Source organism: Nannobrachium achirus (assembly GCF_963921795.1).
Source record: "Nannobrachium achirus genome assembly, chromosome: 17".
Lineage (NCBI taxonomy): Eukaryota > Metazoa > Chordata > Actinopteri > Myctophiformes > Myctophidae > Nannobrachium > Nannobrachium achirus.
The window spans coordinates 3,595,634-3,667,722 of record NC_137824.1 but is presented as its reverse complement, the minus strand read 5'-3'; the positions used below and the strand labels follow the sequence as shown (position 1 = coordinate 3,667,722).

Sequence of the window (72,089 nt, the reverse complement as noted above, 5' to 3'; positions counted from 1 at the left end):
TTTTTGGCGTCGTTTTTTGCGAATTACGTCGCAATGGTAACGCGGATCGGAAAGAAAAGTAATAGCACACCATTCCCGGCCGAGCCGCACGTTTTGATGTATATATTGCGGCGGTGGCGTAAATTGTGCGGCAGTTATTACGTGCAGAAATTCGTGGCGAAAGACTTAATTAATTAAGTATGGCGGATTACAATAAGTGTTTTGCTATTGCATAGCAGGCACACTTAATAAGATACTAAAGGTTTAGGAAAGAAATACTTCTGGAAAGGCATCATTTTCAAGATTCCGTCCACGAAGGCTTCTGGGGAAGCTTAAAATGCCTATAAACTGAGATTTAATATGTAAAGAAGAAGAAAAAAATACTCATGAACCAATTATTGATTGTTCTTATTGGTAACCACATATTATATTTTTTGTACTTGACTGGGTTTTAGATTAGTAGTATTGTTTGTGTACTTGTTTGGGTTTTAGATTAGTATTAACGTTTACTGTACTTGATTGGGTCTTAGATTTGACTAATGTAAAATAGAAAAGCCTCCTGTGGACAGGTGATGAGAATTAGTACTTGTGCTAAAATCACTTATATCAATGCATCTGGTTCGTCCAATGTGATTGTGATGTCCATATCAAATAAATAAAACATAACATAACATAACATAACATTAGATTGCAGAGGTGACTGCAAGGTAAAAGTATAACTAGAAAAGAAAATTTCTAAGAAATTTTAAGTGTGCCTGCAGCTCGCTAAGTCTGTGCAACCTTGTGTAGCGGTTGGTGTTAGCATTAGCGTTATTAACATTAGCATTTTTTTGCATAAACGTTAACATTATTGTTCTTCATATGACACCACCCACATGTCTGTATGACAAACGGTTCACGAGAAAACGGGTCACTTCCTGTTTGGTGAGGGGCACTTCCTGTTTGGCGAAATAGGCCCCAATTAAGTTTAAGGACTCTTAATCTTGTCATTTGACGCAACCCGCGTGTCTGTATGACAAACGGTTCACGAGATCAAGGGTCACTTCCTGTTTGGTGAGGGGCACTTCCTGTTTGGCGAAATAGGCCCCAATTAAGGTCATGGACGATTAATGAATTAAAGCTGCAAGCAGCGATGACCGGGCCCTCGCAGCTCTACCCACGTCACAAGGCCAGCAGCCAATCAGAAACCAAACAGGAAGTCAGCCATTTCGACTAATTAGTGGCGTTTTGGCGCATTTTTGGCCGTTATCACGGGTCGCACTTTAACGACAGTTTTGTGAGAAAAAAAAAGTTTTTTGATTTTTTGAGGAAAAAAAAATTTGAGAAAAAAAAATTTGAGAAAAAAAAATTGAGAAAAAAAATTTTAGAAAAAAAAATTGAGAAAAAAAATTTTTTGAGAAAAAAAAATTGAGAAAAAAAAAGTTTTTTGAGAAAAAAAAAGTTTTTTGAGAAAAAAAACATTTTTTTGAGGAAAAAAAAATTTTGAGAAAAAAAATTTGAGAAAAAAAAAATTGAGAAAAAAAAATTTTGAGAAAAAAAATTTTTGAGAAAAAAAAATTTTGAGAAAAAAAAATTTGAGAAAAAAAATTTTTGAGAAAAAAAACTTTTGAGAAAAAAAAAATTGAGAAAAAAAAAATTTTGAGAAAAAAAAAATTTTGAGAAAAAAAAATTTGAGAAAAAAAAATTTGAGAAAAAAAAATTTGAGAAAAAAAAAATTTGAGAAAAAAAAAATTTGAGAAAAAAAAAATTTTGAGAAAAAAAAAAATTTGAGAAAAAAAAATTTGAGAAAAAAAAAATTATGACACCAGCCGCGAGTCTGTACGACAAACGGTTCATGAGTTATAGAGGCACTTCCTGTTACAGAGGGGGCGGGGCTTAATCAATTACAGCTCATCCCTATTGGCCGGAAAAAGACCAAAGTTGTGTGTGCATTTTAAAGTTTAAATCACGTTGCTAGGCAAAAGTATGGCAGAGTTATGTGGCGCCAAAGTTTCTGGTTTTTTTTCGGAGTCCCACGTTTTGATGTATATATTGCGGGGGTGGTGTAAATCGTGCGGCAGTTATTACGCGCCGAAATTTGCCAGAACATGACTTACTGACTTAAGTATGGCGGATTACAATAAGTGTTTTGCCATTGCATTGCATGGCAGGCACACTTAATAACACTAGTAACTACTAGTCCCCATAAGTTGTATCTCCCCATGAAAGATTATGGTGCATCTTGGGAATGGGCTTATTGTGTCTAAAAAGCCATATTTAGCCACCTGTACGCATGCCCCCACCCACTGAAATCAACATCATTAAAATTGCTAAAACGATAGAAAACAGTGAATCAAAACATTTTAACACTCATCTTTTCTTTTCTTTAATTACAATCTAAAATATGAAGCCTTGTTGTAAAAAACAAAGTTGTCCTTTAACGTTCATCTCATATTTCAGTCCCAGGATCTTCCAGACGTCAACCTGCAGCTGATCCAGTTTATTCAAATGTGAGGAATCAAGAGTGATCAGTGTCAAAAGATTAGTGCCAGTCTGTCGTTTTGGGCCAGTAGTCAAAGAAGTCACTCCTCCCCACATTATTTTTAGATTGTGGTCTCATGGTGGTGATAGCCCGCTTTATATTTCAGCCTAAGGGCCGATACTCCACTTTTAGATAGAACTGCCCTGGAAAATAGTTAAGCCCATTGGCCTTTGCCACATAACTAGATCTTCTGCCATTCAGAATTTCTTCAAAACACACTTTCTGATGCCAAGCATTGATATTCCATACTAATTGACTTCAAACATTATTGGTACAGGACTATTTTTAAAAATCACACACAGGCAAATATTGTAAACAGTTTTATAAGATGTGTGTCTCTGCCCTGAGACACATGGAGGGAAGCTGATCACCTGACCTGTTGATTCACATAACTTTGTGTTGTTTGGTTCTGCGTGCCTTGCATTGTGTGAATACATGTACTGCATTCATGCATGTATGTATACAGTACACACGTGCGCATGCATGTACTGTATACACGCATGAGCGTACATACATACGCACATGGGTGCGTTACTTAAGTAAAAGTATCAATACTGCAATGTACGTAGATGTACTCTGTTACAAGTAGAATTCTGGTATTCAAAATGTACTTGAGTAAAAGTACAAAAGTATTGGTATCAACATGCACTTATTAAAGTACCTAGAGATCTACAAGCTCAAAACACAACGCATTATGAGCCGTTGTGACCTTGTAGATCGTCTATTTTCAAATGGCCAAAATGTATTTAGGGCTGAAGTGGTTAATGTGTGATAATAATCAAAATCTTCAAAGTGTAACTAGTAACTAAAGTGTTCATATAAATGTAGTGGAGTAGAAGTAAAAGTATTAGAAACTGGAATTACTTGTGTAGTTAAGTACAGTACTTAAAGGAGTAGTTCACCCCCAAAATGACTTTTTTTCTATTGATTAGTCACACCATGGAGACTTGAGTTCAATAATATTTTTTTGTATTTGTCCCATTCCTAAGACAAAAAAGTTATTATAGTAAATTTACCCCCATTGATTCTGGATGGGGACCCAAATACAAGGCCCTGAATGGGGACCCAAATGCATTTGTGTGAGAATCAATCAAGGGGGTAAATTTACTTGACCCTTGACCCTAAATGTACCACCATTGATTCTGACCCAAATGCATTTGGGGCCCCATCCAGAATCAATGGGGGTAAATATACTATAATATTTTTTTGTTGTCTTAGGAATGCGACGAATACAAAAAAATATTATTGAACACAAGTCTCCATGGTGTGACTAATCAATAGAAACATTTTCATTTTGGGGGGGAACTACTCCTTTAAGTAAATGTACTTAGTTATTTTACACCACTGCATCATGTCCATGTATGTATTTCTGTATACAGCATTGTTTCTGTTGTATTGTACTGTATATATACATTTTTTTAAAGGTCAATAAAAGTATGGAACTGTCATTCCATCCATAGCACATCTGTACTTTAATGTCCAATACCATTCAATACCATGATGTGATGAGTAGGCAGCTTTCTGAACTGTCCACAGCCCTAAGCCTAAGCTACTCTGAGAGGACAGAAATGGAGCATAGGAGCAATTTTATGAAAGTGCTCCTGTACACGACACACAGTATGTCAACTCATGTCAGTCCTATGAACACACCTTCAAATAAATGAACATTTATCATAATAATCATAGTTCATTTGTTGCATGCATTCTATCCTCTCTGGCATCACATATCTTTACAGTGACAGTGGTGGTAGAGTTTATTTCAATAGTCAATAATAAAGTTGGGTTTTCATAAGGTATTGATCCTCTGGTGGTCTTAACACGGAGGGGTTCTGAGGTAAACAGAGGTTTCGATGCCACTAAAAACACTTTTGCAATTCAATTCAAAGGAGCTTTATTGGCACGAGAAAACATATGTTTATATTGCCATTGCAGCAAGTGTCAAATAATAAAATAAAAGCAGGTTTTTCTAATGTGTAATTCCGGTCTTAGGGTGGTTGTATTCCATTCCCTAGCATTCTTTTATCACAACAGTTCACACATCTTGCTGCTGTGTTCACACATTGCTGTATTTCTCCCAGTATGAGAGTTTTTTTGTCATTGGTCAAATTCACTTTGGGTGTGTGAAATCTGTGGGAAGTACAGTTTGTGTCACTTGCACTGAGATACCAACTTCCACAGAACTACACTTCACTAAATCCACAAAGGGGGTGGTGTGTGTGTGTGTGTGTGTGTGTGTGTGTGTGTGTGTGTGTGTGTGTGTGTGTGTGTGTGTGTGTGTGTGTGTGTGTGTGTGTGTGTGTGTGTGTGTGTGTGTGGAACGCGACCTTTTGTTTCCTCCAGGGTCTGTGCACAAGGGTGGGGGCATGTGGGCAGCCGTGGTGGAAAATGGTGCTTGGGGTAATGCCTGGGGTGGGGGTGGGGGGAATAATTTACGATTCTGTGCCTATCAGTACATAACTCGAACGGTGCAGAGTCGGCTAGAGGCCTCCCCACCCATATGCACAGAGCCAGGAGGAAACAAGCACACACGGCACGAGTGTCATACAAGTCTTTGAGTGAGGGAGTAAGAGAGTGAGGGAGAGAGAGAGACCCTGTAGGCATTCATACGTAGCACGCCTCCATTGGGTGGCTTTGTGCTTATTGATAATCAACATGAACTCTATTTATATTCATTAGGACGATCATTTCATTGATATTGTGGAATCCATCATAGTGTGCTTTCTGGTGTTGATAAATGTGAATTTGAGTATCATGTACAAGGTTAACTGTAGTTCTACTCTGTGCGTGTGTGAGCGTGTTTGTGCGTTTTGTCCAGATGTCCAGATGGGGTCTCAGCATCCAAATGCATATCACAAACGTTTGAGATCTAGTGATTTAGAAGGCATTTATAGAATCAACCTCAGGTCTTAATGGGTTAATGAGATGTGTGTATCAGACGGTAGGGCATCATGTAGGCCTAGAGAAGGTAGGACTATAGGACAAACACTGCTTTCAATCTGCATCTTGCAAAGTGACATGTATTTCACATATGGTAATTTAGGTGTACAGTATGTTAATCGTTCATCAAGAGAGGATAAAATAAAAGCAACAGTTGGTTAGTGTTGGTTAGTTTATCATATTTTCTAAGTAATGTGAGCAGCTTATAATGGAAGCTGAACACAGTGTCAGCGACATAAGAGTCACTTCAGGTCCTTTCACTTTGTCTCTTCCAACTTCAGGTCCTTTCACTTTGTCTCTTCTAAAGAACACTAAAGGTGTTAAAACCACACGACTCACTAAAGCATCAGCCTTCCACTCACACACACATCCACCCTGTCCATGTGGTTAGAGCACATATGACATAGAAAACCTTCCAACTACAAATGCAGCTGCTTTGATGTTTCTGGCTGTACTTATAGAGAGTCCTCGGTCACAATGGTATTATGAAGGTGTTCAGCACAATATATATTGTGAAACATTATACATCGCATTAATCATGAAAAAAGAAATGTCATCGATGCCATAATATCATATTTTTAACATGACTTGCTATAACCTAATTTTACCGGAATGTGTCAGTTAACCCCCCACCCACAATTATGTTGGATTGTTATTTTAGAATTTTAGAATCATTTGTCCTAAAGCTTAAAAAGGTGAAACTAGACAAAATAAGAAGAGCTTTTATGAGAAACCAGTACCATCATAACACCCCCCCCCCCCCCACCCACACACATCCTGTTCTTAGCTCTAGTTTCGATATTGCTCACAGTCAGAGGTTTTATAAAAAAGAAAGAAAAAATGTGGCACTCACAGCCATATAATAATATACAGGTATATAACTGGCAATCCTGACCTTTCTCCCCATGCCTACAAATCGGAGCAATTGGTTATGTTGTTAAACCGCTTATTTCTCTCGCTTGAGAATACATTTTGTCATTAGATATCTGTCATACGCATGCACACGCACGCACACGCACACACACACACACACACACACACACACACACACACACACACACACACACACACACACACACACACACACATAAAGTGAGATAAAAACATCCTCCCATACTTCTGAATGAAACCACTAAACTATGTCATGACGTCTAAATTACATGTGACGCTTGAAGCACAAATACACAGAAAAACCACTAACACATCACCTCCACACACACACACACACACACACACACACACACACACACACACACACACACACACACACACACACACACACACACACACACACACACACACACACAGTTGAAATGGCAACATGCATTGTTTTCACTGAGGCGGAAAGGAAGAAAAGGTGTGAAAGTGAAGTTAGTACAGAGAATACCTTATTCTTTTTACAATAGGATACTCAAGGGTTGATTGTGTTGATTTAAAACAAAAAAGACTCCATTGCAGGATGTTATTTTACTTTACGTTATTGTTAATATTTTAATTTTACAGACATTTACTGACATGCGGTACATTCACAAAACAAAACCATTTAAATGGCATTAAACAGTAAAAAACAAAACAAAACAATGGACAAACCACAGTGCAACAAACATATTATTCATTAAAATTCACCTCGAAAAGACTCTTTTCTCCTCATGGATAAATGGGTAGTCGGAGGCCTTAAGGCCCTCTTACATCTAACAACTTAGAAAAGATTTCTCAGTCGTCTTTAAAATGACAAATCAAACATCAGACCAAATTGTCAAATAATAGAGGCAGAAATTGAAAGGTTGAGAACCACTGATCTATGGTAGGATTTCCCAAAGTGGGTGCTGTGATAAAGTCCAGAGGTGTCTCAGGATACTTTGATATTTAGAATGTATCAATATCACTTCATTTTAACACAGCAGTTGATTCATTATTATTTTTATCTTTATTTTTTGCGAATGTTCAATCCACACTCAAGATATTGGGGTTCAAGTGGTTAAACGTCAAGCATAAAGTTATTCTCAATCTGTCCTATAATGGAAACATATTCCTCATGACATGTTGCATTTTAGAGGGAAATCTTTACATATTTAAGTAGATGTAAGGTTCCATAAAGTAACAGTGTTATTGAGGGTGTCATGGATGAAAACATTATTTACAGGAGAGACCTGAGACAAATGAGTTTGAGAACCAGTGCTCTATGATGTTTGGCTCGCACACTCACACACTGACACACGCACACACAATATTAATAAAATGGTTTATCTTCAGCTGTAAAGTCTATCAGTCTATGACATGATTTCTGATGACACCTGCAGGTTACATTGAGCAACTGCAGCCTTCAATGAGTTGCTGTCTCCAAACTGGAGCAGTTTTCTCTTCATATCATCTTCAGTTCACAATGTTTCAGAGTAGTTGTTGTTCATGTAGATACAACATTAATAAACGTACATAAATGTACACGTATAAGCTAGGAACGCATCACATTGTGAGCTGTAGATCTTCAAATTTCAAATATATAACCTTTATTTCATCAGTAAAAATACAACTTTTATGCACTGGCCACGGGGCAGGGGAATATACAACAGACTAAGTGCATGGCAGGATCCCGGGGGGAGTGGCCATTCTATGGCATAAACAACTGGACTCACTTGTCAGTGTGGTTAGGTGGGTTAGGACTGGTGCATTGGCATTAATTGTGCACAATAATAATGTTTATACTCCTTTTTATTTTTAAAAGGTTTATACTCCTTTTAAATGTTTATACTCCTTATGAATGTCACAAGTTTTACTGTACATATATCAGTGAATTATGGCATACAACGTCCTGGCTGGATCACTGTAGTATATCTACAGGCTGGTCCTGTGGGAACCAACGCACGGGCATTGATCACGAGGACGTTCCGTGTTAACGTATGTGGACGTCCTAAAGAAGGATGCGGGAGCTGAAAGCTCCGATGGAAGCTCGTCTGAGGACGACAGAGAGAGACAGCTGATGCTCATGACAGCATAGAACGTTGAGATACTGTATGATCTGTGGCCACAGCTGATCACATGCCTGTCGCTATGATGGTTAATGTTAAGGACCTACCTGAGCTGGCCAGCTACGGTGGTCCAAAAGACATTGATATGGTGAACTGGGCAATTCTAGCTGAAGAGGAATTAATAAAGTATAGGTCACTGACTGATGTATACTTAAGTAAAATTGATTTACCAGTTGATGCAATTGCGTGTGGTAATATTAACTGTAAAGATACTGGACATCATAGTGACCTATGTCAAATGTATGACCTAATATTAAACTGTTTAATTAATGGATGCAAACCTTTTAAAAGAAAAAAAGAGTAAGCAGAATAACCTCAGACCGGGTTGGAATGTTCATGTTCATGAGCTTCTTGTAGAGGCTAAAGACGCATTTAAATGTTGGGTCTTTGCAGGTAAACCCAGGCATGGCCCTGAGTGTGACCAGAAGAAGCAAGCAAATGCTAGGTTCAAATATGCTTTACGCAATATTAAAAGAAATGAGCAGGCCATGAGGACATTTTTCATTGAAATTCAATGAAAGAAAAATAATGTTTTTGAATTCTGGAAAGAAGTGAAGGAGGTTAACAACAGCAAGATGCCTATGCCTTCTAGTATTGATGGTACTGGTAACATGTCATTATGTCGAACACCCTTTGGATCGACCACCAAACTCTAACCCAAACCCTAATCCTAACCTCAGTAAAACTATGCCTAACTCTAACCCTAACCCTAAACCTAACGTCAGTAACCGTGATGCGGGTGATTATCTAACCTGCCGACGCTGTTCGACCCAACGGGAGTTCGACCTATAGGGCAGGGCAGTCCTCATGGTACTACTGGGTCTGAACATATCGCTGAGCTGTGGAAAAGACACTATTCAAATATATTTAACTGTGTCAAGAGTGACGTCTTTAATATTGGTGAGGTTACCCACTGTGATGGTGTGGTTATTAGATCAGATCAGATGAGGTGAGCAACCTGATAGAGAAACTGGTGTGGACACCAGAACATCTGAAGCATGCTAGCCATAGAGTTTCACTGCTGCTTGCTGTGTGTTGTTCAGGGTTGTTGATGCATGGCATACTGCCTGAATCTATGTTGTCTGTCCTGCTAGTGCCAGTAGTCAAAAATAAATCTCTGAAGTTAACAAGCATTAATAATTAGCGTCTAGTCGGCGACCTGGCCAACTCGGAACAATGTAAATAGGGAATGAATGCCCCGCCCTTTAGGACCCGTTTTGACCATCTGTCTGCCTGTGTCCATTTATGCCCATATATGGAGATATCTGTATCTGTCTGTCTGTCTGTCTGTCTGTCGGCGTCCATTTTATGTCCATATATGGAGATCACTGCAGTTATAGTTCTGGGTCCATTTTATGCCCAGATATCTGTCTATCTGCGTCCATTTTATGCCCATATATGGAGTATCTGTCTGTGCCTCCAACTGTGTTGCAGACACAGTGCCGGTTCCCCCTTTAATGCAAACCTCACACCTGTTGTCATAGGACCCGTTTTGAACATCTGTTTGCCTGTGTCCATTTATGCCCATATATGGAGATATCTGTATCTGTCTGTCTGCGTCCATTTTATGCCCATATATGGAGATCTTTGACCATCTGTTTGCCTCTGTCCATTTATGTCCATATATGGAGATATCTGTATCTGTCTGTCTGCAATCCATTTTATGCCCATATATGGGGGCATTCATTTTATGCCCATATATGGAGTATCTGTCTGTGCCTCCAACTGTGTTGCAGACACAGTGCCGGTTCCCCCTTTAATGCAAACCTCACACCTGTTGTCATAGGACCCGTTTTGAACATCTGTTTGCCTGTGTCCATTTATGCCCATATATGGAGATATCTGTATCTGTCTGTCTGCGTCCATTTTATGCCCATATATGGAGATCTTTGACCATCTGTTTGCCTCTGTCCATTTATGTCCATATATGGAGATATCTGTATCTGTCTGTCTGCAACCCATTTTATGCCCATATATGGGGGCATTCATTTTATGCCCATATATGGAGAACGCGCGTGCCCGTGGGACGAACGGTTCTCGAGATACGCGGATTACATACATACATACACACTCACAGAGATTTTTTGTTGACTCATGTGGCGTACGTGATGTCAGAGCCTTTTATGAAATGATGTCACAATGAGTCAGTGCTTGCGACGATTTCCTCCGGAACAGCCTGATGTCAACAATCAGCTCCGCATAAGGAGATTCCGAACGTTTTGCGCCGTTTCGGAAAAAACGCGCGTCGGGTCGGGTCGAGGCCGGGCACTGCACTCCGCGCCGCGGCGGAGAACGTGCGTGCCGAATCTGAAGCCGGTGGGACGAACGGTTCTCGAGATACGCGGGTTACATACACGCAGACAGAGACTTCTCGCATTTATAGATAGATTATAGACCCATTGCACTGGCAAGTAAAGTATCTGTAAGAGCCATTCTGACTGGTCATGTTAATTGATGACGTCACTAAAGTGAAGGCCATGATCACACCCTAATTGCTTAGGTATTTAACCATTCTCTGTAATCAGCCTCAGGTGTGAGGTTTTTGACTGTGTTCCAGTGCTGTGGTCTGTAGAGCGTGGTTGACTGTTCATTTATGTATTATTTATATGTCAAGTATAGGACTTAGGCTAATAAATATTATTATTTATGCACTCAATAGCGTTTGGACTTCAGTCATTTGAATACACGTCAGAACTTCCCTCGGCAACCTGTAGTACCCAGAGTATAGGACTTTAGGCACACTCCAAGGTACTAGTAGAAGGTATCATTATGTAAAGGCTCAATGAATACATAACAACTACTGACAACCAGTTTGGTTTTAAGAAAAAGCTTGGCACTGATTTATGTATTTATTCGCTTAAGGAAATTGTCAGGCAGTACAGAAGCCGTAACAGAACCATATTTATGTGTTTCCTAGATGCACCCAGGCATTTGATCGCATCAATCACGGTAAACTGTTTCTAAAGCTACGAGAGCGTAGCCTGGCGGTGCCAGCCTCTATCACACACTTCGTTTTGGGATGTTTTGAGTGATGTGGGGTAATTAATCACACCATCTGCTGATTGTGTGCCCCATACGTTTGTGCTTCCCAAAGAGGTTTTGATACATTCAGTTCAGTCCTGCACTCATTCTGGTGTTCAAGTTTATGACGAGACCCGATCAGGTGGAGACCACGTCAGCTGTCGTCCTAGAAACTACAGATGTTGTACATGTAGCTGTCCGCGTCAATGACTTTTTATTTTATTTTAGGAATTTAGATCTCAATGCCAACATACCGTAGTGATTGTTGATTGGATGAAGAGAGACGTCATGCAGAAGGACGTCACGTTGTGGAACTTCCTTCTCCGTTGTTGACAAACAGGAAGACAACCTCTTCTTCCTGTGAAGGGAGGTCCATATCACAATAAAATATAAATTAAACATAAGAGGAAATACAATAAACAGACTTCCATCATGTTCAGTTAGGTACACCAGTGGTTCCACTGACAACAGGACAATCTGACACAACTATAGGGTAAGTTATGACTAGGGATGGGACAATATGACAATATCATATCATGATTGCAGGGGTTAAAGCAAAAATAAATAAAAATGAAAAATATTTTTAGATAATATGTGATCTTTAAAACATGGCGCGCGCAGCACACACCGATATTTGAGGATTTTCCCTGATGTTCTGAACTGCATCCACTGAATGTGTGTGTCAATCATATCTTGAAATTATAACTGCTTTTTAGTTTAGAGATCACTTGACTACCGCTTTGATGACTTTGTCATTAATCGTTACACCTCCCCAGGTGTAATGATCTGCACTGATCTCATAAACAGCAACTCTTATATTCACCATTGTAGTCTGAGTAAACATGTGTCACGTAGGGTAACTATTTAGCCCATTTAAAGTAGGGCTGGGCGAAGACAAAATACAATATCACAATATTTTTCCAAGCTGTATCACGATACACAATCTTATCACGATTCCTTTTCATGTTGGTTTTTATGGTTATTACCAGTTAATTAATTAACAGTACAACCACCTACAAGGTAGTAAAACTAAAAGAAAAAGGAGTAACAGACCATTTAGACCAGTGGTCCTCAAAGTGGGGTCCAGGGTTTGAGAACTACTGATTTATACCAAAATGCAGGTTTAAATTAATTCTGCAATGAATCTCTGTATTAACAATTCAACAGGATTTTTTATAAGGCTCCCACATTGTATCACGATATATACGATATCTCTGAAAAGTCATATCGTGGAGACATTGTATCGTCTCAATGATATTAATTCATCACCGTATCACCCACCCCTAATTTAAAGCACCAAATCTGTGTGATATGATCATGTTCTTTTTACATTAACCATTATGAACCCTAGGATTGGAGCCAAAAATAGTAGATCTACAAGCTAACAACGCCTCGCGCTGTGAGCTTATAGATCGTCTATTTCTGTCAAGAGGTTTGTGTAGGAAAAGACTAGACTAAGTATTGACAGTTCAAGTGGTTCAATGTCTGAAAATACACATTAATCCAACATACACTGACAGTGCTGTCAAACAAGTCTAAGCTGTCTAAGACATCTACAAAGTACAAACATTTTTAATCTGCAACACAATTGTATAAAATATATATTGGGGGGTCCCTGCTTCACCTCTCTCTCAGCAAAGGGGTCCTTGGCCTGAACACATTGAAGACCCCTGTCATAGAGTATAAACCCAGCTATTAAAACACAGTTTAATACAGTTTAATACAGAGTTGTTTCTAAACTCTCTTACCATCATCATCTATTATTCATTATGTTAAAGGGTTCTATTTAGACAGTAATGATCCATGATAGGGTCAGATCAATAAATAAACAGTTTTAAGGTGATCAATGGTCTATGGTGGTCATTTATATTGACCATCTGTAGACTGCAGAGGGCGCAGGTGAGTCATTTAAATCATTTCCCAGCATGGATAATAGTAGTCTTTCAACAACAGCCTTTGATTCAATGAGCAGCTAAATAGTTCTCTTTATGTTTTACTACAGTTGGAGACACATTGTCTGTCCTGATGAAGGTCTAAATGACAGAAACGTCAAATTGCATTTATTTTTGCCCGTTCTTGACAGAGTGCAGGTCTTTTTCTTCGATTTTATTATCAGAGATTCCCTTTTTGACTGACATTTAAAATGGAAAGGTCAATATAATCACATCAGGGTATATTGTGGCTTTTTAGACACTTTTAGACCCTCTATAGCCATCTTTAGTCTTTAACTGGTCACGTTTCTGGCACAAAACATGGCACAAAACTTCTGGTAGAAAACCTGTGTGCATTTATAAATAAATGCACGTTTTCTGTCAGAACTTTCAAAGGGATATGAAACTATAGAGAGGACTACCCTGCTAGAAAAACCAGCACATGTTGTGTTTTACTGCTGGTCTGTGCTGGTGCTGGTCTAGGTTTAGCTGGTCTAGGTTTAGCTGGTCTAATTTGCTCTTTGCTCTGGTGCTTGAGTCCTGTTCTGATGCTCTGCTCCATGGGTATTTGACCATATTAGATTGTGACATTATTTTTGACATTGTGAATGGGATTCGAACTTATTACCTCTGGCGCTTCAGTCCTGCACTCATCCTCGGCACCACTGGAACCTGGGTGTTTGTCCCTATTTGTATATGTAAGATGGGCCAGTCTTACTGTTACGTCAAAAATAGCTGTATTATAATAATGCAATACTATTAACCATTTACCATTAAAGGAATATATATATATTACTGTTGTATGATTATTCTTATACAAATCCAAATGGAAAAGGGGGACCTTTGTTGCCGGACAACACCAGTTGGACTCTAACCAACAAACCATTAAAGGTTTAACACCACTAGGCTAGACACAGGTTCGTAATTATACCAGGTTGGGAGAGCAATAAGTGGGCACGAACACCCTGAGAGACTGACACCACACGTTTGTTCAGGGGAGTACAAAGGTACAAATTTATTATCCTATACAGGCGGGGTCTCTAAATTACCCTAAAACACATACAAAAGAAAACCTAAAAGGCGCCACTACTGAAACAATTAAGATCATTTATTAATGGTTAAAATGTCTCTAGTTAAAATATTAAATTCAACTCCGCTAGGGGTTCGTCAGTTGACGAGTGGAAATAGCAAGGGCTGGGCGCCAGGGAGCCCACACAGCCGATACAGCTCAGCAGCATTCAACCGCGCGCATCACGCGTCATCTCCTGCAAGACACAAAAAGGGGAAGCCGCCAGCTTATATGTTCACCAGTGCAGCTTTGATCGTCCTAAGGGTACGGTGTTTAACTTCATGTGTCGCTATGGAACGTTACTTAAACACCCGGGAAGCGTCTGCTTCCCGGTGAGTGTTGCAGACGTGCGACACAAGCAGGACCGTCCCTCTCCGCCTCTCTCACCGGCAGGTGAGGTAGCCGTCTATCCGCTCTCTCACAGCTCACAGCGGACCAGCGGTCGTCTCTCCGTTCTCCTACAGCGGGCCAGGCAGCCTCTCTCACCGGCAGCCAGTCTCTCCGTTCGCTGTAACTATAAGGTTCAACAATGTCTCTCAGTGTAGCCTAGCTACTTCACTCAAGCACATGAGCCTCGGCTCTTGTTCAATACGTCCTGCTGCTTCCCCTGCTCAGCACGACTGAGCCACCAGTGTCTCTTTTCTCAGTCCTGTGGTCCGCCCAGCCGCCACCCAATTGGCCAGCTGTGACATCACCCCATAGTGCATAGGCTGCGACATATTCGCTCGTTATCTCATCCAGGCAATCCATTCAGAAAAAAGAGAAATGATTAGGGGGAGAAGGAAATTATTACAACAGAATACTATAACGGAAATACAATGTGTTTAAATAAAAGAAACAAAAAGAAAACATCATTGTAGTTAAAGAAATAATACAAAAAAATGAACAATAACACACCTTCCCTTCATCCCTATCACACTCCCCCCTACTTTATCGTTGGCAGTCCCTGCAACGACTCAGGCCGGACTATACCTGGCAGGCGGCTGCCCCAAATTGCTCCTAGTGGAACGTCGTGGGCCCATAGGAAAAAACCCATAACACTGTGGCACTACTGGTCTGCTCACTTCAGGCACTGGCTCGGGTGGCACCGTTGACTGTGGCGGGGACACACACAATTTCAAAGCATTACGGTGAACAGTTCGATCCCGGCCTCCCTTCTCTGGCCTAATCCTGTACACCAGCCCCGCCTCCCCGACTGTTTCTATCACTACAAACGGCTCAGGGTCCCACCATGGAGCCAACTTCCCCTGCCCTTGTCGATTCCGATTCCGGACCCATACTCGTTCCCCTGGTAGCAATGGAGGTATACCTGCCCTACGATCATAGATACGTTTCCGTTGCTCAGCTGCCCCACCCATCCTCTGCCCAGCATGACGATAAGCCACATTCATTCGCTGCTGGTGGTCCTGTACCCAATTCCCCACTCTTAACCTGGGCTGTACTGGGGGCACCCCTAATTCAACATCAACAGGACGCCGTAAATGACGACCGAACATCAAATAAGATGGAGCATAGCCAGTGGCGCTATGGGGCGTATTGTTATAAGCATGTACTAATTCAGAAAGATGTTCAGGCCACCGTTCTTGTTTGTTGGCATCTAGAGTGCGCAACAAATTCAATAACGTTTGATTCCAGCGTTCCACCGCCCCATTTCCGGCCGGATTATACGGGGTCGTACGGCTCTTACTTATGCCATAAATAGTACATAACTCTTGCGTTAACTCAGATTCAAAATTGCGCCCCCTGTCGGCATGAAAACAGGCGGGGCATCCGAAGGGTTGAATAATATTAGCCCACAGAGCGCGGACAGTAGTCTGCGCTGTCTGGTCTCGAGTGGGTATAGCCTGTAGCAACTCATAATGTAATAACGGCTCATAATGTAATAAGGGCTCATAATGTAATAACAAAAATGTGATAAAAACTCATAATGTAATAATCAGCTCATAATGTAATAAAAAAACCAGCGCATAACGTAATAACAGATTTTTCAATAATGTAATAATGTAATAATGTGTTACATTAAGAACCTCCACATAGGAGGCTCATAATGTAATAAAACTTCATAATGTAATAATGTCTTTTTATTACATTATGAAATGATTATTCCATTATGAGCTTTTATTACATTTTAATTATTACATTATGCGCTTGTTTTTTATTACATTATGAGCTGATTATTACATTATGAGTTTTTATTACATTTCTTATTACATTATGAGCTCTTATTACATATGAGCCGTTATTACATTATTGGTTGCTAAACACCCTGCCAACTTTGTTGATGAAGAATGGAGCAACTATCTGCTAACCATGCAGCAAATGAATACCTATGGTATTCATATGGGGATCATTTAACTGTACAACGAATATCCACAATGTTCAACGTACAGTTCGTGATTGTATCGACACTGGGTGTTGATGCAACATCGATAACACACACTTAATTCAAAGAGTCCAGGAAGCAGAGGAGAGCGCACCACTTCGATCTGTCCAGACTTAGGACCAGAGTGAGGTACAGGTCAGGGCCAAGGTGAGGTACCGGGTCAGGGCCACAGTGAGTTACCGGGTCAGGGCCAGAGTGAGGTACCGGGTCAGGGCCAAGGTGAGGTACCGGGTCAGGGCCAGAGTGAGGTACCGGGTCAGGGCCAGAGTGAGGGCCAGACTTAGGGCGAGAGTGAGGGCCAGATGGAAGTGATGCGCTCTCCTCTGCTTCCTGGACTCTTTGAATCAAGTGTGTGACTGGTCCATCAAGGCTTACATAATGGTCCCCATGACCTTCGGCAAAGTGGCCCAGAACTAGCAATGGCAGACTGTCGTCATACTGACCACATGGAGATATTATCGATGTTGCATCAACACCCAGTGTCATTACAATCACGAACTGTACGTTGAACATTGTGGATGCTCTTTGTACAGTTAATGGTTCTACACCATGCTTTTAAAAATAACGTAATAATTTTAAAATAATATAACATTGTTTGTGTCCCAAAAAAAGTTTTTCAAAAGGTTTGAGGCTAAATTACCACTCCTGGATACAGAGCCCCTGTCATTTCTGCCTGGCTTTCAGAGCATTTTCAGCTGCAGTACCACCTTGTCCTGAGTGGGAGGACTGCGCTATTGAACCAGTTTTGGCCCCACACTCCTCCCCTCCTCCTTCTCAGCAGGACTGCCCACCCCTCCCCAACCCTCTCCCAGCTCCTCCTGCCTCCTTCTCAGGCCTGCCCACCCCTCCCCAACCCCCACTCAGCACACAATCGGACCTAAAATCAGACAGCCCGTTCTGAAACCTGCTTACATAGATCTGCCCATAAACTGAGAAAGACACAATGGTCAGAAATAGGACTTTGTGAGGACAGAACCTGCTGGTGGGACACCCAAAAAAATACATACAAATTGGAAAAATGAAAATTCATGATGTATTCCCTTTAAATGATCCCCATATGTATTCATTTGCTGCATGTTTAGCAGATAGTTGCTCCATTCTTCATCAACAATGTTGGCAGGGTGTGTAGCAACCAATAATGTAATAACGGCTCATATGTAATAAGAGCTCATAATGTAATAAGAAATGTAATAAAAACTTATAATGTAATAATCAGCTCATAATGTAATAAAAAACAAGTGCATAATGTAATAATTAAAATGTAATAAAAGCTCATAATGTAATAATCAGCTCATAATGTAATAAAACATACATTATTACATTATGAAGTTTTATTACATTATGAGCCTCCTATGTGGAGGTTCTTAATGTAACACATTATTACATTATTACATTATTGAAAAATCTGTTATTACGTTATGCGCTCGTTTTTTTATTACATTATGAGCTGATTATTACATTATGAGTTTTTATTACATTTTTTTTATTACATTATGAGTCCTTATTACATTATGAGCCGTTATTACATTATGAGTTGCTACATAGCCCAACTGTACCTAGTGAACAAATCAGTGGCAACCAGAATATTTTGACACACGTCAGCAGGCCTACCTAAGGTGAGGAAATCAATTGCAACTACTTCTAGTGGGTAAGAGACACTAAATGGTTGTAAAGGGGCCCGGGGCTCTACCCTCGTTTTCTGTAGGCTGCAGTTGACACACCCTTGATGGAACTGGCGTACCTCACCCTCCATGCCAGTCCAGTAGAAGCGGCTCCGCAGCTGGGCCAACGTCCGATCTGCTCCAGCATGCGCCGCAGCCACATGTACCTCTCTCCACACGTCCTGACGTCGAGAACCTGGACAGACAAGCTGATAATACACTTCCTGCGTATAAGGATCAGTCATTCTACGGCACAGTACACCGTTCTTCAGTTCCAATTTGGCCCATTGTCGCAGCAGCTGATTAGCTCCCCGGGACCAACTCTGTTTCTCACTCAGCGTGGGGTGGCGTCCGCGGGCCACACATTGCGCCACCAACGTGATATCCCCATCATTTTGCTGCGCGTCACGCCATTCACTTCTCTCCTCGCCACTCTGAACAGTCTCTGGCGTCAACTCCACCATAGCCACCCCAGCGGTTTCCACGGGGAACCTGGACAAGGCGTCCGCGTTAGCATTACTTTTGCCCGGTCGATATTTAATATCAAATGTAAAGGATGCCAACTGGGCCGCCCAGCGTTGCTCTACTGCTCCCAAACGGGCTGTGTGGAGATGCGCCACAGGGTTATTATCTGTGTAAATGGTAAACTGGGCCCCGGTCAGATAGTCTTTGAACTTTTCCGTCACGGCCCACTTGAGGGCTAACAGCTCTAACTTGAAAGAGCTATAGTTGGCATCATTTTGCTCCGTCGGATGCAGACTCCGGCTCGCATAGGAAATAACCCGTTCTCGGCCATCTTGGATTTGTGCCAATACAACGCCCAGGCCACGATTACTCGCATCAGTATACACCACGAATGGCTGGCTATAATCGGCGTAAGCCAAAACAGGGGCCTGTATAAGGGCCGTTTTTAGCGCGTCGAAAGCCTGCTGGCAGTCAACTGTCCACGCTATTTTATACTGGTGGGATTTAGCGTCATTTGGAATGCCGATTAGTAAATTATTTAAGGGTCGGGCTATAGCAGCAAAGGATGGCACAAACCGGCGGTAGTATCCCGCAAACCCCAGGAACGCACGGACGCCGCGCGCCGTCTCAGGGGGGACCCACTCTCTCACTGCCACCAGCTTGTCGGGATCTGGGCGCACACCCTCCTGGTCCACGACATGCCCCAGGAATTTCACTTCGCGTTGGAGAAGCGTACATTTATCGAGGCGCAGCTTTAATCCATGTTTCTCCAGGCGCTGGAACACTCTATTCAGGTGCTGTAGGTGAGAGGAAAAGTCAGGTGAGTATATAATAATATCATCTAAATATACTAATAAAGACTCAGCCAGCTGCCCGCTCAAACACTGCTGCATCAGTCTCTGAAAAGTGGCAGGGGCATTACATAACCCAAACGGCATTCTTTTGAATTCAAACAGCCCCAAAGGGGTTGTAAACGCAGTCTTCTCTTGGTCCCGAGGATCCATTCCGACCTGCCAGTATCCGCTGGCCAAGTCGAGCGTGGAGAACCACTTCGCCTGTGTTAGGCTAGTCAATGTCTCTTCGATACGTGGCAAGGGGAAAGCATCTTTATGAGTGATCGCATTCAGCTTGCGATAGTCCACGCAGAAACGCCAGTTACCATCTTTTTTCTTCACCAACACGATCGGTGCGGCCCAGGGGCTACAGCTCTCTGCAATAACTCCCTTCTCCAGCATGTCACTCAGCAGCGTCTTCATCTCCTTATACATTGCGGGTGGCAGAGGTCGATGTCGCTCACGTATGGGGGGGGCATCTCCGGTATGGATCTGGTGCTGCACGTCGTCCGTCCGGCCGAAGTCCTCATCATGGGCAGCGAACACCCTCTCCCAGGTGGACAGCATGGCCCGCAGCTCGTCTCTCTCCTCATCTCGTAGATCAGTGCGCTCCATCAGTGTCCGCATCTCCTGTGGTAGCGGCCGCTCCAGCTCAGCCGCTTCAGTGGTGATCAAGGCGACGTCCACCGCTCCGTCTTCGCCCAATGACAGGCTCAGGTCCCTGCGCCCCCGGACCTCAGTGGCATCTACCGGGTACAGTTGCCCCAGTCGTTCGTACCGGCCCACCCAGATTGGATATGGATGTGGATTACACAGCCGCACGGGAACCCGTCCTCCCCGTATGGTCACCAGAGCGCGCGCCACCCCCAGCCTATGGCTGTCGGGTAGCGTCTCCAACAGAGCCTCGAAATCCCCACCCCCTGGACCTCGGCGTGCACGCCCCCACACCAGGACTTCACTTTGGGCAGGAACCCGGATCTTCTGTCGGTGAGCAGGCCACACGTACCCCAGCGAACCGTCTGTCTTCGTCACAGCCTCCACCTGTTTACACGCCGCAAACGCATTTTTCCAGGCAGCCCTCCCCTGTCGCAGGGAGAAGGCAGCCTTCCCCGGCCCCTTGAACAAAGTGTTCCAGCATGCACTTACGACATTCATACCGATAATTAAAGGTTGTGTGCAATGCTCGTCTTTTATGATCACGACCCCCCTCCCAGGCACAGTGACTCCCTCCAATTCCATATCTAGCACTGCATAGCTAGTATAGGGAATCTCTAGGCCATTGGCCGCTCTTAGTTTAAAGACGAGAGTCTTTTTGCCCAATTTAGCCGGAGAAAAATATTTATTAAACAAACTCTGTTGCATTAGTGTAACCTGCGATCCCGTATCCAATAAGCCCCGTAAATAAATTCCCCCCATAGTAAGGCCAATCGTAGGACATTCGCCAATGAACATTTCATGGTCCTTAGTTTCTCTTAATAGAGGTTTAACTCCCGCTGCTCGGACCTCAGCAACAGGCCTATTTAGTTTAACGGCGGCTGGCCGGTTCTGCAAAACCTAGCAATATGGCCCGCCCGTTTGCATTGGCGACATATGGGTCGACCCGTCTCATCCCATTCATTTTCCTGTATAGGCACATACCGATGGCTAGGAGGTGCATGACGCGGCGGTGGCGCACGGCCAGCCTGGACAGGCTCATACTGTTGATGAAGCGGAGGCGGTGCAGGAACAGCAGCGGCCTGTAGGAGTGGACGGATTTCGTTCATTAGTTCTTTCGTGAATCCCTGCATTTGGCTCTTCACATCATCCAAGATCTCTCGTTTCAATTCGTTCCTCCACTCGGCCGTCTGTAAAGGGTTAGGAATAGGCACAGGGTTAACAGCATGGCATGTAACTTCAGGTGCTCTCACACTTCCATGTTCGCTATCTAGAAGTACAGCTTCTTCTCGCAGCGCAGCAAAGTCATTATCCGGATTTCTTCGGGCATATATTCTTAAGGCCTGGCTCAGAGGACCTTTAGACAACCCCATTAGCAGTTGATCTCGTAGAACGGAATCAGAAGGGGCCGTGTCTGGGTCGTGTTGCCGCAGCCTACAGAATAGCTCCCTCAGTCTCAGAATATATGAACCAATACTCTCGTCTGGGCGCTGTGTACAGTTATAGAATCGAGCACGCACCTGAGATCCCGGCACTGTTTCTCTGTACAGACCATCAAGGTAGCTCAGAATTTTCGTTATCGTGTCTCGCTCCCCTTCTTCTAACACAACAATTTGTCGTTTAGCTTCGTCTGTTAGCGTCTTAAACAAAATATTAACTTTTCTTGCCTCTGTAATATCCTGTGTACCTAATAATCCCTTAATCTGCTCTCTCCACTCCTTATACTTTTCCTCACCTTCTGTTCCTCCAAACTTAGGCAACCATGGGGCCCCCGGGTATACAGGCATCATCATCATCCCAAATCTTAATACAAACACAAAATATAACCGTTCAGTCTCTCCTTATTGCTCTCTCCTGGTCCTGCCGATCACAACGTCAATTATGTAAGATGGGCCAGTCTTACTGTTACGTCAAAAATAGCTGTATTATAATAATGCTATACTATTAACCATTTACCATTAAAGGAATATATATATATTACTGTTGTATGATTATTCTTATACAAATCCAAATGGAAAAGGGGGACCTTTGTTGCCGGACAACGCCAGTTGGACTCTAACCAACAAACCATTAAAGGTTTAACACCACTAGGCTAGACACAGGTTCGTAATTATACCAGGTTGGGAGAGCAATAAGTGGGCACGAACACCCTGAGAGACTGACACCACACGTTTGTTCAGGGGAGTACAAAGGTACAAATGTATTATCCTATACAGGCGGGGTCTCTAAATTACCCTAAAACACACAAAACCTAAAAGGCGCCACTACTGAAACAATTAAGATCATTTATTAATGGTTAAAATGTCTCTAGTTAAAATATTAAATTCAACTCCGCTAGGGGTTCGTCAGTTGACAAGTGGAAATAGCAAGGGCTGGGCGCCAGGGAGCCCACACAGCCGATACAGCTCAGCAGCATTCAACCGCGCGCATCACGCGTCATCTCCTGCAAGACACAAAAAGGGGAGGCCGCCAGCTTATATGTTCACCAGTGCAGCTTTGATCGTCCTAAGGGTATGGTGTTTAACTTCATGTGTCGCTATGGAACGTTACTTACACACCCGGGAAGCGGCTGCTTCCCGGTGAGTGTTGCAGACGTGCGACACAAGCAGGACCGTCCCTCTCCGCCTCTCTCACCGGCAGGTCAGGTAGCCGTCTATCCGCTCTCTCACAGCTCACAGCGGACCAGCGGTCGTCTCTCCGTTCTCCTACAGCGGGCCAGGCAGCCTCTCTCACCGGCAGCCAGTCTCTCCGTTCGCTGTAACTATAAGGTTCAACAATGTCTCTCAGTGTAGCCTAGCTACTTCACTCAAGCACATGAGCCTCGGCTCTTGTTCAATACGTCCTGCTGCTTCCCCTGCTCAGCACGACTGAGCCACCAGTGTCCCTTTTCACAGTCCTGCGGTCTGCCCAGCCGCCACCCAATTGGCCAGCTGTGACATCACCCCATAGTGCATAGGCTGCGACATATTCGCTCGTTATCTCATCCAGGCAATCCATTCAGAAAAAAGAGAAATGATTAGGGGGGGAAGGAAATTATTACAACAGAATACTATAACGGAAATACAATGTGTTTAAATAAAAGAAACAAAAAGAAAACATCATTGTAGTTAAAGAAATAATACAAAAAAATGAACAATAACACACCTTCCCTTCATCCCTATCACATATATGACCAGCTTAGACCAGCACAGACCAGCACAGACCAGCACCAGCACAGACCAGCACCAGCACAGACCAGCAGTAAAACACAACATGTGCTGGTTTGTGCTGGTGCTGGTCTGTGCTGGTCTATGCTGGTTTATGCTGGTTCATGCTGGTCTGTGCTGGTGCTGGTCTATGCTGGACCAGCACCAGCACCAGCACCAGTACAGACCAGCAGTAAAACACAACATGTGCTGGTTTGTGCTGGTGCTGGTCTGTACTGGTATGTGCTGGTCTATGCTGGTTCATGCTGGTCTGTGCTGGTGCTGGTGCTGGTCTATGCTGGTTCATGCTGGTCTGTGCTGGTGGACCAGCATGGGACCAGCACATTGCTACCAGCTACTTGAAAATTGCCGATCTACAAGCTCACAACAATTAAACCGCAACCAGCCACTATCAATACATACCGGTACAAGCCACTTATAATTAGCAGACATGGCAACACACGGACTGAAAGACCTGCAAAAAACACACGCGGACTGAAAGACCCACGCGAGCCCATGGCATCTCACCCCTGGGCAACAGTGCCCTGTCTCTTCTCTCTCTCACCCTGAACGCTACAAATGGATTTAACAAAATATTCTTCATGCAACAACACATAAGGTTCAGAAAGGATGATCGCTCATGCGTTATGCAACCTGTTGGGGGAAATCTCGCTCTTAACAGCGAAACGCTCCCCCCATGCACTTGTGGGCTTGTAAATTTTTCATGCGTCACCGTAAACGATGGATGACCATGCAGACTCGATGCTCGCTGCTCTGTAAAACACTTTTAATCATGCAACGAGGGGAAACTATTAACTAATGATGCAGCTCTTTGAGTTGGTAAAGATTCCAGCTTTCATTACAACATTACGAGCGCATCGCGTCCCGTCTGGCCGTCTCCCTTCTCCAGACCGGACTTGTATCAAAAGATTCAAAACCCACACAGTTTAATTAAAAATAGGCTATAGAATACAAATAAGTTTGAATCATGAATTGATCTAGCAAGCTTGCATTTCTCAGCCCCGCGGCCGTATAGGCTGGAGATAGTAGAAAGAAATAGACTGCTGTCTTCTGTATTTGGCAGGCTTACATAACATTCGAATGCAATATGGATTCTGAAGCTTTCAATCCCAAATACAATGCTTTAACTGTTAATATTGGCTCCTTGCATGCACCTGCTTGTCCGAAAAAAGTAAAAATCACGGTATGGCGTTTTCACTGTGTGGAAATTTGTACTCTCTCGGTACTTTCAGCACAAATTACTCGGTATTTTTGTAAATACTTCCCACGGGCTTGCACACAGTGCACAGAGCTGGGATAGGGCTGATTTTTACAGACCGAATCCGAGACGTGAGCACTGCTGTGACCGTCTCGCTGCACACTCATCCTGCAGCGTCGCAGATGCGAGTGTGGCCCCTAAGGGATTATTTGGGTAAAAAGACTGTAAAGTTAAGATTATTTGGGTAAAAAGACTGTAAAGTTAAGTAAAACATGACCCCCCCATTTAAAACACACACAGTGAATCCATTTCATAACGTGAGATTGTATTGTCATTGACGATTGTTGCCTGTAATTTCTGCCAGCAGAACTAGCTACTGTTTTGTGCTTGTTACATTAAAAGGACAGCAGAGGGTGCTGTGAGGTTGACTGTGAGGTTGAGTGAGCAACATGTGCTCTTACGTGAAACCGGAAACTGTATTCATATCAGTTCAGTCTAGTCAAGACGTCAGTCAGACACTGCTGAATGTAAACTATATGTTTCAACTGTGTTTCACAGGTAAGAGCTAGCCTTACATTAAGACGCTCCATGCAGCGACTTCCGCATTATGACGTGGGATGACTGCTTGGAGCGTCTTACCGACTTTGGATACACTACCACTGCAGGCTCCACCAAATGTACTCTAGTTGCTCGACACATGCACCAATGACAAATATAAGACTGCGCCGGAGTTCTCATATTGCTTACCGACTCTGGCGGAAACTCTTCACAATGTAACAGTCCGTTGTTTTCAATAAAAATGCTTTTTACCAAGTCCATGTCCGAGTGCCGTTTCTCTCCGCTCTGTTTTTCATCATGGCTTCCTGCATTTCTTCTTTGAAAACAATGCTGTTGCAGCTGCGCAACAGCGCCCCTTTGGTGGCCGGGAGGTACTATTGCTCAATTCAAATGAGCAATAGTACTTCCCGGCCATCAAACTGGCGCTGTTGCGCATGCGCAAAAGAAGAAATGCAGGAAAAACAGAGCGGCACTCGGACATAGACTTGGTAAAAAGCATTTTTATTGAAAACAACGGACTATTACATTGTGAAGAGTTTCCGCCAGAGTCGGTAAGCAATATGAGAACTCCGGCGCAGTCTTATATTTGTCATTGGTGCATGTGTCGAGCAACTAGAGTACATTTGGTGGAGCCTGCAGTGGTAGTGTATCCAAAGTCGGTAAGACGCTCCAAGCAGTCATCCCACGTCATAATGCGGAAGTCGCTGCATGGAGTGTCTTAATGTAAGGCTAGGTAAGAGCTACTATGAGGACAAAGGAGTATAAAATGCATAAATGAGTAACTGAATGGGCAGATGGGCAGAGAGTTATACAAGTGTGTTGTTATGATGAGAGTGAGTTTACCCTTGTGTTTACCATTAGCATTTAGCAGGCTAACACTACAACACAGAGACAGCCACTGTGATTAAGGGAGGACTGAAATGTTTATACAATAACCAACATAATCTGTGCAGGTTGCTAATACAATGTTGGTGTGTTTTGGAGGATAAATGAATATATGGAGTTTGAATATATGCATGTTGGCTGTTTGTTACATTTGCATCATAAAGCTTATATTAGTGTTACTGTAAATGAATGATTATTGCACTGAGAGAGTGTTTATTGAAAATATGTTGTTCAATGCTATTTTTGAATTTAACTATTGTCATGGTGCAGTTGGACAGGAAAGGAGTATATTGCTTTGAGCAGCTATAATGATTGATTGCTATTCATTGTTTATGTACTGTTACTGTATTACCGTGAAACCGGAAACTGTATTCATATCAGTTCAGTCTAGTCAAGACGTCACCCTGCTAGAAAAACCAGCACCAGCACAAACCAGCGCATGTTGTGTTTTGGTGCTGGTCTGTGCTGGTGCTGGTTTGTGCTGGTCCCACCATCTAAACCAGCATGAACCAGCACAGACCAGCACTTACTGCTGGTCTGTGCTGGTCTGTGCTGGTCTGTGCGGTCAGGGACCCCTGGGGGACTCCCCTGAGAAGTGGACCAGGTCTTTGCTGGTTTAATTTGCTCTTTGCTCTGGTGCTTGAATCCTGTTCTGTATTTGACCATATTAGATTGTGACATTGTGGGTGTGAGTGGGATTCGAACTTACTACCTCTGGCACTTCAGTCCTGCACTTATCCTCGGCGCCACTGGAACCTGTTAAGTAAAATGGGTGTTTTTCTTTTGGCACGCAACACGGTGTGATGACGAGGGGTCACTCTGTGTGTAACAACTGGTTTGTTTTGTGGGCTAACGCTATACAATGGACGTTAATTAAGCGGCGATATGGACCAGAACATCATCATTTATTCACATTTATTGTCTGACCCGTTTCCATTCACAAATGCGCATGTAGTTTATTCGATAAAGCCTCAAAATCCACCTCCTCTAAGCGGATAATGAAAGTTAATTCGAATTTTGAAGTGTTTCCATAAAAGGATTTATTTGAATACGGAAGGCTTTATGGAAACGCCACTTATGGCTGTGTATTAAGGAATATTACACAGAGTGTTATAGCCTATATGTAAGATCACAGAGGTTGTATTTCTAGGGCTCCACTTACCCCAGAGGAATCTATTCTGAACTGAGCTCTGAGCAGCTTCACACTGAGGAGGAGTCATGGAGGACCCCCAGGATGACCTCATGGAGGACCCCCAGAGGATAAACTGGAACCAGATCAGATGGACCCCCACTGTTCCACTTCCACTCTGGTCTGTCCTAGGCTGGGCATAAGTTGGGGTCTCTCCCCTGGTTCTCACCTGATAGATTGATTGAAGACTTTATTAGAAGTTTGTAAAGGAAAAGGTACAGTTTCATAACAATACAGTTCACTGATACAAGGTCAACTAAAAGGATTATAAACATCACAAGAAAGCCTTTGGGCTTGATTCAATTGGTGTACATCTTTTTTTAAACTCATATAACATTGAATATATATTTTGTATATTTTATTTGTCAATATAATATTGACAAATACAAATAGTTCACCCCCAAAATGTACCCTAACCCTAACCCTAACCCTAACCCTAACCCTAACCCTAACCCTTTTTTCTTAATTACTCACCCCATGGAGACTTGAATTCATGGATATTTTTCCTCAAATTATGACTAAACCTAAAGACAATATCCATAAATTGAAGTCTCCATGAGGTGAATAATCAATAGAAATAAAGTCAGTTTGGGGGTGAACTATCCCTTTAACCCCATAGCCCTAGTCGACTGTCATGTTTCAGGGCTAATTGGCTTGTCAATAATCAATAATCACATTCTCCATGTACATGAAATATAGTTTTTCCTCAGTCACTTGCAGTGCAACATAAAAACATCAAGCCTACAGCGACACAGCTGTGGACAATCATGACGACACCAACTCCGATGCGACGTCATCATCAGCAGGGGAATTGATTGATTGATTGATTGATTGAAGACTTTATTAGAAGTTTGCATAGGAAAAGTTACAGTTTCATGACGGTACAGTTCACTGGTACAAGGTCTACTAAAAGGAGATCCATGAAAAGACTAAGCTTATCCACAGGAAACCATTTAAGTATCTCATATAACATTGAATGACAGACGAATAGAACACAGTAGCCTACTATGCAGTAGATATGTAAATAAAATAAAATGAGAGAACAAAAAAAAAAGAAAACAGTAAGTCTAAACAAACAGTAAGTACATACAAAGAAGGGGCAGGGGAGGGTAGGGTTGGGCTAGGTTAGTTTTTTTTTACTAGTTGCGAACGGCTGCTGCCTGTAAGTGGTTTTTCAGGGCAATTTTAAAGGATGCTAGTGAATCCCTGCCATATAGATGGGGGGTTTCCCCACAGCACAGGGTCCCCCGGGGCCCCTGCCCCAATAACATGCTGGACTCATGACATGCCGCCACTAGCACTGAAGACCCCTTCTGGGGTTGTGCTCCTCCCTCTGCTCACTCTGCAGTCCAGACAGTTAACAACTTACAGGTCCAATGGGAAGCTAAACAGTGACTGCTAAATCTTAAATAGGCTACATGTGTTTCCAAAGTGTAAAATAGCGGACTGGGACAAAATTTGACAGTGACATTTAATTGCCTATCAAATCAATTATAGCCTGCATAATACTGGACATGAATAGCCTATATGTGAATGAATGAATGGATCTCCTCAAATCTGCTTTAGTAATAGAAAGGACAGAGCCCTCCCAAACGTGCATCCTGCTCACCCAATCAAAATTGGGGGAAAATATGTTTTATATATATATTTTTGCCAATGGAAAAAAATACCACAAAATATATCTGTAACATGTATTCATTTTGGTTGGGTGAGGAGCACCGTGGGCAGTATTTTAGATCCCTCCAACACGCACCACTAAAAGCAGTCTCTCCCTCTCTGTAGAGGGGAGAGGGGGGGACTGTGACGGGCAGACTGCTCACAAAATGCACTCACAGAACAATGAAGCACTGCTCACTGATAGTAATAAATCACTCACTGAAATGCATAAACCAACCTTTAAGTCCTGTATGGAACAAAATAGCGTTCTAAAGTAGGCTATGATTGTGTTTATTTCACTTTGTTTAAACCACTGGTGTAGGCAGGAATGAGAGTCAAGGTAGGCGAAATGCCAGCCGAAATCCAAGCGAAGTACCAGCCCTGAAATGCCAGCAATTCAAAATGTACTTAAGTTCCAAAAGTAAAAGTACTCATTAGGCAGAATGTCCCATTTCAAGTTTTCAAATGTAGGCTATAGAAATCATTTGAAAATAGCAGATCTACAAGCTCACAATGTGCAGCATCGCGACACATTGTGAGCTTGTAGATCGGCTATTTTCAAATGGATAAAATATATAGGGCTGAAGAGATTAATGTGGGCCTATGTTTTATAATAATATTCTAAATAAATAACTAGTAGGGCAGGCTAACTAAAGTTGTCCAATAGTGGAGTAGGCTACACAGGAGACACAGACCATTTAGGCGAGCGGTTGTCATCGTACTTCTGCATGCACATTTGATTCTTTGTAAAGCCAGGTGATGGCCCAAAGTAAACCCCCCGGTCACCAAATGAAAACAATAGGAAAAATGTACATCTCTATAAGCGAGTTGAGTAGCCTAGTCTATCGGCCACCTACCATTGAGGAGGAGAAGGAACTGGTTGAGCAACATTCTTTCGGAAGCCAGTCAGGTCTTTACACAATGGAAATAGAGATTTTTTCATTCAATTTCTATTTTCTAATTTAGGCTACATCAGATCTCAGTTGGTAGGCGGTCACCTAGTCCGCCTAACGCTGCGTACGTGCCTGGTTTAAACCAGCAGCGAATGCATGAACTCAGAGGATGAGGAGAGAGCAGAGAAGTGTTCAGACCACAACACAGGGCACACTGGGGAGAATGAGCTGTGGAAACCCCCTATTCATATACCACCAGCAACACATCCAGTATGAATCAGCGATTGCTTACACAGAAAATAACTTTTAAACGGTGGACAAATAAAGTTTCCCTAGGCTACACCTACGCTGTCACTCACACAGAGTAGTGTGTTGCTGCTAGTCTGGAAAATGCTCTGTAGCCTCCGCCAGTAGGAAATACATTAGAACGAGAGCGAGACCCTCAAAACATGTACGGCCTGACTCGCCTGAGGGTTGCCCACCTGACATCTCTTCATGCCCACCCTAGTTGAGACCATCAGGTCGCAGTTATTATCAAAACCTCCACCGGCTGTCAGTCAGTCAAAAGTGTCACATCACACTTTTGCCCTACTCATATCTCTGGCACTGTTGCCCCTATCCATGCCAAACTTTGCACACACACTCCTTGGCTGCCAAACCACAACCCATTTCTCACATGGCCCTCTTCTAGCGCCACCATGAGGCCGATTCTTGCAAAACACATTTTTGGACACTGCTCCTACAGATTTTGCCCTAAAATCACACAGGACATTTGCAGGATGGTTGTAGTCATCTTAAGCCCCTTCTTATGCATATAGGCTATATCATTTAGAGAAAACCTGTGTTATTCAGAGTAATCCTATAAGTAACAAAATACATGATTTGCTTACCATTAATGATCCAGCAGTCATTAAATAAGAATAGAATAAACATCCATTGTAACTTTCAAGCTAAGTAGTGAGTAGTTTATAATAATAGTCATGATACAGACATGAACATTTCAAGCTAAGCAGAGTAGTTTACGCAGAACCTTTTCTACAGTTACAATAAGTCTGATCTCTGCAGTGCAGCTGCTTCCTGTGGTGTAACGGTACTTTTTAAGCCTGTTTTCCACATTGTCATGTGAATACAGCGTAGCTCAACATTGACAGTTTACTATAGGTCACAACGCATGGCGTCACACCCTCATAGTGATTCCAGGTTGTAGCTGAGCTTGAGGAACGGCAACAAACTCATCATGTATGTACAGTATTATCAACCTATTATCAGGGGTTTTCAACTGATTGTGAAGCAGGGACCACCATCCTGACTAAGAATCAACCTGGGGACCACTGTTGTGTTGGATGGGGATATGTGAGAGGTTGAGAACCAACCACTGATCTATTCCTCTTACGTTATCCATCCTTACACATTAAACTCATATGAACTGATACCATACTGATGTGTTACATGTATGAGTAGGGAGACCAGATGTCCCAAACTGAGACACTGTCCCACATTGTGACTGGCAGGCTCCAGTAATAAATCAATGTGCCGGTGTTGATAGGTGCTTGTTGATTGTTGCTGAAGCTGTTAACGTGAGCTCACAGCAAGCTAGATTGGACCAGGACCACACTGGACACAGCACTGCTCTAGCAGCATGTGAATACATTATAGGGTAGGCTATGCTTTTGAATAATACGGTCATGTTTTTTTTGAGAGAGAGAGAGAGAGAGTGAGAGAGTGAGAGAGAGAGAGAGAGAGAGAGAGAGACAATGTTCAGAAAGAACCGCTGCAGCATCGTTGATCTAAACAAATGTGAAATGGAATAAAGATATGTTTTAAGCCTGTTAAAATAACATGATAAATATCAATATGCTGTATTAAGTACATAGTCGAATATGACATTAATGCATTTAATCCCACTTTGTGGTACTTCTGTCCCTCAAATGAACAGCTTGGATCTGGTCACCCTATGTACAGTATGAGTGAGTAAACACACGCCATTAAACTCATGTTAACTGATACTATAGTGATGTGTTACATGTAATGAATAAACACATTATTAAACTCATGTTAACAGATACTATAGTGATGTGTTACATGCAATGAATAAACATATTAAACTCATGTTAACGGATACTATAGTGATGTGTTACATGTAATGAATAAACACATTAAACTCATGTTAACTGATACTATAGTGATGTGTTACATGTATGAGTGAGTAAACACATGTCATTAAACTGCCACATTTCCTAATAATGATGATACCTTCTCCCTTCTTGACATTATAACTGCCTTTTCTGTGACCTTTCTTGACCTCAGACTTCCCAGTAACTGACTCATCTCAGCCCACCAACGGTCCATGGCATGATTACAGGTAGCTTATAGCCTAGATTAGAACACGCCAACCCACACCGGCAGCCACCTGCATGTGTTGACTTGCTGCCTGGTGTTCTGCAATGCTGCTGTTCTACATGTAAACGTCACTGTGTGGAGGGAAAAAAAGAAAAAGAAAAAAAGAACACATACTTGTGTGAGTTTTCGATGGGTGTTCTCTCCTCAGCGCAGAGTAGCACGACGCAGACACAGAGAAAGAGGATAAGCAACAAAAACATAATACGTTAAATTGACTTTCTGGCCCTGGAATAATCAGTCTAAAGGCCCATTCCCACTGGGCCAGATAAACAGAACAAATATCTGTCTCCATTCAAGTGGATGGTAAGATACTGATAAATAAATAAATAAATATCTGTATTTATCTGGCCCAGTGGGAATGGGCCTTAACCTCCAGGATGTTGCTGTGTCAATAGTGGCGTTTCCATAAAGCCTCTTAATGCGCATTAAGACTTTTGTGCCAAAATCCTTTAATGCAAACACTTCAAAATTCGAATAAACTTTCATTATCCGCAAAAAACATTTATGCGCTTGGAGAAGGTGGATTTTGAGGCTTTATCGAATAAACTAAATGCGCATTTCTGAATGGAAACGGGTCAGACAATAAATGCGAATAAATTATGACGTTCTGGTCCATCTGCATCGTCCTCCAAGATGACACTTTTCCCTGCTGCTTAATTAACGTCCATTGTATAGCGTTAGCCCACAAAACAAACCGGTTGTTACACACAGAGTGACACGGACCGTGTGTAAATGGAATTTACTAAATTCCTCCCATTTTCACAACATGCCAGGCTGCCAGCTGTAGCTCTTTACAGACTGTTGTGCAAAGACAACCTCCGACAGAACCAGTGGTGGGCAAGGAGGGAGGGGGGGGCGAGGGAGGGAGGGAGCGCTTCGCTGTGTTCTGAGTCGGCTCATGGGACCGTCGCTAATTCGAATGACACCCGCAAATGGAAACAGGCTAAATAAATCGCTTCCTATTTTCAAATACATTAATGGCAACATGACTGACTGATGAAGATGACACAGTAACATGTGACATCCTGATAATAACACATACTGACTCAGTGTGTGTGTGTGTGTGTGTGTGTGTGTGTGTGTGTGTGTGTGTGTGTGTGTGTGTGTGTGTGTGTGTGTGTGTGTGTGTGTGTGTGTGTGTGTGTCAGTCAGTTCATGTGAGTTCACGTGGGAGCATGAGTGCGCATGTGAAAACTGGTTAAAACCCTAACCCTGTAGTGTCATTTATAGGAAGTGAGACTGAAACCATGTGTCTGTGTGGAGGAGAGAAGAAGCAAACACACATGTTTAGCTGTGTGTCTGTGTTAAATAAAATGTGTTGCATATGATACAGTTTACAGTTTACAGTTTAGGCATTTAGCAGACGCTTTTAATCCAAAGCGACTTACAATAAGCAGATAACATCACAATAATAAACAAGATAATATGTCAGAACATCATCAACAATATAACAAATGATTTATGCAACACGTTGGATTTTCCTAAATCTTAAATTGTAAACTAAATTAAATGAATCTCTGTTGCATTCAACGCTGCTGAAAGGTAGAATTCAGACAAGCAGTTGTTTTTAAGGCTGACAGGAAGTTTGTGGTTTCCCCAAGACCAACGTTCCTCATACGTAACGAAAAAGAGAAGTCAAAGAGGGAAATTCAGATGTCACAGTCATCTATATCTTGATGCAAAGGTAACAGGTTCCTTTGCATCAAGATAAAGATGACTGAGACATCTGAATTTATACGTTCAGTTTAAAAAAGAAGGATGTCTCATATTGGGTGATTTGGTTTAGTTTGCCTGACCACTCTATGTTCACTCTGTTGTCCAGGGACGTGCAGAGAATGTAAGAGAGGCAGGGGCTGACATTTTTAAAAGGGCCTTTTAGTGAAAATATTGAAAATAGCAAGCTCAACTTTGAGGTCAACTATTTCCGATAAGCATAATCAAGTCAATAGTCTACACAGAGTTGGCACTTCTTTCACTAAACTTGCACGGCCCAAATAATCGCCAGTTCAGCAGTCGAACCTATAAGACAAGGGTGAAATTCTAACTATGCTGAATGGTGCTCAGGTCACAGTTAACTGTGATCCTCCAGCACACAATGTGAAAGAGCTGCATAAAAGCAGAAAGGTGTGTCCAGGATTTCTGACCCTAAAGGCTGTGACACACTGAAAACACCACTAATGCAAGTGTCATCAAGAGAAAATGAAGAGATAAAAAGAAAGATGACCTTTCTTCTAAGGCTGGGCGATATTAGTAAAACCTTCGATATTCTATAAGGTTGTTGAATACCTCGATATCGATATTACTCACGATATTAGTAAAAACAATTGCATCATATAGTTTTTTAATGTTTTTTCTGCTTTAGGTCCACTGCCTGCCTAACTCAGATAATGAACAGAATATCCATGCATGCACACTGCACAGTACACATAGCGTAAAGAAATGAATTGCCTTATTTCCATTTTCCAACAATGGTTTTATTGAAATAACCACACCTGGTTACAGATGGACTGCTTTTTTGCATGTGCTATGTGCATGCAGTGTGTGTGTGTGTTAATTAATTTGACACATACACCAATACATTTTAATATGTATACCTCGCATGTTGATACTTCGATATCGATAATCTTTCGATATATTGCCCAGCCTTACTTTCTGCATTACTCCAACTCATTAGAGACAGTTTGTGCCACACGTTGACGCTCCGAAACAGAACCCAGCTCTGAGAGACAATTCAACAGGTTTTGACCCGTCCATATGGGTGTGTTTGGTTGCAGTGGGGGCAGCTTTCCGAGTGTTTCTGACTATCTGGCAGGTTTGATATTTGGCTCTATCACATACTGGGCTGTGAGAAGTGAGCAGCGAGCATCAGGTTCAACCTGAGAGGACCAACAGGGTCGCTACATTATTCACAAAAACTATTGGGATAATAGTAGTTAAACTACCAGATGTAAAGGTAGGCTGCACATTATGCAGAATGGATAAAAAACCTTTTGAAATTAGCAGATCTGTACAAGCTTGAGTGACTATTAGGCCTACATAGGCCCAAAGTGTATAATGAATTACTGTAATAATAATGAAACTGAGTAGTTGTACAGTACCTACAGTACATTTATAAAATAATTGTCATGTAGTATTACTTAATTACAGTACTTGAGCGCATGTACTGTACTTTACATTCCACCACTGACACTGTTGTGATGAGTTGCCATTCAGCGACGAGGATGAAGAGCAGAAGGTTGAATCAAATTTTTGTCTTAGGAATGTGACAAAACCCAAAAAATATTATTGAACTCAAGTCTCCATGGCATGAGTAATCAATAGAAAAAAAGTAATTTTGGGGGTGAACTACTCCTTTAAGTATTATGACCGCGCAGCGACACTGTCGGTGTGTGTTCCGTGCACACGGCGGGGAAAAAAGTTTTTAAAAAGTCTAAAAAATGAGCCCCTGAAATGCATAGAATAGTCATAAAGATAACACACAATATTGTGTTTGAAATTTAATTTAATTGTTTCCGAAATAAGTATACATGATTTGAACCTGCTACCCTTCAAATTATTGTTTATGCCACAATGACATGCACGTCTTGAAAAAGAGAGGAAAATCTAACAATATATATATATATATATATATATATATATATATATATATATATATATATAAAATTGGGTGCTGACTTATTTATTTCAGATATATAATAGTAATACTGTATATCCTTTAATAATACATTATTCACATTGAGCTAGATCCAAAACTCTTCTTATTAGGCCTGTACCCGATTGGCCATAGGATAAAAAAACAACGAGATTACATTTCTGGATCTTGGGTTCCTGCAAGCCAAAAGGGTTATCGCCCTTTCATGGAAAAAGTCAGGGAAACCTAGCATCGCTCAGTGGTTTAAGGAATTGTCTTTTTGCCTTCCATTAGAAAGGATTACATACACTCTCAAGAACAAACAAGAGCTATTTGAGAAAATATGGGGGAATTTTATCCAGTATGTCAAGGGCAATGATCTCTCGTACTTAATGGAGGAACCAGGTCTGGGGTAGCTGCATTCCCTCTGCGGTCGTTTGTCCGGCCCTGTGGCGTGGGACTCTGGGTGTAAATAGTGTAAATAGTATATTATGTGCTCTTTGTATCAGAATTATTTAGTATTCTTATGTGTCGTGTTAGTGTCAGGTTTTTTGGTTGTTCTTTTTGTGTGTTGTTGTATTTTCTTTTTTTGCCTGTTTTGTCTGTATGTGATCTTTTATTGTCTTGTATTATGTTGTTTTGTATGTCTGTAAAAAAAAGAATAAACATATTGTTTAAAAAATAATAATACATTATTCACTATACTTCTTGTAAGAGTTTGGCCCCTATACATTCTATAGGTTTTTTTATGTTTATGTAAAGAATCTCACTTGTCCCAGGCAGCCAGGGGGGCCCGGGCCCTTTGCATTTTGGTGCCCAGGGGCCCATTTTCTCATAATCCGCCTGCACTGTCATGTGCACAAGCATCCTCACCTGCAACATCTATGTGGTTAAACATATAGCCATATACATTCAACCACTTCACTTCGGCCACACATATCCATGTCAGTTATCAAGCATAAAGCTCACAGCATACAACATAAGGTTTGTCACAACCTTATGATCGAAGCAAAATCTCAAGATGGCTGACGGCATGAAGTGCTGAGCTGTACTCTGCCAAAAACTTTCCCTACTATGCCACTAAACATAGTTTGATCAGTGTTTGTCACACTTTTTCTCAAACTGGATTCGCCTGTGGAGGAAACTGTTGGGAGTTTGGAAGCCTTCATCGACAGGTTATTTCACAATAACGTGATGCCGGCGGATAACAAACCCAAACGCGGACGGGTTGAGATGGGCTCCAGTGACAAGGAAGACTCGTGTGACATCCGTGAGTCTCTAATAGCTATAAAGCAACAACTCAAGAAGCTGGACCTACTTGAACAATTGACAAGCGATGTCAATGATTTAAAAGCCTCTGTCGAATTTAACAACTCGCTCATTGAAGTGCTTAAAAGCGACAATGCATCACTCAGAATCGAAGTCAACAACCTCAAACGTCTAACAGAGGAACTGCAAAAGGATAGAACCAGTATGGCAAACGACATTCTGGATCTCCAATGTAGAAGCACGAGAGACAATATCATATTACATGGGCTTTCAGAAGTCCAAAATGAAACTCACCAGCAATCCGAAGGACTCGTAAAGGCGTTCTTGGTAAACAACTTGAAAATGGAGTCGGAGGCAGCCGAAGCGATCCGCTTCTCCAGAGTACATCGCCTGGGGAAAGCCAGAGGCAACCAACAAAAGCCCTGTCCTATCGTGGCCAAAGTCACCGACTCCAAAATGAAGTCCGCTGTCATGTCCAAGGGAAAAGAGCTTAAACATTCCAACTTCTCCATCAGCGATCAGTTTCCATCCGAGATCATGAGGAGGAGGCGGCTGCTCTACCCAATTATGACGGAGGCAAGAAAATGCAAAAGGAATGCTCGTCTCTTCATTGATAAACTATACATCGATGGCAATCTGTACAGAAATCCTCGGATCACAGACTGGCTGAGCGGTGGCAGTGATGATATCATCTTTCAAGATGCTCTGGAGGTTTTACCGATCGCGAGCGTCCCACCTGTTTCCCCAGCCGAAGTAAACAGTGACATGTGAGTTACTACGATACTGTATGCTAACCTCGCCTACCAGGCTTTCTCCCGGGAGAGAGCCTGGTGTTCGTTCACAACTAGACCGTTTGGTTTCCGCCTAAAGCGCGGAAACCACTAGAAGAAGCGGCGTCGCTTTGATTTGGTTCCCACCGTTTGTTTCCCCAATCCCTATTAAAATGCTCGAGTAGCCTAGTGTGGTTTTGCCGGTCGCTAAAAGTTGGACTAAAACATGCATATACCAATCAAATTTTTCAAAAGCAAAACTACTCCGCATCGAGGAGTTTATTAGGTAGGCCATAAAAGTATGTCCTTGAGCGCAGGGGAATTATTTTGGGTTAAAACTGTTTCCGGTGGATAGTTCCGGCCAAATTGTAGTCCTTGAGTACTACAACATGACGTTTTGTGGTTTCCGCTCCAGACCGGTTACAAACCCGAAAAGTGAAGTGATCCCAGACTACTGTATGCAGCCTGTAAACACGGACGCATGACGATGACGTCATCAACGCGTTCTCATTGCCATGACGACCAGGGAGTCTGGGACTGATTTCTGAGATGCTGCCATTGCATATGGCTGAAGATAAGTGACTCAAATCGAACTTTTCCTACATCATTTTTTTGTTTTCCTTTTCTTCTTTCTATTTTTTTTTCTTTCTTCTTTCCATCAGATTGCCAGGTCTTCTGCATTGTGCATGTTTGTGCATGCATGCATGTATGAATGAATGTGTGCATGCACACTGTGTTGGCATGGATGTGGGTGTACTATGGGTATGCATGTATGTATACTTGTTGGTATGTGTGCATGTATGTCTGTGCATATGTACATGTATTTATGACGTGTAGGCCTATGTATGTGCATATTTGTATATGTAGGTATGGATATGTATGCATGTGCTCTGTGTATTCATGTACGTGTACATGTGCATGTGTGTGGGTATGGGAGTGCATGTGTATATGTGTATACATGCATGTAGGTATGTGTTTGCGCGTGAATGTATATGCATTCATACTTTATTATTTTATTTTTTATCTTTACTTATCCCCCCCCCCTTCCCCCCCCCCCCTTCTCTCTATATTCTCATCTCTTGGCTAGGGAAATGTGGCTATCTTTAGGCTAAGGCTACTCACCCAAATCCTTGGGCCCATGGGTTTAAGGTTAAATGGGCAGGGTGGTTTTTTGGTGGTGGGTATATTGTTGGTTGTACGTCTTGTCCTGTTTTGTCTTGTCCTGTTTTGTCTTGTCCTGTCTTGTCCTGTTTTGTCTTGTCCTGTCTTGTCTTGTTCTTTGTGGTTTGTTACCTTAATATTGTTTTGGATCTATGCTGTTTATTGGATCATTGATGATATTCTGCTGAATACCAAGAACCAAGATGGGTAGTATGAAAGGACTTAAAATAATACACCTGAACGTAAGGAGTCTTATTCCTAAAATTGATAGACTGAGGGCATTGGTTGAACAGCACAAACCCAAGGTAATTACTAGGGGTGTAACGATATAGTAACTGTATCGAAATATCGTTTTCAACTTAAAAAACCGAAGTATATCGAAATGAAAACAGCTAAAATCGAATCGTATCGTTTTATTTTGTATCGTATCGAATCGGCAGTGCAAAGAATCGATTGTATCGATACTACCTTCTTGTGCATTGTATTTAGCATTTTTAAGAAGAAAAAATAAAAAGGAGGGGTTTAATTACTTTTCCTTTCCATATAGCTACACTGGTCTATCGATAAATGTGTGTAATCTCTGGGTTCATGTCAAGGTGCAGGTTTGTCAACATACAATGACCATGTATTTGGCAGATAATCACAGTATTTACTTATTTATATCCATAATAATACATGTTTCCCTTAAAAACCTGCACTATCCACACCTTTCACACAGATTTAATTTCTTTGATAAATAGTTACTATATCGATTTTAAATCATTAAATCGAATCATATCGTATCACCATGAATTAACCAATATCGTCCATGTATCGTATCGTCAACCATGTATCGTGATATATATCGAATCGCTATTAAAATGTATCGTTACACCCCTAGTAATTACACTTTCAGAAACCTGGCTTAATGATAAAACGTCCAACAACGACATCAAGCTAACCAACTATGTAACTTACAGAACTGATAGAGGTACGAGATGTGGTGGTGTAGTCACGTATGTGTCAGCAGATCTAGCTTCTGAATTAATTGTGCCTACAGTTGAATCTGTTCATTTTGAAGGCATTTTTGTTAAGGTCATATTACATGAGAACAAATACTTAACAATTGGAAATATCTATAGACCTCCTTCAAGTCCTGTTGAATCCTTCGATAATATAGTCTCCACTATAAATTCTATTAATGATAAAAATGAACTTGTAATATTAGGAGATTTTAACCGTTGCTGGTTGGATAAAGCTTCCAAGAATGTTAAAAACATTATTGGGAACTTGAACCTAACCCAGCTAATAAGTGAGCACACTCGGGTCACACCCACATGTCAATCATTGTTGGATTGGATCCTGGTCTCTCATCCTAATCGAATTATGGATTCAGGTATTACTTCCGATTGCCTTAGTGATCATTGCATGGTGTTTTGCATCTGGAAAATTAGATTACCCAAACTTCCCCCTAAATTAATCAAAATTAGACAAGATAAAAAAAATCAATATTGATGAATTCATTTATGATCTAATTTCAGTTAACTGGGATCGATTCCAAATCATATCAAATGTTCATGATGCCTGGAATTTCTTTCATTCTGAACTCACTAGAATTATTGATAAGCATGCACCATTCAAAACCATCAAGGTCAAGGGAAGTCACCTTCCATGGATCACATCAGACCTAACTAATACTTTTAGACAGAGGGATAAGGCATGGGCCCTTTATCGCAAGACAAGGGATCCTGCAAAGTGGGAAATCTACAGACAGTTGAGAAATAAAAGTAAATTAATGACTAGGAACGCAAAATCAAATTATTATAAAGAATCTCTCAATCATGATTTCAAAAATTCAAAACAATTTTGGAAACGAATTAAAACAATAACTAATTCATCTGATAAAAATGCTCAATACAATCAATTAAAAGTCAATAACACCATTTTACATAATCCTCTTTTAATTGCTCAAGCTTTTAACCAACACTTCTCCTCAGTCTGTACCCCCACAATGCCTGACCCGTATGTTATCTGCAACAATGCACCACCTTGCCACAGCTCCTTCTCTTTCAGGAAAATTACACCTCTCGAGGTTATGAAGGCCATAAAAGACCTCAAAGTGAGTAGTAGCCCTGGCTTGGACGGCATAGAGAGCAAATTTCTTAAACTGGCTCCACATGTCTTTATGTACCCCCTTTGTGATCTTTTTAATCTGTCTTTATCAACTCATGATATACCATCCATCTGGAAGTACTCACAAATCACTCCAATTCACAAAGCGGGCAATGTGTTAGAACCCAATAACTATAGACCAATATCAATTATCTGTTCCATTGCAAAAATATTTGAAAAATTATTTTATAATCAACTGTCTAATTATCTCAACACTAACAACATTTTATCACCTTTTCAATCTGGTTTTCGCTCCAATCATTCCACAACTACTGCTTTATTAAAACTCACAAATGACATATACTCTTCATCAGGTAACGGCAATCTCACAGGTGCAATTTTTATTGATTTAACTAAAGCCTTTGATCTGGTCAACCACTATCTTCTCCTTGACAAACTATATGCTATTGGTCTCTCACGCAATGCCCTACTCTGGTTTAATTCCTATCTCCACAACAGAAAACACTGTGTTGTTATCCAGGGCAGTAAATCAGACTTAGCAGTACAGGAACGAGGTGTGCCTCAAGGATCAACATTAGGCCCACTCCTGTTCTCCTGTTCTCTATCATTTCATAATGATCTTCCCTCAATTTTCTCAGGTTGCAATATTCAGCTCTATGCCGACGACACAGTAATAAATACATCTCAAACTACTCTACCTCAAATTCAATCAACACTGCAAACAAATTTCAATCATCTAGAATCATGGCTATTGGCTAATAAATTACTCATCAACAAAACAAAAACTAATATTATGCTTTTTGGTACGAATCAAAATCTCTCATCCATAACAACTAACCAACCATATCATATTGCTTGTTTCGACGGCACACAACTGAAAAGAGTTGATCACATAAAATATCTTGGACTTTGGCTAGACTCTGAGCTCTCATTCAAATGTCATATTGACAATATTATTAGAAAAATACATTTTAGTAGTGGTGTTCTCTACCGCAACAGAGAATGTTTCACACTCACATTCAGGGAAAAACTGGTTTTGCAACTCATTTTACCCATCATGGATTATGCTGACGTAGTATATCAGACCGCACCAAAAAACAATCTTTTACCACTTAACACAATATTCAACCGTCTATGTAGATTTGCACTTGACTGCCCGTATAGGACCCATCACTGTACCATGTATGAAAACCTTAATTTGACATCTCCCACAATGAGACGACAGCAACACTGGCTTCAATTCATTTTTAAATGTATTCATTTTAATTACCCACAATATCTCAAACAGTACATGGACCCCTTCACATCTTCTCATCAACTGAGACATTTTTCACAAATTTATTTCAAAGTTCCACCTAAAGTTCCCACCTCAGTTGGCAAAAAATCCTTTAGTTTTAAAGCTCCTACGGACTGGAACAATCTCCCAGCTTATATTCGGTCAATATCATCCTTTCATTTATTCAAAACATCGCTGTCCTCTCATTTTGAGACTACTTGCTCATGTTTTCGTTAACAGTATAATAGATCTCTGACACAATGATTCACATATGTGCTCTGTGTTTTTGTTCGTCTTATGTTTGTTGTTTTTTATTTTTATTTTGTTGTTTATTTTCTCCTATTTTTTGTTGTAGTGTTATGTTCTGTTTGCTATGTGTGTACCTATATATGTTCTGTTTGCTATGTGTGTACCTATATGTACTTCGTAAGTCTGTAAAGTGCGGAGCTCCTCGAAAACGAGATGGTTCATCTCAAGGTGTTATTCTCCTATACTCCTAAAACAGAAATAGCCCAGGTAGAGTGTAAGCTTCAAACTATGAGTACTGGTATTACTGTGTGGGCCTATAGGCAAACACTACATGCATCTATTCTATTAATACACACACACACACACACACACACACACACACACACACACACACACACACACACACACACACACACACACACACAGGAGGTTGAACCCACAGGTCCCTTGAAGAATTCAACTCGGAAAATGAGTTTTATTTTAAAGCTCAGTAATACAGGACATAGCAATAGTATAACAAAGAAAGGAAAAGGTAACATTTGTGGTAAAACAGAGCAGTATCATTGTGCTGTTCACAGGCTGAACCTCAGTGCACTTTGACAAACCCTCCCTACAGAGATAAACACAATGAATCAATGAATGAATTACATTTTTGATTCTTGTTAACACCACATTAAAAAATATACAGCTGTATATATACCTTGACCAAAAACAGAATTAGGTGGGAGCAAATTCCTATTGTTTGCATCACAATCCTTAAAAAAAATAAACATAATATTTAAAACACCTTCAGATAATATGTTGCAGGAAAAACAAACAAAAAACGAACACTTTAATATTAAAAAAGGACACTTAAGGTATGTCCTCACCGGCGAATTAGCGAAAGCGACGTGAATAAGCGAACCAAAAAGGCGAAGAATTCGCGATTCGCCTTTTTCCATACACACCAAAAAGCGACGCGAATATGCCTATAATATTCGCTTAATTCGCCTAAATACGAGGGGGTGATATCTGCCTGTAGCCACAGGAGAAAGGAGAGAGAGGAGAACGGACGGGGAAATGGACCTCCGGCCGCACGATGTTTTCGATGACTGATCAGTCATCGAAAACAAAAGCTCTCAACGCATCACAGACTGTCACACAATGTCAAATTGGTTGGTTCTATTTTGTCAGACGCCCGTGGCTGCCCATATTATAATTATATTCCGCCCGTCTCCGCCCGTTAAACACGGGTCCCCGACCCGCTGCAGCCGTTCACCGTTCCTCCTCCGCCCGTGTCCCTGCATACTGGCGGGGACCTGCAGCTGGTGGAAAGTAACTAAAAGTGCATTTACTTGAGTAGCCTCTACTTGTAGATGAGTCCAATTTCCAGTACTTTCCTTCTACTCCACTACACTTCGGATCCTTTTGTATTTAATACCCAGCGATGTATTTTAAAACATTAGTCTTTTTGCAGTTATAAATTAGCCTAAAACATACCATGCTTTTACCAGTATTATTCGAGTAGGCTACTTTTTCCAAGCAGCCACGCTGCCACACAGAGAGACACGGAAAAGGCGAAAAACACCGTTCCCCTCGGCCTCAATGCAACGTGAAGGTCCCTCCACCATTCTCTCTCTCTCTCTTGAAATAGGGTCGAGTGAGCTTACTTTGATACAGAGAGAGAGAGAGGAATTCGCCTTTGAACATTCGCTAAATTCGACACAAGGGTAAATAAAAAACAGACGCCTTTTCGCTTTTTCGAAATTCGCGTTTGGTGTGGATGCTTCCATTGACTTTATAAGGTTTTAAACAAAAGGCGAATAATACGCTAATTCGCTATTCGCCAATTCGCCCTCTATGTGTACGGACCTTTAAGCTCTGTACAGACCGGCGAATTAGCGAAAGCAATGTAAATAAGCGAATCAAAAAAGCGAAGTATTCGCGATTCGCCTCTTTCCATACACACCAAAAAGCGACGTGAATATGCGTATAATATTCGCTTAATTCGCCTAAAAACGAGGGGGTGATATCTGCCTGTAGCCACAGGAGAAAGGAGAAGGAGAGAGAGGAGAGAGGAGAACGGACAGGGAAACAAATAAAACAATGGAAACTACATCCTCAAGTGATGATGACCTGGCCGTGGTTGTTAGCCTATTAAATAATAAAAAAAAAGAAGAAGAATAGAAGTCTTCACCGGCGCACACAACCCATATCACAGAAGAGACAACACGCGTTCACCGTTCCCCCTCTGCTCTGTTCCCCCACAGACAGGCAGCTCGCAGCAGCAGTGGTGTAAAGTACCCAGACAGCACAATTGGTCTTCGCGAGGTCGCTTTTAGGAAGCTTCGTAGCGTTAGGGTTGCTGCCTAGTTTTGTTCATAGCTTTGGGTCGTTTTCAGATGGGCAGAGCGACCCATTTTTCTTGCATAGCGCCTGCGTCTATGCTCTGTAGCGTAACTCGCGTCACAGGGAGCTCTCTGGCGAGACCGAGGACTATTTTCAGCTGCGTCACATGACTCACAGCTCAGCTGGTGGGGGGAGCCAAGATGGCGACGTGAGCGCAAGTGTTTTCAGGAGCTCGTCACCATAAAGTTTTGGAAAGCAGGTGAAGCATAGCTACTACGCTTTATATTCATTGCGCATTTTGGAACTGTCTTATGGGCTTTATATTGGAGTGTTAGTGACCTCCCAGCTTTGATATTTTCGAGACGTAGCCTTCTTTTATCGACAGGCTAACATTAGCCTGTTAGCTTATAGCATGATGGACTCTGCTAAAGACAGTGTTTTGGACGGCTTGCATGACTACTGTGCGAGTGCGACTGTGACTGTGACAAGCCCAGCTGAAGAAGGAGACGAGCCTGTGACCAGCATGGAGGAAACTCAGGAATGTGAAGAAGAATTTCCACCTCTGCCCAAAACGCCTTCTAAACCTCCGCCCAATAAGAGAGAGAAAAAAAAGAGGACTATTTTCAGCTGCGTCACATGACTCACAGCTCAGCTGGCCTCGACAACAACTCCCCAAGCAGCACCGTTGGCTCCCCTCGTTTCAAACAGGCTTGTATATGTAAAACATCATTTTGCACTAGAACTAGTTAGGATATTTTCTAAACTTCATAATTTCATTGATGACATGTCAAATAGGTTTTTATGTTTAATGTTATATCGAGCTGAAAACACACCCTAATCTTTCTGCTGGTTTGACATGCTAGCTAGCTATGTTTACATGTTGTCATTTACTGATGCTGCTAGCCGTGCCATGCTAAGTTACGTTGACAAGGGAGGACTAATGAGCTGAAACCCTAGTTTTTAGTCCTGTGAGTGTTTACACAACGTTCTGAGAGGAGGACAAGCTGCAAGTTTGCAAGAAAAGAGGAATTTCTCCACGAGGTTCAGAGACTGTTTTGTTGTGCTACATGCTAACGCTAAGCTAACAAGCTCAGTGAGTATAGTCAGTTCATGAGCAGACGTTTTTCTAGACACAGTTTTAACTTCCACAGTTGGACTGATTAAGTGGTCTTAATCAGTCCAAGACCACTTAATCTGTTGTTTTCGACTGGAGGACACAAAGAGGAGGTTTTGGGGGTTAACTAATTACTTTAGGTAGTAGTTAATTTTGCCGGCTTTTAGGGACTGTGTGAGTGTGTGGGCCCACAAATTATTTAATTGGTTTCTAAGTGACTGAAGGGTAATTTTCTAACTTTGAGAAGGTAATATTATTTTTTGCACTTACAGTAGTGACAGTATTCCTGAAAGAAGAGGTTTATGGTTCACATTTCAGGTTTTCAATCTGCTAAACTGTTGTTTACATTTTCTATTTTATTATTTTCTATTCATATTCATATTTACTACTTTTGCACAGTCATTGCATAAAAGATCCTAACTAAATAATTGAGAATTATTGAGTTGTGTAGATTTATTGTGTACCCTTTTCTGGTATTTAAAGGGTCCATTTGGTTACTAGATTAGAAGTCATGGTTACTGGTTATAATCTAAGCTCAGTAAATACTCATTTTATATAACTTTAATATAAAAGTACTTCAAAAGGTAATTCATTGATATTGTGACTTTAAAAAACTGCTTGTGCGTTTATTAGTTAAAAAGAGATCCAAGCTAATTAATACTGAGTTTATCGGAGTTAAGTTAAATATATTTAAAAGAACACAAAAGCCCTCCCCTTAATACATGACCACAAGGGGACCGCTACATTTGTAACTAGTGGAACGTACTTTACAAACAGCAAAAACTAGCGTTTCAGCTTCAAGTCCTCCCTTGTCAAAGTTTTTCTGTGGCACTGCCGCACTGGTGACTTTCACGCGGACAAGAAAAAATACAACCGCGATGATCCGTGTCTAAGCTTTCTGTCTAGGTCGTCCTCAGACGAGCCTTTCATCGTCGCTTCCAGTCGTCCCGGTTCTCCATACATCTGGCCAGCTCGTTGTTGCTTTATGCTCCTGCGTCTTTCTTATATCCACATATAATATAGAATTCATCCAGCTAGGATGAATACAATGCAACAGGAGCCCAGCCTGAGCAGACAAGAGGAGGAGCAGTAGGTGGTGTTAGTGATGTCATGGTGTTTCCAGGCTGAACAGACAGAGGAGCAGCAGAAGGTGGTGTTATAGTGATGTCACAGTGATGTAATAATGATGTGGTGTGTTTGCAGACAGAGGAGGTGCAGAAAGAGAACAGGGAGCAAGCAGAGGAAGAGGAGGATGAGGAAGGAGAGGAAGGGGAGGAGAAAAGGAGGAGGAGAAAGGAGGAGAGAAGAAGAGAAAGAAAGTAAGTGTTGGAACAAACCTACTGGAGGAAAAGCACAACCCTTTAATAACAGAGGTCCTTTCTATAATGTCTTCTTAAAAAAAAAAAATGTTTCTATAATCAGTGGTTCTGAAACTGTTTCATGTCAAGGACCCCCAGAATTCCATGTAGATCTGCTATTTTTGATTAGCTAAAGTATAAACCCATCTAGACCTGGAACGCATTACTTTAAACATCATTCTATGCTTTAACTATTGTAAAACAGCAGATCTACAAGCTCACAGTGCGGCACCAAGTCCAACGCTGTGAGCTTGTAGATCTGCTATTTTTGAAAAACCTTGAGATTCTTTGAATATTTCGACAGTGTCTTCTAAATCCTTCGTTGTGAGCTTGTAGATCAGCAATTATTTGGCATATGTTCCGCCCCAGGATAATTGATGTTGGGGATAGTTTGATTATTGCTATAATGTCGTAAATCGTGATTTACGACATTTCCCTACCAGGACAGGAAGAGGAAGCGCAGCGTGTCGGCGGACAGCGGGGAGGGGAGTGGCTCTGACTCTTGACTCCTCCCACTATGAAGGAGAGAAGGAGGAAGAGGACGGTATGTCAATCAAAAAGTCATTTGTCAATGAATGAATGACTGACTGGTAGGGCTGTCACAATTATTACATCGTCAAATCACAATTATTTGACATAATCGCGATTATTTTTCATAATCGTCATAATCGTTTCCATGTTGAAAACACACAGGCAGAGATATATGAAATATATAGAGAGATGATACGAATATGCATTAGTGAAATAGAATGTTCTGTGTGTGTGTGGGAAGGAGCGAGGAAAGGAGAGAGAGGAGGAACCTCTGCAGGAAGGAACAGGAGGAACATCTGTCCTGTAGTGTCCAAGGACGTGAATATGCTGTGAGTCTGAACACCAGGCACATAGACATCAAAGGGGGCCTTTGATGTCCCCATACTCTTTTCTCGTTTTCAATGTATGTATTGTATTTTTAATTTATTTTTTGATTGCATTGTTATTTTGTAAAGCACTTTGAATTACCTCAATGTACGAAAGGTGCTCTATAAATAAAGTTGCCGTGCCTTGTGTCTGCTCTTCCCCTGTACTAGGACAGTAGTTCTCAACCTGTTTTTTTGTGTGCGTGTGCATAGCTGCGTGACTGTGAGCTGGCTCCGGTGGTGAACAGAGACCTGGCCCGGCGGGTTCGTAACGTCAACGGTCTGACGCACCACAAACCGGTACTCCACAACAACATCAAGCTGTCTGCAAGACTCATCCATACCCTGGATACCAGAGGACTGTTGTGAGAGGGAGACAGACAGGCACACAGACAGGTAAACACTGTGGGAGGGGGACAGACAGACAGGTAAACACTGTGGGAGGGAGGCAGACAGACAGACAGACAGACAGACAGACAGACAGACACATAGGCGCCGACTCTGTGTGGGCTGAAGGGCCGCGGCACCCCGCGAGATCAAGCCCGAAATTAACACGTACAGCTTTGTTTGAGGGGAAAACACCAGCCCCCCTGGGGCTGGTGTGGGGGCTGAGGGAGCGATAGAAACTAATGCTGGGACTGGAGGCGGAGCGCTCCCATAGCCTATTTGCATGTATGCAAACATGCCTAATAGTTCTTTTGTTTTAACCGGGCAGGTACATTCCAGTGGGGGGGCTGGTGTGGGGGCTGTGGGAGCGATAGAAAGGGAGGCACTGAAACTTGACATGGATGTCATAGCCAACCGCTTCATATCCCGTGCATATGTAAGGAGTAGCACCTTCCTCACTAAGAAATAAATACAATTTTTGGTTTTGTTTTGCTGCAAGTAGCCTACTTGTATGCAGTGTTCACTTTATAGGCCTAATAGGCTGTTGCAATAGCGTGGCCATGGTTTTAATACTATTTTGTCTTTGCATTTTATTTTCTCTCATTTAGCAGACTACTGCATGATGCACGAATACAAGGGCGAGACGGCACAGTGTCTTCTCTAATCAATACAATGCCATGGCATTAGCTAGTTTTTTTGTTTGATAGGCCTACTTTGATACTATGGTGCTTAACTGTTGAAACATGCTGAACTTTCATTGTAAAAATGTACCACTGTACTATTGATAAACCGTAAATAAAGTATCCATTTGAGAAAAAAAATGCCCTTTTTTTTGCGGCGGCGACGACGGGGGGGTTAGCGCTCGATGCTTCAGCACCTCGCGGCATGGACAAAACCCGGCGCCTCTGGACAGACAGGTACACACCCTGGACCATAGACATAAGCTGCGTTTCCATAAAGCTTTTTTTGAAAATAGGAAGCAAATTATCAGAAATTATCAAAAAAAAGGCAAAGCTAATTTAGCCTGTTTCCATCCACTGATAAAATGTGATTTTTGGGAGATATAGTTTGAAATAAGCAGTCGTGGCGCTATTTTTCCAGTCAAGTGAGACACATCATTGAACATGCAACAAGCTCACAGCTTGTTGAAGATGCGATGTGTGCTTGGACTTGGAGGTCTGCTGTTAACCTGAAGTGTCCTACAGATAATGCTCGAGTATATTGTTGCGGAAACGGGTGGATATAATAATCAAGAAGAGCATTAGCTATCATATAACAAGTAATTCAATTAAATAAAACAAATGGCATCTATGCAACTAGAGAGGTGTGTGTGACTGTGTGAGAGGGAGACGATTAGCTTCAATAACAGTATATGCTGTGGATGCACACATCATGGTGTGATTATGTGTGATGTTCAATACTGTGTGTAATGTTTGACTGTGTCCAAGTCCCATTTTAAATCTAATTCGACCATTTCCTCTCTTCAACCAGGGTCTCCGCTGTACAACAACAAGCCCATTTCTGTCATGATCTTTGGGATGGTCATCAAGTTCTACAGTGGTCACGCCCCACACTTCGCCATGAAGAAGGCATTACTGTTGCTTTGGAAACGTATACTGGTGAGATGTTTCTTTCATCCATTGTTTAGAGATTATTACCGTTTTGCTCACATTGAAAATCCATTATCAAGCCCCATGGTCGCCTCGACAGATTTCTCTTTTGGTTTCCATAGCAGCATGCCTTCTATGGAAGCATGTTGCGCAGCAAAAATAGGCTATCTACAAGCTTACAACCCAACAGGTATTAGTTATTTTAGGGATGAAAGTGTATTCTAAGAGGTCAAACTGGTATATACATTAAATCTTCCAGAAAACCCTAATTATCTCAGATATTTCATAAAAGCAAACATTAAAGCCTCAATCTATGCAATTTCTGGTAGGCTGTATGGCTACCAAAACATCATCCTTATTTTACATATTGTGCTAATTGTTAATGAAACATGGCACTTGTGTGGCACCTTTGATGCCATTTCACAAATTGTAGATTAGGACTTTTCAGCTGTGAGTTAATTTATCTTTAATCCATGAAAACCTCTCATTGCTCTTTCAGTTCACGCTGGAGGATTCGAGCAGTTCCAGGGCATCAAGGTGCCTAAGCGCCAGGGGCTGGGCTTGCCTCCACTGCTGGAGGACAGCATCAGGGTGGTGAGGAGCATGGGAGCTGCGTCTCCCCCTGCATCTGCTTCAGACTTCATAGAACAGCAGCAGAAACGGGCACAAGGTAAGCGTCACTCCTGCACCTCCTCCCCGGTCTCAAAACAAAGAACCGTACGGGAACAGCTTTGATGACATGTCGTCAGGCTGTTTTCAGTGCTCATCACCTTGTCCTCTGGAATTACAGTCCCTGATAAAGCAAGACAACCTGGACACATTCAACGATAAAGACCCTTACAAGGCCGACGACCCCACGAGGATAAAGATGACAACGGCAACTCCATAGAGGCAGAGCCATTCCCCCTGGAGAGGGACGAGGTCATGTCTCCACCCATCCCACACCCTCCATCAGGCTGCCCTGGACTCCTAATTCAGACAGCTGGCGTAGCAGTCTGGGCACCTAGGCTGGTAAAGATCCTAACAAGCTTCTCTCTCCCCATGTCATATCAGTCTATTGTATACCAATAAAAGCGGAAAAAGCCCCCCTAAATATATATTTAAAAAAAATACACAGACTGAGGTTCTGAGAGTTGGACCAATAACACTCCACTGCAAGTGTATTCCTAAGTTCTTTCTTTCCTACAGCTATAATACAGAAATACAAGATAATGATGTAATGTCAGCAACCACCTCTCCAACCAATGTTAAAATGAACCAGTAAAAAGATGACTTAAATCTTTGATTGATTCGTTTCACACCCACATTCCGCTTATCCAGAGTCGGGTCGGGGGGGGGAGTCAACGGTTCCAGTAGAGAGCTCCTTGCAATGTAATAATTAAAGCAATAATACACAAGAGGCCATGGCATTCAAGACATAGTTTTGGGTGTGATTTAAACGACGCGACCAAAGTACTCCAACAAATTGTTATAACTTAAATACTCCATTGCTCAAAGATCTGAATATGTAAACACAAACTTGGCTGGACCTTTCCTTTAATTTCTGCTGCCTAATGTAGTTTTAACCTTTTCATGTCAAGGACCCCCAAGATTATATGTATTTTGCAGCTGACCCCCATCTCAAAATATGTTCCAGGGACCCCCAGATATGAGCTTGTAGATCTGCTATTTTTGAATACCAGTAGCCAAAAAATAATGGTTAAAGTGGTGACACAGTCTTTTATGGATTTAACCCATTATGGATGGGAACACATTGTTGTGTAGTACATGTACTGTACAGTATGTAGCAACATTTGTTTTTGTAAATTTGTAATACTATTTGTGGTTTCAGAAAACTTAGGTCAGGCTTTAGAAAGTGTTTTAGAATCAGCCTCAAGCCTAAATGGTTGTTAATATGCCTGTTGATAATGTGATGCACTCACAATCCCAGTGAAACTGTAGAACTTATGGGAACATGTATTTGTGGCTGCAGAACCACAGTGTTGCAGAGCATGAATTGTATATGACCACCAACTAAAGGTTATTACTATTTGCTTGCGGTCACAGTTGTCCTTTTTTCTATTGATTAATTACTGTTGATCTGATTTCTGCAGTTTTGGTATGTAGTGTTTTAAAAGGTCCACTAGGTGGCAGATTACCCCCATTTCTTCTGTGTTTTCACTCATTTACAAACCCTAACCCAATTATGCCATGTTAAATGAATGCAACTTGCAGGTTGTCTTTAGGGTTATGTTTGTTTACTTTCATGGTGAATTTCATATTAATATTGTTTTATTGTATTAAGAGGTCCAATTTGTACAGTTTAAAGTGCATCTTGTCTGTTGTCAGGCCAAACTGTAGTTTATTTCTTTGGTCAACTGTTTGACAACCTTTTGTATTATTTATGTAACTAGACCCACTTTAATATGCATATTTCTTTTTGTCATATTTGTCTAGTTTCACGGTGCTACCAGGTGCTTCACCACAATAAAGCAGCATCTGTTTGGAACTCTACTGTCTCATCATTAACGTCCTCTATCAATCCGGGGGGCTGTTACATGAATCTCTGTGTTGATGTCAATCGCCACAAAGAGATCATCGTGAAGGCCATCTCTGCCATCCTGCTGTTGCTTCTCAAACACTTCAAACTCAACCACATCTATCAGGTACACACACACACACACACACACACACACACACACACACACACACACACACACACACACACACACACACACTTGATCTTGAATACTGTGCTACAATCCATCAATGCTCTCTGTATTAATGCCGATCAAAATCACTTTCACAATATAGAGCCATTTAACTCTTATTTTATCCAGATAATTAAATATCACTGTTCTCTCTGTGTGCGTCGGTGGGTGAGTGTGTGTGTGTGTGTGTGTGTGTGTGTGTGTGTGTGTGTGTGTGTGTGTGTGTGTGTGTGTGTGTGTGTGTGTGTGTGTGTGTGTGTGTGTGTGTGTGCGTGCGTGCGTGGCGTGTGCGTTCCCCCAGATCTTCAACAGCCTGCACACGGTCTGCACTTGTGTGCAGCTGGCCCTCAGCCCCTGGTTCTGCGACTGCTAGCGTTCTCGCTGAGATCCAGCTTGTGCGCCCCATCAACACATGGATGACTACCGCAGCATGGGGTGCTGCAAGTCCCCCTGCAGTCTTCCGGGGCCGGCCTCTGGCCCGCCATGGCTAGCAAGCTGTGTATGATCGGAGACACAGACTGGGCTGGCTTTGTATATATAGTTGTATATGATTTAGCAGGTCATTCTTTTTCTGAAATATTTTCTTGAAATATGGAGATATGAGGATAATACATCAGGGGTAGACATTAAGGGTCCTCTGGGCCGGTGCCTTTTCAAGATCTCTGATGGCCCCACCATCGTAGCTACTGACCCAGGAACATGAATGTACCCTCATAATGATGGGCTCACAGAAGGCTATATGTTGTAATTAACCAGCCACTGAACCCAGGCAGCACTTGGGTAAATACATAATTTAAATAAGGGAGGACATAATACCGAAGGCAATTTGTGTGTCTATTATAGACATTATAGATATTTGATCATTTCATTTAGAACGGGCTGTATTCTTTATGTGAATATCGTAAGGAAGTGGTTCTCAAAATGTGCCTGGTGGTCCGGTGACATGCAGTGATCCTGGAGGGGTTTGTCAAGCGGCCCACAGCAAAATGAGGAACCGTTTAAAAAAAGAAAAAACATTTTAAACACCTAATGAGCTACACAATATATGCATAATTTTTCAGTTAATTTAATAATGTTACTAGGCCTGTTAAGTCTTACTGTCTGACTGGTGTTCTATTCTGCTCTGTGGGTTTTTTTGGGGCATCGTTCTCTTGTTGCTGCTGCTAGTTAAGTAAAGTTCATTGGGAAACTATGTGATGGCCTGATCATTTCACCAACATAAGGCCTACCTTTTCAGTGAATGTTTTTACTCTCAGTGAAGAGTTCTTGTTCCATTCAAATTTGATTGGAAATGGTTAAGTGCATTATATAATTATGGTATATAGCCTACATTTGTTCTGGTACATAAATGTTTGAATACTGATTTTTTTTTTAAACTTATATCAGGGGTCTTCAACAGGGGGTCCTCAGATTTACTACCGGGGGTCCTCCAAATGTTTGTGTGATAGGAACTTAAATAGGGCAATTTTAAATGTAGGCCTATCTGTTTTCTATCAATTGCTTGAAGGTTTATTGCTGCATATACAATAACAGTTAAATAAATATGAAATATTGAATACTGCATCATGTCTCACTGTTATGTTTAGATCCTCCGTTCGATGTGTGCATCTGTTGACTAGCTTTGCCTGCCCTGTTGTGATGCTCTGGGATCGATTGATGTACGTTTTCACACTACTGCTGTTGTTGGTGCTGCCCTGCACTTGGAGTTAAAGTTTATTAGGACGTACGTGATGGTCTGATTTTTCACAGACAACAATGCCCCTTTTTATTAGGGTTTTTATGGTTGCGTTTTAACTGAACATAGGAAAGTCTTCCATTACCAGGTGCAGCAGCCAGTAAGGACAGCAGTTAGCAGGTAAGAATACAAACCATAGTAACATCATTTGCAAGTGTAGAATGGATGGGGTGAGAAGGGAGCGTGAGGGGAGGGGAGAAGGGGTGACGGGAGTGAGAAGAGAGGGGGGAGAGAGAATAAGCGTCGAACCGTAGGCATTAATATCGCGCTGAGAGCGTAGATATGTCGTTGCCGCATCGCCAGCGACGTAGCAAATGCATCTTCCCAATGAGCATCACACAGCGCTGCTGCACAGCGTCTCGATCGCGGACGTAGCGAGGCCCAATGAGGCCCATTGCGTCCAAGTCGCGCTAGAACGAATTGTGCGCCGAAGCTAAATAGGCGCGACGCCGCTGTGCTGTCTGGGTAATTAAAAGTACATTTACTTGAGTAGCCTGTACTTGTAGGTATTTGTACTATTGAATCCAATTCCCAGTACTTTCCTTCTACTCCACTACATTTCGGATCCTATTGCATTTAATACCCAGCGATTTATTTTAAAACATTAGTCTTTTTGCAGGTATAAACAATAAAACATACATAAACCATGCTTTTACCAGTAGACATTCAAGTACTTTTTCCAAGCAGCCACACAGACGAGAGACAGGAAAAGAATCACCGTTCCCCTCTGCCTCAATGCAAAGGGAAGGTCCCTCGACCATGCTCTCTCTCTCTCTTTAAGTAGGATAGAGTGAGCTTGATTTAATACAGAGAGAGAGAGAGGAGTTCACCAGCGAATGTTCGCTAAATTCGACACATACTCCAGTATCTGGCCTATACTCCTGTTCGCAATTTGGTGTGGAGTTTCTCACCTGAACTGAGTCAGTGGGTCCCTAGACATGAAAAATCACAGAGGTGCTCCTCCGCCATAGTGCCACGAATGGCGCAATGGCCACATCAAATATGGCCGCCATCAGCTATGATGAAAATCCAAATTCTCTGTTTCTGGGTGTATATGCACATGTAATACCTCCATTTGGACTAATTTGGGTGCGGGGAATTCATTTCGGATATTGTTTTGACAATTTTGGGTGATTTGGACCTTGAAAAGTCATGGTCAAGGTCATTTTGTAATTCCGAAGACCATGGCCACAACTTGGCCATTGTTAGGAGTAAAAACAGGTGCTGTAGGTCTAAATCAACTAATTCTGACATGTATAATTAATTTCTGGTATTGTTTTGACCATTAACACATCGGGTGCCCACGTGGTGTCTACAAGCCAATCTCTTTGATGTCGCTGGAGGCCCACGACGCGTTGTACAGTAAACTATACTGTACTGTAGCTACTGCACTGATGAAACAAACTCCATTTCCCAACATGCAGCGCGCAATTACGTCACCCGGACGTGCTGTGTGGCTCGTTGACTTCCTGTTTACCGGCTGCACAAAAGTGATGTTTTCTCCTAATCTAGCTTTTAAATCACTTTCATTTCAAAACGGCAGCCTCTTCTACCTGCCATAACACAAACACTGTGGCTTAGAAATGATAAAAAACGGTCCTGACTGAAAGAAAAGATTTTCGCGAAATAAACAGGACATACTCCGATTACATTTACTCGGATTACTTTTCTCGCCAGTACTCTCGCCGGTAGGTAGAATGACGCGTTGCCATGGGCACCAGCAAATCACGTGTCAGAGATCACGTGGGCATCCGATGTGTTAAGGATCATCTTGACTTTGAAATATCAATGTCAATGCCATTTTTCAAAAACGATTTTGTCTTTACTAGCAGTTTTATTTAATTTTTTCATAATAGTTTGTTTTGTTTATAACAAAAGACATACTAGTGATAAATATAACCAGTAAACACCCCCATTTAACTTTAAAGGGGGACTTTAAATGGGTGTTTAAATGAGCAAATAAGACTATTTACAAATAAAAGTGACAAATAAGATCACTTAACAAAATCACACACAAAATTAAATAACAATTTCCCTCAAAGTGCACCATATTGTGATTGTGTATTATGATGCAAGTTAGTATGATGTGTTTTTACAGGATGGATTTGCCATTGTTCCATGGCAAAATATGATGCACAGAATTCCACCAGCCCAGCAACCATATCGACGAGTGTCACGCTTCAGACATGGGAGTGTACAAAAGACAAAGTGTTCCTTCCATCCATCGATGTTCCATTGGTTCTAGTCTTTCCTCGGATTCCTTGGCTGTTGCATGCAGGTGGCAAGAAATGCACTAGGAAGGTGCCATTGTTGGTCTCAGCAGTTGTACTGTACTTCTCTGCTACCATGTTCTGTCAAGGTCTTTGCGTCTCCAAAGTTTTTAAGATATTGTACTGTACTCGGTCAGAAGCCATAACTGCATGTTTAGTCCCCACCTGGCTCATGCAGTCATCTCCAGTCTCCAAGGCATGTGTGCCTTGATCACTGTCTTGGCTAGTGGTGCTCCAAGATGAGAGACTGCTTGATGCAGTGGAAGCATGTGCCATACTGTAGTGCACCCCTAGTGCCATTCTGCAGCCAGATCTCCTTCATCCCCAGTGCTTGAATGTTTAGGGTGTAGTATAGCATTAATGCGAAGGAGAATACGACAACTCTATGCATGGGGTCCGTTAATAATCCTGATGTTAGGGTTATGGATAAGTTTAGTTATAATGGGGCCAATTGACTCCACATGTAACACCAGCCTCCTCAATCTAGATCAAGAGGTCTGGGATCTCTTCACCACCAGCCCCTTTTGCGGGGAGCCCCTCATCATCATAGACAACAGAGCTGACACACACCCAGAATGCTCTGATGAAGGCTCATAGCCGAAATGCTTAAGCGTTCTTGTTGGTTTGTGCCAATAAAAAAGTGGAAATGTGAGTACTTTGTTCTCCACTGATTTAAAGTTGTGGATGTGCTACCTTTTTAATGCCCTGTTAGGGTACCCCCTCATGCTCATATATGGGGATCCCCAGACATCAAACCCAGGCCCTAACTTGCCAAGGCCCTGCTTGGCTTTACTAATTAACATACGTTTTATGTCCATATATGGAGATCCCTGTCCCAATGTCATCAATCTGGGAATGCCCATATTTGGTAATGCCCATATATGGGCATGTTTTGACATAACATTGTTGACTATCATGCAGGGGTCTCCATATATGTGTAACTGGTCCGATACACATCACTGGCCAGATGGACAAGAATTGGCACGACCTCACATGTCGCCCTGAGGCGTCTTACTAGTAGACACACCCACCCCTCAGCAACTTTCCAAATTATGGGTGTCTGAGGAGAACAGTTCTCCAGCTGTGTGTTCGGAATACGGTGACCATCAAGCCTGTGGCAATGTTACCATCATTGTCGGACGACAGTGGCTCAGTATAGAGCACCCTGCCTTGAAATCTGAAGGTTCCAGGTTCGATTCCCAGCTCTTCCTGGTTATGTGTCGAAGTGTCCTTGAGCAAGACACTGAATCCCTTACTGCTCCCGATGAGCAGGTTGGAACCTTGCATGGTTTCATGGTGTGTTAATGGGTGAATTGTAAAGTGCTTTGCACTATATACTGTAAATGCGGTCCATTTACCATTGTCTCTGATGAAGATGACAAAGGTGGAGTAGAGATCCCAGACCTCTTGAATAGGATTGAGGAGGCTGACACATGGTGCATAACCTTCACTAACCTAATGGTTGGAATAATGGGATGTCGGAATTATGGCGGATCCCAGAGAGTTGTTGTCTCCTTCGCGTAACTGCTATACTACACCTCATATTTACAAGCACTGGCTGCAGTATGGCACTGGTGAGAATTGGAATATGCTTCCACTGCATCGAGCAGTCTCTCACCTTGGAGCACCTCCAGCTAAGACAGTGATCAAGGCACATATACCTTGGAGACTGGAGATGACTGCATGGGCCAGGTGGGGATTAAACATGCAGTTATGGCTTCTGACCGAGTACAATATATCTAACAAACTTTGGAGACAGAGGCAAAGACTTTGACAGAACAAGACACAGCATTGGTAGCAGAGAAGTACAACAGCTCAGACCAACAAGGCACCTTTCTAGTGCATTTCTTGCCACCTGCTTGCAACAGCCAAGGAACCTGAGGAAAGACTAGAACCAATAGAACATGGGGCTTGTCCTTTGTGCTGTATGCAGACTATGGACTGCCCATACTATGGAGTGGAGGGAGCAAGGAGGGTCATTAGCAGTCCTTTTGTTATTCATTCTATTTCAATGTCTGACTCAGTTTATCAGTTTATCTGACTTTTGTGCCCGTACAAGTGATTGGGAAATGTACTTGTCCAAAGGACAAGTGCCTCAAAAAGTCAATGTCAAGCACTGATGGATGGAAGGAACACTTTGGCTTTAGTACACTCCTGCCTTGTTTGAAGCGTGACACTCAACGTTATAGCTGCCTTGCTGATGGAGTTCTGTGCATCATATTTTGTGATGGAACAATGGCAAATCCATCCTGTAAAAGCACATCACACTAACTTGCATACACAGAATCACAATATGGTGTACTTTGAGGGAAATTGTTATTTTATTTTGTGTGTGATTTTGTTGTGATTTTATTTGTCACTTTTATTCTTAAATAGTCTTATTTGCTCATTTAATCACCCATTTAAAGTCCCCCTTTAAAGTTAAATGGGGATTTTACTTCTTGTATTGATCCTTAATGGTCAAAACAATATAAGAAATGAATTACACGTGTCAGAATTAGTTGATTTAGACATACAGCACGTGTTTTTACTTTTAACAATGGCCAAGTTATGGCCACAGAATTCGGAATAGCAAAATGACCTTGACCATGACCTTTCAAGGTCCAAATCACCTAAAATGGTCAAAACGATATCGGAAATGAATTCCCCACACCCCAATTAATCCAAATGAGGGTATTACATGTGCATATACAACCAGAAACAGAAAAGTTGGATTTTCATCATTGCTGATGGCAGCCATATTTGATGTGGCCATTGCGCCATTCGTGGCACTATGGCAGACGAGCACCTCTGTGATTTTTCATGTCTAGGGACCCACTGACTCAGTTCAGGTGAGAAACTCCCCTCACACCAAATTGCGAACAGGAGTATAGGCCAGATACTGTATTAACAAGTGCGAATAAAAAACAGACGCCTTTTAGCTTTTTCTAAATTCGTGTTTGGTGTGGACGCTTCCATTGACTTTATAAGGTTTTTTTTTAAAGCGAATTATACGCTAATTCGCTATTCGCCGGCAGTGTGTACGGACCTTTACTGTATGTCAACAACATACATTCTTTTTAGTGAAGGAGAGAGGGATGGAGAGAGAGAGAGAGAGAGAGAGAGAGAGAGAGAGAGAGAGATAGATCAATACAAAACAACAATGTATCTACTGTACATATTTACACATTCTAGTAGTATATCTATCCAGTGTCCAGTATTTACCTGAGATACTTGACCATAGAATCATACTTCTCTGATTCTCTGATATTAACTTGAGTTGTCTTTGTTCATTGTAAGTCTCTCTGGATTGAGAGCATCTACTAAATGTCTACATTGTAAATTATAGATAATGGATGTTAGTTAAGGCACAAGGATAATAAATATCATCATGTTGTACATGGTACTATTAAGGTATAAATATAACCATGTTGTACATGGTATTAAGGTATAAATATAACCAAGTTGTACATGTTATTAAGGTATAAATATCATCATGTTTTATAAACATGGTATTAAGGTATAATTATCATCATGTTTTATAAACATGGTATTAAGGTATAATTATCATCATGTTTTATAAACATGGTATTAAGGTATAATTATCATCATGTTTTATAAACATGGTATTAAGGTGCAGAGAGTATCAGGAGGACTCAGGTTCAAACAAAAGGACATTAAACACAGTGTGTAGATTCATGACATCATCAATGTTGTCATTCCATACTGAGTCCCACACTGTCACATTTAGACAACTTTTATCTTTTTAACTCATTTCCAGAACATAAAGCTCAGACATCTGGAAGTTCACTGTTGGCTGATTGGAACTAAGATCTTTTCTCCAATCACAGATTAATTTACTAAATGTCTCTTAAATATCTCTGAGAGAGTACATTCATTTTTTTTCCCCATTTTTTTTTCCCTATAATTTTTACCCCACGATTTTGTAACCCATTTTCACCCAGTGCCAATTGCCTATGTCATCCTGGGCTCTGCTCTCCCTCTGCCGCGCCTGGGGAGACAACAAACTGACCTCATGCTTCCTGCTATGCGTCAGGAGTCCAAGTTTCTTTTCACCTGACAGTGGAAGGAAACACATTATTACGACCCAGTTCCTTTCCCCTCCATCAGGCGCCCCGGCTGGCCAGGGGGAGGCAGTATAGAGACCAGGATTACTGCATGTTTTTTGTGAGGGTATCAACCCTAGGAGACATAGGGAGAACATGGAAACTCGACACAGAAAGGCCCTTTCGCCAACCCCACCTAGGGTGTGGGCACTGATGACGCAGAGGAGAGCACACGCCCCCAGCACCCACAGCGTCCCCCGGCGGGAATCGAACCCAGGACCTTCTAGCTGTGAGGCAAGCACTAACCACTGCGCCACTGTGCCCCCTGAGATAGTAACATTAACAATGTACAGTTAAATGCAGGGACTCGAACCCGCGACACGCTGTCAGGCATTAGACTAGAGTGTACAGTATGTGGTATGCGCCCTCAGACACAATTATTAAAATTGCGTTACTTATAACAAAAATACGTTTTGGGGAAAAGACATACTTTTACTGTGCATACGGACTGATTAGATTTGTTTTGTTTACATTTGATTCGACCAGCGCGGTAATGCTGATTAATAGCACGGCATGCAGTAATACTCCTTATTTCAATCAATCAGATTGCCTCGTCGGAACTACCTGTTTTATGTATATATTCTTTGTTCCCTTTTTTGGTGCACCTTGCTCTTTTACTGTACACTGTACATTTTTTTTTTCATACTTCTCTGTAACTTTGTAAATATCCTTATACTGCTGTGCTGCCTCCGGGCGACAGATTTTCGCCTTGGAATAATAAAGGTATCTATCTATCTATCTATCTATCTATCTATCTATCTATCTATCTATCTATCTATCTATCTATCTATATATCTGTTGTATAATTCTCCTTAACCACTTTGAACCCCAGCAAACTTATTATGGAGGAATCGTATCCAAAACATAACCAATCTACAAGCTCAGAAGTGAACCCGTCGCGTTGTGACACGTTGTGAGCTTGTAGATCAGCTAGATCGGCTGTAGGTGTAAAGTGAAAAAATAAATAAAACAATAAATAAATAGCACACAGTGGTAAACGGAGGAGGTTGTGGGTTCAAATCCCTTGTGGTGCAGCCAGCTTTGTGTCTGTGGGAACACAACTGGCCCGAGTTCTGGGGAGGGAAGCCAGACGGGGAGGAGGGGGATAAAAAGGGCAAAGTTTTGAGCGGGCACACAGGAGTCTGATAGTTGGCACACACACTCGATCTCTCTCTCACACACAAACGCAGGCAACACACACACACGCACGTACACTCTAACACTTAGCTGCTGTCATCTTCCTGTTGATCTGGTGAGAATATAAAATAAGAGGATGATCACTATTCTGTTCTTCCAATCACTGTCTGTCTTCTCTTTCTCTGTCTGTCTTTCTGGCGCGCATACACACACACACACACACACACACACACACACACACACACACACACACACACACACACACACACACACACACACACACACACACACACACACACACACACACACACACACACACACACACACACACACTCTTAAGTTGAATATTAGTCCATCCAAAAAACAGAGATCTCACCTGAGGACACTGCGTTGTTGTGATTCAATGATGTCAGTTCTGAAACACCAGAGAGAAGAACACTTAATGTTGGAGTTAAAGCATGTGTATTGATCTGCACTGGAGGGACTTTTACTGGAGCTTGTGGTATGAATTCATTACTGTCTATATCTGGAGCTTATGGTATGATCTGAATTCATTACTCTCTAATCTGGAGCTTATGGTATGGTCTGAATTAATTATTCTCTATATCTGGAGCTTATGGTATGATCTGAATTCATTACTCTCTATATCTGGAGCTTATGGTATGATCTGAATTCATTACTGTCTATATCTGGAGCTTATGGTATGATCTGAATTCATTACTGTCTATATCTGGAGCTTATGGTATGATCTGAATTCATTACTGTCTATATCTGGAGCTTATGGTATGATCTGAATGCATTACTGTCTATATCTGGAGCTTATGGTATGATCTGAATTCATTACTGTCTATATCTGGAGCTTATGGTATGATCTGAATTCATTACTCCCTGCTCTCTATATCTGGAGTCAGAGGACTAGAGTGAACTCATCATCAATAATAAATATATTCATAATAATCAGACACTATTATTATGATTATCACTGATGCACCTTTAAAACATACCAGATCAGCATAAATAGATAAACACATTAAACACATTGTGAATGTATTAAAATAACATTCAGGTATGCATGCAATGATGAATGGCATTATATATTAATATAAAATGTGTTTATATGAATGATATTCAATTGGTGGCACACGGGTCAAATCCAGCCCCTGGAACACATTCTATATTACAATTTAAAAATAAATGTAGAAAAGTATTATTAGGTGGTTGCTTGTACAGGATGACTATGTTTTTTTAATAATTGTATTACTATAAAATATCATGCCACACAAAAAAGGAGTATTTCACAAATACGTTTTGTGAAAATCCATACTTTTACTGTGCACACAGACTGATTAGCCTGAACCTCCTGTTGAAATAAATGAAACATTACCTTCCTGTGGAGGCTGTGAGGAGGCTGTGATGAGAGAGAGAGAGATCAAAACTTAAAACCGGCACTAGACATCAGTCTACCAGTAGATCAGTGGTTCTCAACCTTTTCAGGCTGTGACCCCCAAAATAATCATAGTTTAACTAACCCTAACCCTAACCCTGTAGAATAGAGAGTTTACCTTTGAGCTTAATGTAATGTTAATGGATCTGACTGGACCAAACTACTCATCTGTCTAACAACATGTCCAATATGAATGGGATCATAAACACACCATACACATTTCAGATGAGGGAAACTAAGCTGAAATTGTTGTCTTAGTAATTTGTAAGTGTGCCTGTAGCTCACTCAGTCTGTGTGACCTTGTGTTCTGGAGGTAGGGTCAAATAAACTAATATAGTGGGGGGGAAAGACAATTTGACCCACCTCCAGTGGATAGATGTCCAAACTTTACAGTTGGATTCCTCGTACCCATAAACGGTGGGGGTAACTGGAGTTATGACCGTTTAAAGCCCAGCCAATAGAAAGACAGAGGAGACGTGTGTGTTTGTGTGTGTGTGTGTGTGTGTGTGTGTGTGTGTAGGTGTGTGTGTGTGTGTGTGTGTGTGTGTGTGTGTGTGTGTGTGTGTGTGTGTGTGTGTGTGTGTGTGTGTGTGTGTGTGTGACTGTGTGACTGTGCGTGCTCTACATGTATACTGGAGCCAATCATTCCTCAAGGACCCCTTGGATCCCCGAACCTGAGACCACCACTGGGTCAAAGTGACCTCATCCACTCCCTCATAGCGCAGCAGGAAGCAACAGGTCCTACACATTTAGCTAATCAAGTAGCGCTCCTAGCTAGCACAATGACAATGAAAGGCAAATATCTTCATTCGGTTACATTGTAACCTTTGTTCTCTGAGTGAAGAGACCATCTCTCCACCCAACATAGCCTTGTCATACAACTGTAACAGCTTACAGCAGGGGTCTTCAACGTTTTCAGGCCAAGGACCCCTTAGTTGAGAGAGAGATGAAGCAGGGACCCCCACAACCTGTTCATAGATTCCATATAGTTTCATCGTTTGACAGCACAATCATCAGTGTATTTTGGATTCATGTCAATCTGTGTGTTCAGATATTTAACCACTTGAACCGTCTATACTTAATAAACTTGACCTTTCACTCTGTACTTAGTCTGCTCTTTTCCCCTCTACACCAAACCTCTTTGCTGAAAATAGCTGATCTACAAGCTCACAACGCCTCGCAGCGCAGTTCTCAGAATATGGACGCTAGGGTCCTCAAAGATTTGGAGGACCCCCTGTAGTAACTCTGAGGACCCCCTAGGGGTCCCAGACCCCCTGTTGAAGACCCCTGCCTTACATGCTTCAGTTAAATAAGTTCTCTTGTTCCTCTACTGTAGGTCACTTTAAAATCAGATGTAAATACTATTGTTTTTATTGACGCTGATAAATCATGTGATGAAAGGTTATCTTAATCATGTTATTTTATTCATTTACATAATTTGTGTATATTTTTTCTTTGCATATCCCAGTCCTCAGTGTGTTTTCAGAGAAATAAATAAATGTTGTAATGAAAGTTAATTGTTTTATAATCATCATCACTATTAATTAGTAGGAGGTTCAACTGCTTAAATAAAATTCTCAAACTCACCTTCAGGTGCAGGCTGAATACATGGAAACCTCCTCATTATACGATCTGAGATGAAATTCAAACACAGTGACAACATGACATGACATGACATGACATGACATGACATGACATGACATGACATGACATGACATGACATGACGTGACAAACAGCAGGAGTCGGCAGCCTTTTTGAAATGAAGTTCCATGTTTTCATGTTCTTGATAGTCAGTGTCATATCAACATTTAGTTTAATTATGACACCACATCAAAACGTCATATTCACCAACTGTTCTTACAAAGACATTTCTTCTTAGACCCACTTAGGATGTTTTTAAGAGGATTTTTGCATACACCAATGTTTCTTATCTATTCTTACTGTAGGTAAGATCTGAATCTACGCACACTGGAAGAGCGCTCTTAGGATGGCCTTTAAAGGGATATTCCACTTTCAACAGGGAGCAGTGGAAGGGCCTCTCTCCACATACACACCCATTGTAACTTCAAACTCCATTTTAACCATGATAGATTCTGATTCATTAAAAACACATTTTTTCTGGTGACTCATACTACCCTCGTAATACGTGAGCAGGCCGTGTTTTTTCGATAACTTTTTTCATTTATTTTTAAAAAACACAGCCTGCTCACATATTAGGAGGGTAGTACGAGTCACCAGAAAAAATAATGGGTGTTTTTAATGAATCTATCATGGTTAAAATTAAGTTTGAAGTTACAATGGGTGTGTGTGTGGGGAGAGGCCCTGGGCCTGGAGGGCCTGGTAACATTTACATCAAATATTTAAATATTCAATCAAGCTAATTAAAAGCTGTTCAGGGTATTCATAAAAGCCTGATTAGATGATAAAATTACCAAAAGTTATTTTGAAAGTGAAATATCCCTTTAAGTTCTTAAGTGTGACATGTTTGTGCAAAAATAATTCATTCGTTTCATCAATTCTACATGTTGTATAATGCAGTGGTTCTCAACCTATGCGTCGGGGGGTCCCCAAATTATTTTGGGGGGTCCCCAGATGATTAACTTAACACATTGACCGCCATTTTAACATTCACTGTAGGCTCTCCTGCCATTTTTTTTAAGCATTTTCTTCATATTAAGACATTTTTCCTAAATTCCCTGTTTGCACGAAAATGTCATACAGTGCCTAGAATAAAAGAGGACATCCTCTAGTCTCTCCAAAAAATATTTTTTTGTATGTACAATGTAGCAATCTAGAGTTTTGGCCATTTCAAACCCCTTGTTTTTTTCAAAATCCAGGTGGAAATTCAAAATAATTGGAGTTATTGACCTTTTTGTGAATGATCTGTTTTCAAGTGGATAACTCACTTGATATTTGTCTTTATGGCTCCAGGCATTATCAGATAAGTGTACTAATGTAATTATGTAATAGGATTTATTTTTAGAATTTTCTGTTTAGAAAAATGCAGAGAAAAATATTTGTATTGGCTATATCTGACCATAAAACTCACATACTATATTGCAGTAATTCTGTGAGTATTTATGTGAGCCCCCACTTGGGGGCGCTTTCTATCTGTCTCTGTGTGTCTGCTGGTAGTTTTTTGCTCTGTACAGGTGCACACACAAATAGACATAAAAGGGGGCATGAGTCTTTTTTCTAACATGTCCTAGAATGTGAAAATAGCAGATCTACAAACTCTACAAGCTCAACACATCGCTCTGTGACACATTGAGAGCTTGTAGAGCTTGTAGATCTGCTATTTTCACATTCTAGGACATGTTAGAAAAATTTCTCCCCCTGCCCCTAAAAAATCCTCTGCACTGCCCTGCTAAACACAAGTGTTTCGTATGAAACACCTGTAGTGCCTAACGAGCAAGTAGTTGATCTCTGGTGCGGTGCGTCTTTTGAGTCTTCATCTACAGTAGTTTTTCACTCGTTTTTTGGGGGGAGCGTGGTCCACGGACCACCGCCTGGTTCCCTGAGAAGTGTTGGCACACACACACACACACACACACACACACACACACACACACACACACACACACACACACACACACACACACACACACACAGCTGTTCTCACACTTTTTTTTCTTCTCTTTTTTTTTCCGGCAGCCAGCCTTTTGAGCTCAAATGCATCGCTTTGCCAGTTCACTGTGGGTTATGGGGAGATTTATACATTTGTATTGCAATTTATACATTATTACAGTCTTTTTTTCAAACACACTTACTTTGATGTGTGATATTTTTATGATAGAAGGCTAAAAATTTGTCACGGGCTGTGGAAGAGTGTAATTAAACATTACATTATATAAAAGCAAATTCTCGGGACTATCGGGCCTGGCGGGGAACGACATTGGGATTTTCTCGGGACTATCGGGGGAGGCGGTAAATGAGTTAATGTGCAACGTTGTTTTCTCTCTCAACAGTAAACAAACGTATAGAGGGTTTATGCACATTTCTAAAATGACAATTCAAGGTGGTTTAATACCTCTAAAATGACAAATTAAACCTTGGCTAAATTGTCAAATATTAGAGGCAGAAAATGTGTGAAATAGCAGATCTACATGATCACAATTAGAGTTCTCAACGGGCCTGAAAATTAAGGCCCGGCCCTAACTGGGCCCGAGTGGGCCGACCCGAAGCCCGGCCCGACCCTAACAATTATCATCATTTTCGGCCCGAAAACCCGAAAGCCCGAGAGAGAGAGAGAGAGAGAGAGAGAGAGAGAGAGAAAAAAAAACGTCGCCAGTAGGCAGCTGGCAGCGCCAGTGCCTCAAATTACAACAGTGAGAGAACGGACATATAATAGTTGGCGAAATGGCAACTTCACATGTTAAATTGTTCATGAAACATGCAAGGTTCTGCACAAAATGTGCTAACGTTAAATCCCTGTTGTTGTCAACAGTCAATCTCAATCACACAGCTCTCATCCTCTCTCTCCCTGCCGTTGTCGCTGCCTGCGTGATTTATGTTTCGTCCTTTCAACGGTCACGCATCAAACGCAGGCTCGGCAGATCTATAAACCCAAAACGTGTTCACCTGGCTTGCATTCTGGGCTTGCAGATCTGTTGTTTAGTGCGCGACACCACCTGATCACCATGCTTAAACATATACAACTTAGGCACGTAATAAGCGGCGCGCTGCGGCTGTAAACCCTTTAATATAAATGCACACAGCAGCAGCAAAGGACACTTGATTAACCAGAAAGCATAATGGAATTAATAATATCTTACCAGCCGAGATGATCGTCTCTATAAGGTAAGAGGATGTCAACGTATGGTGCTTTTAGGTTGGTCATGTTGATGTTGTTGTTAATACAATCCTCTTAAGTCCTTGTCAATAATATCCAGGTTGGTTCCGCTTTGAATGTACTTTTCTTGGATTTATAACTTATTACAAACTTGTAAAACTGCCTGCTGCCTTTTAATTTAACATGCAGCTCCAAACTTTCATCGTAGCCGCTCGATCACACAGAGCTAACGCTGACTCGCTGCCTGTGACAGACTTCCGTATATCCAAAGGTTTCGATTGTGACGTCATCACAACAACCAGACTGCTCAATGAGACTGATAGACTATACTTCCGTATGCGTCACCGATTATCCTTGGTCCATTGGTTAGGAACTTAGGCAGGTTTCAGTGCTGCGCTGAAGACAGGCAGACAGAGATATGCGCCTGTTCTCTGTTGCTTGAGTGACGGAGCCCGGAGCCCGGCCCGGCCCGACTAATTATTATCATTTTTGGGCCCGGCTCGGCCCGATAACGTCGGGTCGGGTCGGGTAGGGTCGGGTTCGGGCAGAATTTGAGAACTCTAATCACAATGCCTTGAAACGTGAGGCGTTGTGAGCATGTAGATCGTCTATTCTCACAATATAACCGTGTTATACAAAGTGCTTGTCAGCGTGGGGTGGGGGGTCCCCAGTTCAAATATGATTATTTTGGGGGTCACAGCCTGAACCACTGCACTACTGAGACATTTGTTTGATTCCACCACCAGGTGTCTCCATTGCGTTGTGCATGACTGGATAATAATAACAAATCTTTGCTTCTGGGGGTCCCAGGTCAGTGGAACAACATATTTTGAGATGGGGGTCCGCGGGCAAATTCATGCAATTTCAGGGGTCCTCGACATGAAACGATCACAACTGATATCATAGGGTTTTCAGATTTAGAAGACATTTGTTAGAATGGGCCTCAGGTCTTAATGGGTTAATTGCATGTCATTGCTGAGCAGTAATTTAGTAAGCACGTTGTACTTGTATGATATGTGGAACTCTGAAGAGAGACTTACAACGATATTTCATCAGCACCGCACCAACAATGAGACCAACAATGAGAGCAACGATAACACAAGCAACAATGGCTCCCGTGGGTGTAGGTTCAGGTGGAGGTCCTGAGGAGAGGTTTAATGATTTCTGTGTTAGCCTAAATATGTAAAAAGGTCAACACTGCAGTCTGTAACACAGTGATTCAATGTGTTCACATGATGTCAACTACATACCTTCATGATAAAGACTGTAACAGTGATTCAATGTGTTCACATGATGTAGTAAACTACATACCTTCATGATAAAGACTGTAACAGTGATTCACTGTGTTCACATGATGTAGTAAACTACATAACTTCATGATAAAGACTGTAACAGTGATTGAATGTGTTCACATGATGTAGTAAACTACATACTTACTTAATCCTCTTCGTGCTAGGTAGCACATAAGGTCTTCACCAACGAACGCCAATGCTGTCTGTCTTCTGCCCAATGTTGCACTTGGCCCCAGGTCCACCCGAGCTCTTTCATCAGGTTCAGGTTCGGTTTATTAGTCAAATGCGTATCCATACAAGTACAGACAAACAATGAAATGCTTGTGCCAAGAGCACTCTCAGCCTTATTGCACACAAAACAATACGACAACAACAGGTCACCCAGGACAACCCAAAAAACAACAAAACAACCATACAGTGTGACAGTGTACAGTTTAAAAACTGCGTATATTGCACATGACTACCTACGTCTCGCTTCCATCTCTTCGTTAAGCAGCCTGATTGCTTGAGCATAAAAACTATTACTGAAACGGGTGGTGTGAGATTTGATGCTCTGGTAACGTTTTTTTGAAGGGAGGAGATAGAACAGGGAATGGGCGGGATGACAGCTGTCCTTTAAGATGTTCTCTGTCTTTTTCTTACAGCGTGTGTTATAGATTGTGTGTAGCTGTGGTAATTCTGTGCCAATGATTTTGGCAGCTCTCTTCACAATTCTCTGTAACTGTTTACTGTCTTGAGCAGTCACGTTACCAAACCACACTGTTATGCATCCTGTCAATACACTTTCTATGGTACAGCGATAGAAATTAACAAGAGCCTTGGTGCTTAGGCCAAATCTCCTGAGGCGCCGCAGAAAGTACAATCGCTGCTGCGCTTTCTTAAGGATACCTTCGCTGTTTTGAGACCATGTGAGTGAGTTAGTTATGTGAACACCCAGGAATTTGAAACTGTCCACTATGTCTACAGGTGAACCATTTATGGTTACGGGACTGTGATTGACTTCAGATTTCCTAAAGTCAACGATGATCTCTTTTGTTTTACTAACATTTAGAGAGAGATTGTTATTCTGGCACCATAGGGTTAGCTCTTCAATTTCCCTCCTATAGGCCCTCTCATCATCGTTGGATATTAGTCCTATAACCGTGGTGTCATCTGCAAATTTGAGAATAGAATTATTTCCACACCTGGCAACACAGTCATAGGTGAACAGACTATACAACAAGGGACTGAGGCAACAGCCCTGGGGCGCTCCAGTCCTGGTCAATATCTTAGATGAATGCTTGTTCCCTATTCGTACAGATTGTGGCCTGCCTGTCAAAAAGTCAAACAGCCAGTTGCAGATACTACTGCCCAGACCAAGACCCCTGAGTTTCAACACAAGCTTAGATGGTACAATCGTGTTAAAGGCAGAGCTATAATCTATGAAGAGTAGTCTGACATAAGAGTTCTTATTCTCCAGATGTTTCAAGGCAATGTGTAGTGCGAGAGAAATAGCATCATCGACTGATCTATTAGCACAGTATGCAAACTGTAATGGATCAGTATTGGCAGGGATAATGTGCGTTATATGTGATATAACCATTTTTTCCAGACACTTCATAAGAACAGAGGTCAAAGCCACAGGGCGATAATCATTAAGACAGGTGACAGGTTTTTTCTTTGCTATGGGTACAATTATGGTTTCCTTGAAACACAACGGTACCACACACAATGACAGGGACATATTGAAAATGTCAGTAAAGACTCCCGAAAGCTGGTCAAAACACAACTTAAGGACACGTGAGGCAATCCCATCAGGACCGGCCGCCTTATGAGTCCCAACGCTTTTAAAAGTTTTACTCACATCTCGTTGTGTCACCTGCAGCTCCACCGCACCGGGTGTACCCCGCACCGGTGTAACTGGGTCCGTGTTGTGAGATTCAAAGCGGGCGAAAAAGTTATTCAATTCGTCCGGTAGAGAGTCCGAGGTGTTAATAACAGCCGGCTTCGGTTTGTA

The 72,089-nt window shown here is 41.8% G+C and overlaps 1 protein-coding gene and 1 long non-coding RNA gene across 2 annotated transcripts; both read left to right on the top strand.

Annotated features, from left to right (window-relative positions):
• Window positions 1-48,250: 48,250 nt before the first annotated feature.
• On the top strand, window positions 48,251-51,560 carry LOC308301974 (uncharacterized protein; the record flags this gene model as incomplete). The annotated part of the gene is made up of 5 exons (XM_080746120.1): window positions 48,251-48,277; window positions 48,843-48,994; window positions 50,508-50,635; window positions 51,126-51,296; window positions 51,417-51,560. The coding sequence occupies 5 exons, from the start codon at window positions 48,251-48,253 to the stop codon at window positions 51,455-51,457; spliced, it is 519 nt and encodes a 172-aa protein (XP_080602246.1). The 3' UTR covers window positions 51,458-51,560.
• Window positions 51,561-51,577: 17 nt separating this feature from the next.
• LOC308301689 lies at window positions 51,578-54,295 on the top strand. Its single transcript, XR_013962903.1, has 3 exons — window positions 51,578-51,637; window positions 53,063-53,271; window positions 53,618-54,295. It is a non-coding gene; the product is annotated as an uncharacterized lncRNA (long non-coding RNA).
• The last annotated feature ends 17,794 nt before the right edge of the window (window positions 54,296-72,089 follow it).